Consider the following 72089-nt stretch of genomic DNA (forward strand, 5'->3'; position numbering starts at 1 on the left):
TTGCACTCACCACTTTTTGTGGTGAGCTTCATATCGTGAGCCAGTCCTTCGAGCCCTCATCTCTATTGTGTTGGGGAATTATTACAATAATGCCTTTTATTTTTCTTAAAACCATGATGAGTCTCACAGAAATATCTATGTTGAAGACAATCCAGGAGGACAGGGTACTGTAGGAGGTTGAAAAGGATGTTCTGCCTCTGCACCTCTATACTTCCAGAAATCCCTGAAGTATCCATGATACAGAGCCTTCCACCATATCTGCACAAGTGGCTAGTGTCATAGGCTCATCTAACTCTCAAAAGAGAGGCCCAACTAGCAGGAAAAACTTATGGGCATACCAGTCTTGCAGCCCATTGAACCATGGTCCTTTTGAGGGCCCTTACAAAGTCTAGCATTTGTCATATGAGCTCAGTAGCCCAGCACTGCAGATCTTCAAATTCATGAACCATGTGACCATTTATGCAGCCATATGACACTCCTATAATTTTAATACAGATTTTCCAGTAGGAATACACCAAATTAGATGTGAAATTATCATAGAAATCACATAACCACAGTAACAGAACACTGAAATGGCAATAAATATACAACTAAGTAGACTTTCAGACGATAATTTAAGATCCCATTGTGAGATATGACAATTATCACAAATTTTCTTTTAAAACAGTGTTTTTTCAATATTTCATTATCATGTAATTGCAACAGCAATATTAAGTAAATTATTCATACCTTCCAGGAGGTTGAGAATATGATGACCAGTGTAGAGGGAATGTTACATTGGCAGTGGGGTTAGTATTGAAATATTAAATGCCAGAAATAACTGTATTATGAATGTCTGTGTTTTTAAAATAAAAAAATTTAATTAAAAATAAAAAGAGTTGGGACTGGAGAGATAGCACAGCGGTAAGGCGTTTGCCTTGCATGCAGAAGCACAGTGGTTCGAATCCCGGCATCCCAAATGGTCCCCCGAGCCTACCAGAAGCAATTTCTGAGCATAGGGCCAGGAGTAACCCCTGAGCGCTTATCGGGTGTGACCCAAAAACAAAATAAATAAATAAATAAATAAATAAATAAAATAAAAAGAGTTGATATTAAAAAAAAAAAGAAAAGAATGTCCTGGTTCTTCTATCTTCTTGTTTCCACAAGTATTTCCTTATTTGTACATCAAAGTTGACTCCAACCCATGGATTGACAGGAAAAGTAAGATTGACATTTTTCTTTATTAAAGAAATTCATAATTTTAGCCACAATTTTATTCATACTTAATTTTCCAGAAATTGTCAAATGACTGTAGGAAAGTAGCGCAATTTAACCTCTAGGTGGGCAATTCTGTGCCCAAACAAATATAGAGTGGTATGTTGCTTAAAGATGGAAAAGATGTGAAGGAAAAACAACTTGTCTCTATACTCATAGTTGGATTCCTTAATTAAATAAACAAATATTCCAAATAAGCAAAAAATTAGATTATACAGAATTTGGCTGCTAGTCTCAGATCACATTGTAGAAGTGATATGTGTCAATTTTCAAGAGAGAAATTAAAGAAAAGTTAAAGAGAGGGTTAGTTTATATGTAAATTTGAATGCTATATTACCATATCAAGACATAATAAAAACTATAATCTAGTTTAAGGTGAGCAAGCCATCTCTATAAAGTAACAGATAATTTCTTTTAAAAATAATTTATTTAAGCATCATGGTTACAAACATGTTCAGAATTGGGTTTCAGTCATAAAAAGGAACAGAGAGTTCATATTTGATCTTTCATTTTTTGAGAAGGGTCAAAGTAACTTTCACCTTTTGGCTCTGTGCTCAACATCAGTCCAACAATGTGCAGAAAACTATATGCAATGATAGAGCATGCATCAGTGTAAATCTTGTGCAAGACAAGTGACTTAACTCCTGTGCTATCTCTTTGGCACCCCAATATTTTAACTAATGTGAGTCAAACAGCTCTGGCATATATACACCATACATCTTTCATGTTGGACAGGAGAGCTACCTAAACAATATTGCATGCATATAAGGGTGGCTGTTTCCTAATAAAATGTTATTTGTGAAAACAGACTGTGTGTGTGCGAGAGATTTGACCTATGCCCAGAGTTTGCTATCTCTGCTCCAGTCTAGTGGTTTAAAAATGCAGTACTATTAACTTAATATTTCTTCTTATCAAGCATAACAATTTTGTCTGCCACTAACTAATCAATTCATTTAACTAAATGTGTTCTACTTTAGACTGGAAAACAAAGAGAAGTGAGACATAGTGCCTGAATATATACCATATTTTCATACCATGAGACATACTTCCTCCCCCAATGCTTCTTATGAAGTGAATGCCATCTAGAGCTGACGCCTGAGTGCAGGAAAGGAGGGCACTTAAAAACGATGTGTGTCTTATGGTCAGGTGCATCTTATAGAGTGAAAAATATGGTAAATATATTTTCTAAGGAAGAAAAATACAAAGACATAATTTAAAACCATAACAGAAGTTTCTAAAATAGATATTTCGAGGGGAGAGGTTTGCTTGGCATGTTTCTGTCCTAGGTTTAATCCCTGCACACCCTGTACCACAGGAGTGGCTCAAGAATATAGAATCAGGAGTAAGTCCTAAGAACAGAAAAAAATATATTGGATTATTTAAGAACAAAGGAAGAAGTGACAATGTTTGCACTGCCTCCAGGAACCAAAGAACTCACAATTTGCATCTCATTGTGATGTATTCCTTATGCCTTTGTTTTACTCCAGGGCTGAACAATTTTTTATTTATTATTTGCCAAAAGTTCATTACCAGAACCCCATAGGTATCTACTTGCAACATTTTCCCTAGAGATTTTACCCCATAGATATTTAAGGAAACATGGGTTGTCTTTATGACTTCATGCTGACAAAAAGATGCAAATCTTACTGATATAAGGTAATGAAAACTTATACTAACTTAGTTATTATGTGGCCCAGGCATGGTTTATTGGGTTTTAGAGTTATCTATTTGACAGATATATCAGATAGATTATATAACAATTTTTAGAAAATATTAGGCTTTAAAGGAGAAAGGCTTTCCCTGGCCCAAGGAGGGAATAATGTTTTAGAGAAGTAAACAATAGCTATAACATAAGCTTTCATTGCTTTATTTTTAATGCTAATTATTGTGCTGTAAAAAAAAAAAAGGTTGGATTTTTTTTTCTTCTTTTACTGGTCACTTATAAACAAATTTTCAAAGTTAAAAAGCATAAAACTTAGCTTTCAGTGTTGAGTTTTCTTAAAGAGAATTTTCAATTCTAAACAATTTTAAACTTACATCTTTTTTTAAGTTATTCTAGTAACTTATAATGTAAAAAATAAAAAAAAATGATTGAAACATAAACAAAAGGGTCACAAATGGTCATATGTAACAGTTAAGCAACAACCACACATACCAGGAAGTGAAACATTGATAGAATTCTAGAGTTATCCTTTCCCATTTCCTCTCTTATCTATTGACTAGATAGTGCCAGATATTAAGCTTTTTTTTTTTTGGGCCACACCCGTTTGATGCTCAGGGGTTACCCCTGGCTTGGGGGGACCATATGGGACGCTGGGGGACTCGAACCGTGGTCCGTTCCTTGGCTAGTGCTTGCAAGGCAGACACCTTACCTCTAGTGCCACCTCACCGGCCCCAGATATTAAGCTTTTGATTTTCACAACATTGATCTCAAAGACATCCAATTTTCCAATAAAACTAATGTCAGATATATGCCTAGATAAAGTATCAGACTATTTCATCCTTTTAAAAAGCCATGGATAGCAACTGGAGTGGTAGTGCAGCTGACCAGGACAAATGAGGGTTTGATCCCCGACATCCCATGTAGTCCCCAGAGCCAGGAAAGAATTCTGAGCAAAGAACCAGAAGTAACCACTGAGTGCAGCCAAGTGTGGCCCCCCAAAAACCAAAAAATAAACAAACAAAAAAGCCATGGATAGCCTGGTGTGTGTGGTTGTTGCTTAACTGTTACATGCCCAAACTCCTCTGTGCTTTTCACTCACCCATAGCAAACTAGTGAAACCCTACATACTCTACTTTAAATTTTCTCTTTTCTTTAATTTAGTATCTTGTTCTGAAGAGTTCTAGGAATATGATTTATCACAATAAACAGCATGATTTATGTCTTAATTGATTTATCTTTTTCTCCATATAAAATTTCTCTGAATCTCTCTTTTGCATAAGTTTTCATTGATCTTAACAACCCACCCCCTACATCCTTGTTGACTTTGATAATTTCTACAGTAACTAGATTTTCTGTCTGCATCTTAAATTAGTCATTCTCTCATTTTTAAAGTGCTGCCTATTAACATCCCTAACATTTACTGGAATTAGCATGGGTTGTAAACCATCAGTCAAAAAGAAGCTTTTTTTTTTTTTTTTTTTTTAAAGAAATAAAGCAACAGCTTCCTGCTGTTTTTTGTGGATTAAACAGTTGCCATTTTGTTAAGAAATTTTTATTTGGCTTTAATGCTTTAGCTTTAATGTATTCTTAACAGTTAAAAAAGAATGGTTCATCTTAAATGGAAGTTATCTATGGTAGCATAGTTATATCCAGTCTTTAAAATGGATCATTTCATTTCACACATGCTCTTGAATCTTAAAATTTACCTTTACTCTTCTCGATTTCTTGGTTTAAAATGACTCTGTTGCTTCAAATTCTTACATCAGTAGATTGGCTATATACCCAATTGTAGCAGTAATTATTCATATGCACATATTTTATAACATGTACTAATAGAGTAATAAAATAGATTGCAATAACAATATGCTCTGCCTGATAGAATTTCATCATGAGACTCCATTAACACATTCAGCTGGTATCAGCGTCTGCAAATGCCTTCCATTGTGGTAGAAGGGACTCTGCAAAAGTGACTGGAGAAAATAGGATTCGAGAATGAATTTCTGGGAAGGCTGAAATGAAAAGAGGAACAGATGCTGACCAGGCATTTTTGACAGTGCTCAAGACTCTGGATGCATTCAATGCCCCACTTATCCCCCTGCTATTCTAACTCTTCAGTTTTGCACCCTTTACAATCCAGCTGTTGTCCTCATGCCTAAATGAGTCTGCTTTGAAGGTTAGCAATTGGCATCTCTCTGGCAATATCTTAGTCTTCCCCCCTCTTCAGAAAGACATTAACACTCCTTTGTTCCTTCTAACTTCGGCAAGGCCAACTCTTCTTTATTTTTTTATTTCTACTCTGATTTGTGCAAGTGCTCAACAGTACCCCCTTAATTCCCTTCTACTCTTTCTGCACAACCAGTCTCAGGCTCTGCCCTGGCACCTCTCTGTTCTGGGCTCTCTTTTCCTCTCTCACTCCAGGCTCTTTGCTTTGAAATTTAAAACCCTCAAAACCAACCTATCCCAAACCTGTCAATATCTCACCCCTTCCGCCTCCCTCCCCCAAATACATCTTAGACAAATGTTTCTCAAAGCAATTTTTTTTCCCTTCGGGTCTTCCTCAGTCTCTTCTACTCAGTCTGAGTCACTGACATATCTGTCACCTGTTAGATCTTTTGATTTTATTCTCTATATTTTGTTCATTAGTTCCGTTTTGTTTCTGCCTCCAGAATAGAGGGGAAAACCCCTGAACTAAGTCTCAGGAACCTTCCCTTTCCTCTCCTGCACCCTGCTCAGTATTGAAAATTTTAATATATTCCCAAGTTCTTTCCAAGGATCCCATTCCAGACCCAAGGGATGTCACCTCACATTGGGAAAATAATCCTTCAAGGAGATTTGATACAACCTATACAAGACACTTTATTGGAAAGAGACTGGGGTGGAAATACACAGGGCAAGAAAATCCAAAGAAGACTGCTTTGCAATCTTGGTCTCTAGCTTACAGAGTGAAGGGTTGCTGGCTTTCTTGGCTGTCACAGGTGTTGTGTGTGGTTGTGTCCATTGTTTCTCATAGAAACAATATGTTTGCACAGTAAGAGTGATATTATAGCAGGTAGGACATTTGTCTTGCATGTAAACATGGATTCTATCTCTGGCACCCCATCTGGTTACCTGCGCCCACCAGAACTGATCCTGGAGTGCAAAGCCAGGAGTAAGCAGTTAGCACAGCCTGATGTGGCCCCAAACAAAAAAGAAATAAATAAAGCAGTTAATAAATATTAGCTCTATTAATAATCAGTTATGCAAATGCATCAACATATAAATGACTACAAAGAATAAAGAAAACACTTTACATAGTAAATTATCAATGGCATCTAGAGTTCTTGGAAACTGTGACCTTAGGCCAAAAATGGTATACTAGAACAAATTTTACTGTAGAGTAATAGCTATAAACAAAGTTAAATTTCTTTGGAATAGTTATAGTCACAAAGGCATCAAACTTCTAAATAAAGATACAAAAATACTTAAAACACTAAACAATAATATGTACTCATTCACTTTTTTGTTCATTCACTCATGTTCCAATCCACTTTTTCCAGTTTAGACAGGATTCAGACAGAATCTGGTACATGTGGGAATCAAACTAGCATAGAATGCTTCTTCTTTGCCATCATCCCACTCATTCAAACTAAGACAATGTATATAGCCTTAAAATGTGCATAATTTTGAGCATGAATTTCTTTGAGATATAAGAAAAAAGGCTGAAAAAAAAAACCCAGAGAAAACTAATGCAATATGCAAGTTTCCTATAGGTGATGGTCCCAGATAGAAATTGGTACTTTTTTTCCTCATTGGCATTATAAAAAACAAGTGGAATAAAATAGTGTTGCTAGAGACATAGCTTAATGATTTTATAAACTAATATACTTTCAATAGTATGATAGTTCTTCTTTCACAAATATGGATTTCTTCAGTATCAATTTTTTTAGGGGCTAGGGCCACACTCAGCAGTGTTCAGGATTTACTAATGAACTCTGCTCAGGAATCACTCCTGGCAGGTTCATTGGCCATGTGGGATGCTAAGGATTGAACCCAGAATTTGGTGTTGAACATGGCAAGTTCACTATCAATTGTACTATCATTCTGGACCAGTATCACTGGCTTAATACTATATGTTTTTAAATAATTCTGAGTATCCTTCTGAGTGCATTTCTTAATTTTTATATTGATTGATTGATTGTGATGCTGTTATACCTAGGTCTTAACATACTAAGCATGTGCTCTACTACTGACCTACCTCTTCAGTGCTTGGATGTACTACATCATTTTTAAAGTAGGAAATATATCCAAAAGGATACTTGGAATTTCAGACCTTGAAGTGTTTGAGTATTTGACTCAGTTAAATTGGGTAATTGCCTACCCCTATTCTATCATTTTCAATAGTTACAGGAATGTCCTCTGTTCCTGATGAAATCCATTGTGTAATTGGCTCAGTATGATAACTCTATGTGGGGAAAAATAGGTAACAATTCTCTGGGGACAGACAAAGGATTGATTCCAACATAGGGATTGATACTGTTCTAGGCAGTGGACTGAAATTTAGGGGAGAAAGTAGAGTAAATGAGGCCTATATAATGATTTTCTATATAAGCACTGATGAAATTAATGATTCATTTTAATTGAAAAGGTGAAGAAACTCTTGGACATGTTTCAGTGGTCTTCATCACAAAATAGGAAATAGGATGCAGGTCAGGCTTCAATTTTTTTTGAAATGGTCATGCATATTTAGTATTACAACCAGGGCTCAAGGGAGAGAATTTTAGTAGATTCAAGCACTAATTCAGAATTCCCTTTGTTTAACCTGACTTTGACTAAGAATTAGAAGTCATTTATTTACTAGACTTATTAGAGTTTATAAAGGGGATACTGCATGCATCCTCAAAACTTCTTTCATTATAAAATTCTTGACCTTAGGTTTTTGTCTGATAGAAACTCATAAATTATTAGGGTTAGAGAATTTTGGTCTTTAAAGTCACTCCTTAATGTAAAAAAACTAGAATTCATTAAAGAAATCAGAATCACTTGGGATATTATCTCTTGAATTCTGAGTCATTAGGTATATAGGTCGAAGAACAGAAATGGCATTTTCCTTAAGTATAGTCAGTAAGCCTGGCATGTACATTTTATTTTCATAAATATTTTCTACTTGTATAGATAGATTAATATGAAGCAGGTTTATCTCAGATAAATTTTACAAAGCAGCAAGCTTTGAACATACAACTACCAGGTTTCAAGAAGAAACTGTCATAACAGAAAGAAAGTATGTAGCATACAGTTGACTGAAAAGACAGTTTAAGACTGGGTGTCTTAGCAGGGCCAAGCCTGAAGTGTAACAACACAGTTTTCAAATAGGAACTATATAGAATTCATTCATTTGTGAGTTTGAATGAGATATATGAGGATTTTTTTTTGGGGGGAGAGGAGGTTTTGGGCCTCATTCAACTGTACTTAGTGTATACAATTGGCTCCATACTAAGGAATAACTTCAGGTAAGACTCTGGATGCCTGGGATAAAACCTGGGTCAGTTATGTGCAAGGTGGGCACTCTACACACTGTAATATCTTTCTGGCCTCAAGTTTTATTAGTTTTTAAATATATATATATATATATATATATATTGAATGTTAGTTGATACTATTGTTGCTCTTACTTGTATGAGCCAGAGTTCTAGATTTATAGTTAGAGCATAATAGGCAGTACTGAGTGAATAACTTCTAGATTGAACTTTCTGATTTGCTTCTAATGAGTGAAACATAGAAAATTCAGAGTGGAATCTTTTATGGGGATATAGTATTGACTGCAATCGTGAGAGCCTCAGGAGTCAGAAAATCCGAGCTAAGTCACACTTACATTCCTGAAAACAAAATAAATTGGAGAGAATCAACACTGTTGTTTTTTGTCACTAAATTGGGGAATAATTTTGAAAGTAGCAATAGATAGCTAATATAATACATGACAATTATAATGGTGGTATGTGGTAGGCGGTAGAGAGGTATAGGATTAAAGAACAATATAAATAAAGCAAATAAAGCTGCTGTTCCTTATGGAAGAATTTGCTTAGTTTTCTTTCTTGTCTCCTCAAACTCTTCCTCTGAAACTCAGTTGGAGAGTTGCCTTATTAATGTTGACTGCTAAACTTTGAAATAATTTGTCATGATTCCCAGAAAGAAAATGATTATAATTAATAGTGTCAAAATATTCTACTCATCTAAATTCTTTTCTTTTCAGCAGCCACAATCACTAGAATGTAAATATTAAAGTGTCTGAGATGATAAGGATGTGGGCCAACTCTTATTTATTACCAGAGAAAATATAAAATAATGTTACTGCATTAGAATACACTGTGGAAATATTTTAATAGTTAAACCTAAATTTACTATATGACCAGTAATTGTATTTGTGATTCTTTATTCAAGAGAAAGCAGCACACAAATGCAAATGCTAAAATATTTACATTTGTCATAATCTAAAGCTAGAAATGGTCTTAAATGTCATCTAATAGTGAATGGATAAGCAAATTTTGGTGCAGTCATATGCTGAAATAATTTATGGGGAACAAACAATTGATATAAACAACACAATAAACTTTAATAGTAACATGCTACCTGAAAAAGACCCAGTCATATAAGTAAGAATATATACTCTGATTTTAGTTCTGAAATGCTCTAGAAAAGGCAGTATTATCATGACAGAAGGCAGATCAGTGATTAATGTGGGGTGAGTCTGTGGAAGGGAACTTTATACAGAAGAAGATAAGGAAACTTTTCAGGTAATGGAAATTTATATCATGATTATGGTAGTGGCTATATAACTGCATGCATTTGTCAAATTCATAAGCACTAATTGTATATACTTATACATTTAAAATATAGCTTAGAACTCTGCCCCATACCCAGGAGAGGCTATATTGAGGAACACTGGACACAAGCAAGCAGGAGACCTGAGTGCTGTAAAACAGCAGCTGCTATCCCCTCAAGAACAAATGAGGATTTGTGAATCTAGGTGAGGTCACAGTCTACAGTGGACAACTATTTATGCAGCTACAAGATAATCTCTCACCCACATTAGCTCCCTTAAGACATCCCGGTCAGTAGGGAAGACTCACAGTGATGTAGGAAATAAGTACCTTGAGACTACAAAAAGAATCATAGTAAAGCAGTGTAAAACCCACCACACATTTTGGGTGAGATTGCAGTTCTACAGATCTAAACAGTACTAACTCCTCTATCAACTCTGAAATAGAGTTTAGGGTGGAAATGCTTAGGATCTTCAATGAGCTCAAAGAAACAATGGAACTACCAATAGACTGCCAATCAAACAGGAGATGAGAATAGAAATTAGGAAAATACTATTGAAATGTCAGAATTAAAAACCTGATAAGTAAAAAGAAAAATTCATTGAAAGGCCTCACCAGCAAAGTAACAGCAGGTGAGGACTAAATCAGTGAACTTGAATATGAAGTGCAAAAATTTTTCAAACAGAATATAGAATAAAGCCTCAAAGTAAACAAACAAATGGCAATAGATCCTTCAGGAAAAACTCAACAGAAACTACATAAGAATAATTGGGATCTCAAATAGACAGGAAGAAAATACTTATGATGAAGCACTAATCAAAGATATCATTGCTGAGAAATTCCCAAAGCTGAAGAGTATATATATCACATCTGGCCACCCAAAGAGTACCAACTAAAAGAGATCCAGAGAAAAATACCTCAAGGTATATCATAGTCACAATGATAAAAACCAGAATACTGGAAGCAGCAAGATCAAAAGGGAAATTACATACAAAGAAGCATCCTTAAGCTGTACAGCATATTTAGCACAAGAAACCCTCCAGGCCTGAAGACAGTGGTGGGAGATAGGGAAAAATAATGAACAAAATGAACACCTCACCAAGAATACTTTACCCAGACTCTCATTTAGGTTTGAAGAAACAATACACAGCTTCACTGATAGACTACAGCTCAGGAATTCTACAGACTCAAATCCAACTATAAAAGAACAACTAAAGGGTTACTTTAAAGCAAAATAAAGAAAACCAACAAACACACCAAACATCTACAAAAAGATGGCATAATATCCCATGACAATAATCTTTTTCCATCAGTGGATTAAATTCAACAATTTGAGACACAGTGTCAAAATGGGTCATAAAATTGAATCCAATATTCTGCTACTTCTAAGACATAACAGAATTTAGGCAACTGACTAATCTAAGATGCTGACTATAGAAATTCAAGAAGGAAACAATCTTCTATAAGTCACGGTAAGTGAACAGAAATACATAAAAAATAAAGGGTAAGTCAAGAAAACATTAAAATTTGAAGAAAAATCTTTTCTGTAATTACATTATCAAATTTCTCCCCGATGGAATTCAGAGAGTCAAATTAGAGGTGTGGGTATGTGTTTGTGTGTGCATTATTATCTGACTTTCCTTAAAAGCTTTTACATAGTTTTCTTTCTTTAATCAATTAACTCATTTTCTCACTTTGTTTTTTATTTTTATTCTTGTTTATTTATTTTCCTAATAATATCTTTATTTAAGCACTATGGACATATTTGTAATTATGTTTCAGTCATAAAAAAGTATACCTCCCTTCATCAACCTTCTTGAGCCTCCAATGCCCCCCATCTCCCTCCTCTGTTTTCCCAGGTAGTTTCATATCCCAGGTAGTTTATTAAAGGGGACACATACTTTCAGAATAAACATCTTCATGGAGAAAAAGGTCTTGAAAATAAAATTTTAATACTATAATTATAATTATAATACATTGGAAACAATCAAATAGCAACACAGAATCATAATTATTAAAATGCAAAAGAATTAGAGATCTGCTAACACTGAGCAGTACTAACAATGAGCAATACCCATCTTCTCTAGTTGCTTTATTTTAAGCCACAAGTGGTGATCAGGAATTCCTAGAGGTCCATGCAGTCCTCAGAACTATACCCAGGTCTCTGGCAAGCAATATCTGTAAACCAACCCTTTGAGCTATGTTTCTGGCAGAAATCATTCATTTTATACATAAGGAAACTGAAGTTCATTGAAGTTAAAATAAATTACCCCAGGAGAGAGAGCATTCTGTGCCAAAAATGACTTTGAAATATCCTATATCAAGAAGTCTAGAAACAAGTAATAATAGAGATGTGACGAGAAAAGAATGCCCCTCGATTCTCTCATGGAATAAATGTCTAATCACTATAGAAAATAATTTGGAAGTGTCTTAAAAATATTAAAAGCAGAACGTCACGTGATCTAACTATTCTATTACTTGGAATCTAACCATAGAGCACACAATAATAAAAAAGATGAATCCACACATATGTTCACTCTAGAGCTGCATACAATAGTCAAGGTCTAGGAACAACACAAGTGCTTAGCAACAATTGGATAAAGATGCAGTGTATACACATTGGAGTTACATTTAAACAGAATAGATGAAACCATGCCTTTTGATCCAAAATGAGATAAACTTGAGGGGGTCTTACTACATGTAATGTTTCAGAAGGAGAAAGATAAATACCAGATTATCACATCCAGATAGAAGAGATGATATTCAATGTGAAGAAACAGACCCATCACAAGATGGGGAAGCAGTGAATTAAAAGGGTTCAGTGGACACTGGAGAGGTGATATTGACCCTTTCATGATGGGTGTGGCTTGCCAATATGATACCCCTAAACATATACACTTTTACACTCCTTTAAGCCAATGATAGATCAGATAAACAATAATTTAAACAATAATACTGTTAAAAATTTCAATAAAGTGACTCAGTTTCTGGTTTTACTCTTTACAGTTCTGTAATCCTTGTTTATTTGAAACTGGTTACATCAAGATTATGTAGTACTACAGTGATTGACAATGTGAGTTCACATTCTGTGGACTGGAGTTCTCTGAACTACTTACAGAATAAAGTGACTATTAAAAAAACTTGAACAGTATACTTCTATTGCTTATTATCATCATTAAAATTCATCCAGTTCTCTGGCAATTATCAACAGAATAAACAACAGATTTTTTTGAGAAACATATTTTATCATTAGAGTTCCTTAGAATTGCTGGTTCATGGTGATAATGATAGAAAGAATAAGTTAGCTTTAATTATAATTTTTAAATTATTTGCGAACAAAGTGCCCAAATATCAAATGGATTAATTCTCTTACATGTCCTTGAAAACTAACTGTTCTTTCCCATCAGAAGTCTCATGGAAGACTTTTCTGAATTTTATAGTATCACAAAGTCAGAAACAAGACTGATCAGCAGAATCTTTGATTATTTCATTTTCAACAAGTGTTATGTGTTGTTTACCACAGACCAGGCACTATTATAGATGATAGTAATTTTAGGTGTAATGGTTACTGTAATGGTTATAATGTTATAAGGGTTATGAAGATAACAAGTCAAAAAATAAAGTTTGTGGTTTGGGAATTTTTGGGTTTTGGCTTTGGAGGGCCACACTTTCCAGTGCTCTAGGGCTTTCACAAGTATATTGCTCAAGTGTCACTCCCAGTAATACTCAAGGGATACTGAACTTCCAACTGCAAAACATGCATTTTAGTACTTTGAGCTATCTCCCTGGCCCTTCATAAATGTTATTAAATGTTTCAGGCTGTCCTTTTTCCTCTTTAATCATCTTTCTTAGGGTCGTCCCAGGTGAACATCTTGCTTCCAGGACCATCATCAGTTATTATCCTCATAGGTTTCAGGTTGGGGCTCTGGGTCATTATCTTTTCAGAAGAGAAAGACAGCAGCAGGACCTTCTGCACTTCTTTAGACCTATTTGTCGCTCTTCTCAGTCTGTGACATTAACCTTCCAATTGGCTTTTAAAAGCCTCTATGGAATACAAGATGCTTCTGAGATTTTTTTTTTAATGTTTGACTAGCTTTGAATAATAAGTGGCCTCCTTGATATTCTAATCACAACCTAAGACCTACAGCAAATGTCTATGCTTACCAAAATACTCAAGATAAAAGTCATACAGGTTCAAAGGGACAGAAATCCACATTATGGAAATAACAGTAAGGTTTGTAGAGATCAAATTAGGGCTAATGCAAACCTCAGTTCCTTAAGAGTGCTACCTTTAGAGCTCATCCAGTTCCATATAATGTTTTTCTTCTGTTAAGCCTACTTACCAATTTTTCTAGCTTAAGAAAATAGAGTTTATGAGTTAGGGCCAGGACTTGAAAAGGGTAAGATGCTTCTTCATGATCAAGTGAACGAATTAAAGATCAGCATTCTTAAATCTTCCTGTCAGATCAGCAGAACAATTGTTCCTCTTATTCCACTCAAAAAAGGCCATAGAAAATATCAGAACTCTTACCGGAAAATTTCAGAACCTTGGGACGAGTTTTCTGTATTTTTTAGTGATGGCAGAAAAAAACTATTATTATCATCATTGATATAATCAACAATGAGCATTTTTCTCCAGGTAAAAGCACATCTTCCTTTCAAATCATGACAATATGTCCTTGTTAGGAAATTTTATTTTCCTTCTTAATGGATTTCTTCTATAGACATGGCAAAGAAATTGATTTGAATGAGATAGGGATTGAACAAAATGAACAAAAAGAAGATGAACTAATGGCTCTTGGATTTTGACTTTATAAGCACAGATGACTAATTTTTTTCCCAGATATTCACTACTGATGGTAAAAATTTAAATATAACTACTATAAGATAATCCCATTTATCATATCATGAAATAATCACTGTTATCTCAATTTTTCTTTATTTGTATAATCATGAGTACCAAAACTATTCAAGCATTTAAGGGTGTGGAAAAATTAGAATTGAGAATCAGTTATTTTGGACTGTTTTTTTTGTTCTACTGAAAGGTGTAGTTTTAACTGTCAGGATAAGTGTGCTCAAGAATTTATGACCTGGGTCAAGGTCAATTATAGCTGTGTGAAAAGAATTCATCTTTCAGACTGCTACCAAATTTTAAGATGACTCAAAGAGAAAATTAGGCAAGAACCAGAGAGTTTGGGCTAATTTGCAAGCCTTTGCTTAAAGGGGAATAAGTGAAGGATATAAAATGTACTATCTTTTTTTTTTGTTTGTTTTTTTTGTTTTTGGGTCACACCTGGCATTGCTCAGGGGTTACTCCTGGTTGTCTGCTCAGAAATAGCTCCTGGCAGGCACAGGGGACCATATGGGACACCGGGATTCGAACCTGGTTGCTGCTGAGATGAGATGACTATGGAAGCTATGGATGCTCAGTGTTAGTCTCTGATTAATACTGTATTCTTTCAACATGCACTGTGGGTGACTTCCAGGAAATGATTAGGCAACGACAGAGGATCTGGTACCCTGTGAATGAACTATTTCCTATCATTGTTCTTGGAAATTCTTTAGAAAGGAAGGAAACCTACTTTAAAATCTTTAAAAGTCATTCTATGCATAAATTATATGGGGAGTGATAGGATTACCCTTGACCCATTTGCTGTTAAATTTTTCTACCTGTTTTTTGTTTGGGAAAGTATATATGAACAGGGAAAGACAATTTTTTCGGTGTGAAGTTTATAGTATCTATTCTCATTGAACAAATATGCCTACTAGATGCCTGGAGGGATGTATAAGCAAACTAGTCTGCTTAGTGATTATGCAAATTTCAGAGGAATCAGAGAGCTGCACTTTGAGCCCTGTTTCTAACCACACATGCAGGAAGTGTTGATGACCAGATTCTTGTCATGGCTGAAGTCTTTCGGGGGAATATTCTGTGAGGAGCTACCTTGGCTGAGGCTCTCTCAGTGGAATCTATAAGCACAGTAGCACAAGCCAAGGCTTCCCGCTGAGTAATATAACCTAGGAAAAGAAATAAGAAAAACTCTAAAGTGAACAATCTTACAAAAAACTAAGCAAATGATGCAGCAAATATTCACAACATATCTTCTATTTGGCAGTATAGAAACAATTGTGTCGTACATCCTTTATTGTCTAACTATCTTTAAAGATCTTGTTTCTTCTTTTGTCTTTCTCATTTGATAAATTAATAAAGACATAGTCATTGAGTAGCATGACAATTTACTTGAAGAGGAACTTGAGCCATGGTGAATTTGTATAACATTTGTTTATCTTAATATCAACATTTTATTCTAGCCAGACACAAACAAATACTTTCCTTTTTTTTTTTTTTTTTGGTTTTTGGGCCACACCCGGTGACGCTCAGAGGTTACTCCTGGCTATGCGCTCAGAAGTCGCTCCTGGTGTAGGGGACCATATGGGACACCGGGGGATCGAACCGTGGTCCATCCAAGGCTAGTGCAGGCAAGGCAGGCACCTTACCTCTAGCGCCACTGCCCCCCCCCCCTTTTTTTGGTATTTTGAAAGTGTAGCCTATGAATCATCTACTTAAAATCATTTATCTGAGGTCACTCATAAATATTTTTCTAAAAAATTAGATATTTGATTCTACTCCAAATATAATCTGAAGCAGAAATTGAAAGTTAGGCCTGGAGACTTGCATTTAAATGACTTACACAGACTTTATATGAACCAGACATTGGATAGCTCTGCTTCTACTTTCATTGAACTCTATGCAATTCTACTTTAAAAACAGTTACTAGATAATACTTCTACGGTACTTCACACATCAGTGGGAAACAGGTTCTGACATTAACTAGTTTTGCAACCCTAGTCATTTTATATATAATTTACCATTTAAAAAGTTATTTAATAACCTCAATATTCTCTTCTATAAACTATAAGAATATAAAAGCACCTAACATTTAGGTACATGCCGATTACTTAGCAAATTTTCTTGCACATAGGAAACCCTAATAGAAGAAAAATATAACTTTGTTTTTGGTTAAATTATTTTGAGTTAGACCTTCCTTTTGCAAAAATATAATCACAACAATGTAAAGTAGTATCTCCCCCTCAAGTAAAACAAGACCCCCATCCTCAAACCTAAACAAAACTTGTATCAGTTAAGAGAAGTAAGTAACATAAGGACCTGAAAGGTTTTCTAGATGAAAAATTATTTTATAATAATTATAACAATGATACTTTTTAGTAGGCTTTTACTTATATTCTGTGAAGGCTTTTGCAACCATTATTTCACTTATGACTTGTAATAGTTCACAAAGTTGGCAGAAAAAAGAAAAACAGCTGAGCCGGGGGTGAAGATGTATGATTTTTGTCGGTAATGGCCCTGACATTTACTCTCTGTATGATCTCAATCAAGTTATATCACCTGTAGTTTCCCACAATTGTACAGTAGGGAGAAAATGAGATTATATATGTAGGGCTTCTAGCAAAATGTCTGCACTGTGATAAATGTTCAAAAAATATACCTATTATTGCTCCAAGTAAACCAAGACTCAGAGTTTGCACAACCAGCATGGGGATGAGCTATGACATGAGCCTCAATCATCTGCCTAAGCCCATTGCTATTTCAATGAGGTCAGGTTCCTGTAAATCTCCAGTGCTGTTAACATTTTATAATAAACCATATTCTGACTTTTTCAGTTTTTTATTTATTTCTTTTGCCATCACTCTTATTTTTTTCCTGACGAGTAGCAGTGCATGCCTCACAAGAATGAAGTCCTGCGAGTTTAAGTTGACACTACATGACCCCACCCACCCCTACCACACAGAACTGTTAGGTAGAACCCCAAGGGTTCCCAAGCACCACAGTTTGAGGCCCTGGTGGATCTTGGCACCTTATAGTCCCAACACTGTTTTGTTTCCAGGTTCTAATTTTGAATTTGCTAGAGGCATATTACTCAGAGGGCAATGGATCTTCTGATCACTATTTGGGAGGCAACAATTAAAAGTGAGCATGTGAAGACAATATTATGAGCTTCATTTGCCTAAACACATGCTCACACACATAGAGTTACACCCATGAGCAGATCTCGTGCCATTCCTTAAACCAGCCTAGTCTGTATTGTCATGATTTGACATAAATGTTCTCTCGCTTTTCACTTATGTTTTCCTGTTCCAGGAACTTCGCTCATATTCTGATTTCTCAAAACTCTCTTAATTTTAGACATTTTTCTCTCTCTATTGTCAGAGATAATATTTCTAAAAAAATGGGTCAGGGTGGGAATTAGGGGTGGTCTATGTCTAGCCATACTGAGGTACTCCTAGTTTTGTGCTCAACTGTGACTCTTTGTAGTGGGTGGAAGCTCACCTGAGATGTTGGAGAGGAAATTGGAATTCAGCTACATTCAATACAAGTGCTTTAACCCCTTTAGTGAAAAATGATCATTTTTAAACTTGACCTGCCAACCATATTGACAAAGTTACACAATAGTAGAGGCCATGATGCTGGATCATTTATCTAGCACTTGATTTCTAAGTGTCATGATTTCCAGTGGCAATATTGGGCTTCTTTTATGAGGTGATGCGTTCAGATCAGGTAGTTAGTTATACTCACCCAGCTGCTGCTGGTGCTGAAGGCTGTGAATATAGCGGGCCTGCAGGTTCTCCCACTGGGACCTGGAGTTGTAAATCTTCACAATGCTGTATAAGTAGCGCCTCTGCCCTTGATTTAGACCCTGTCAGAACAAAGCAGGTAATTTTAATGAGTTGGTAAAATTCTGTGGGAACTAAGTATGATGTACTCAAAATTTATTTCTGCGGAGTAAGATACTTCTCTCCCACCTCCAGTAGTAATGGTGAATGGGTGATTAAAAAATAGTCCTAGGTGGAAAAAGATCCCAGAAGGTATCAACATCACCTAGCAACTTGTTAGGAAAAAATTCCCAGGCCTTGTGCAGACTTACAGAAACTTAGGGAGATGAGGCCTGCCATTCTGGATTAAAACAGTCCCTTTGCATGGTTCTGATACAAGCACAGTAAAATTTAAGAACCAGTAGATCAGAAAGGAGGAAATTTGATTAATAAAGGAAAGTGCTACAAATGTCTTTATATGGCACCCAATGTCTGAATTTATTGGAGTAATACATATATAATTTAACTTCAGTGAGAATTTGGGTTCTGATCTGTAAAAAAATAATCTATCAAGTTAAGTACAAGAAGATCAAGAAAACCTTTAGTTTAGGGATAAAGAATTAATTTTAAAATGAGGGATAGAGGCTAAAAAATAGTTCAGAAGGTAAGGAGCTTGACTTGATGCAGCCAACTCAAGTTCGATACCCGGCACCACATATGGTCCTCCAAGCCCACCAGGGGTGTTATTCCTGAATACAGAGTCACAGAGCACAGTAAGCCCTGAAGATAGTCATGTATGATCCAAGACAAACAAATTAAAACAAAGTTGGGGATATTGAAGATCTTTATGTTAGGCATTAGTTTTCAAAAGGAGTAATATTAATTTTCAAGGAATATTTGTCAATGTCTACACAAAGTATTGATTGTCATCCTTGGTGAAGTAAGTCAATGATTACTGGTCAAGGGTGCAAATGATCATCCTTCAGGTCCCTTGCAGAAAGAATTATCCAACCCAACGGGTCAAAATTTAAGATGACAGGTTTTAAGCTGAGAAAGCTCACTGCAGTCCACTGTTGAAAATGGATTTACAGAACAGAACACCAGCAGGGAGGCTATTTAGAAAGTCACCACGAAGAAGAGTTAGAGTCAGCAAAGGGTGTCAGTTAGCGAGGAAGCTTGGAGAGCAGCTGAAAGGATGACAGAGGTAGAGAGAGACAGAGAAGGAGCAGAAAAGTGGCTGCTTGAAAAAGGCTTAGCCTAGAAGCCATAAGAGGAAATATACATGGTGGTTTGGACTGTAAAATAAAGTGGCTGACTCCTGGAACTTTATCTGACTTCTTTGTGAATTTCTCTGCCATTACCCTGCAACCTTCAGACCTACCAGGTCATAGGGGTTGTAGGAGCCTGGTCAAGCTGAGAAAAGCCTCACCATCCCCCTACCAATACATTCTCTTAACATATTAAAATAACGACCACTTAGCAAAAGGAGAAGTAACCAATGTCCAACTGAACTTGTCAATTGCATTGTCCCAGGCTAAATAATTCAAAACTGAAATTTAATCTAGTGAATAATTATGTAACAAAATCTTATAATCATTGGAGCTAAAAAGTAAAGTGACTTTTATTTGTAAGACATTTAGTATGAGCTGAAATCTGTGAGTCAGACTGAACCTTAAACTTAATATAAGAATGATATTTAATGAACCTTGAACTTAATATTAGAACATATTCAGAGTAAAAGTTACAAATTAAGGTATTTGCAATTTAAAGTTTTCAAGTAAGTTTTAAAAAATATATTTTAGAAGAGATGGAATTCTTCTGTTTTGTTTTATTTTGGTTTTGGTTTTGGGCCACATCAGGCGGTGTTGAAAAGTTACTCCTGGCTCTGTGCTCAGAAATCTTACTCCTGGCAGGCTCTGGGAACCATGATGCTGGGGTCAACCTCCCTCACTGCATGCAAGGCAAATGCCCTACCCCTTTAGTATTGCTCTGGCACCAAGATGGCATTTCTAATTAAGCATTTTCAAATGATTGGGTACAATAGAAAATAAAAATTGCAAGTCAATTTTAAGTCATGGCTACAAAGTGCAACTGATATTTTCATTACACAAGATAAAATATTAAGAACATTTATTTATATTTTGTCGTTGCTTTTAGGGGGTCATATCTGTCAGTGCTCAAAGGTTATTATTCTTGGTTCTGAGCTCAGGAATCACTCTTGGTGCTCAGGAGACCATATTGGATGCCAGGGATCAAACACAGGTCAGTCACAAGCAAAACAAACACCCTACCTGCTATATTATTGCTCTAATCCCAATTTTGGTTTTAATTTGCAAGAAAAAAATAAATCTACTTATTTTTCCTAGCTAATGTCTCAACTTTCTAAATAATAAACAATAAGTAAACTTTCTTATCTTGTTGCTTACTCTTCCTCAAGGACCAGAAAGGTCTAACATTTTAATAGAATTAAGAGAATGATGTTAACTGATTTTGATCAAAGGTAGTAAAACTAGCTGTCTAACAGGGAGTAATGGTGTTGGTAATTAATGAGTTTTATATTACTCTTTCATAGGTGAGCTTTAAGAAGGGATTATACCACAGAGCTCCTGAGATGAAATGGATGTAGCATCATTAATGTACCAAAGTCCTGTGTTGGACCCATTGTTTTCCCTTATATTGTATAAACAGAAATATATCAAAAATTGACTTATAGAAAAACCAAGATTTCTAATTCCAGAGGTCTAACTTTGACAACTGCAACTGAACAGAACTTTTGGAACTATGCAGAAAGACTATAACCTAGGCTCTGTCCTAGGTTCTGAACAAAAACCAAGACCACTAATTACAGAAAACTGATTACAACAGTGATGGAACAAAACTCCTAGAACCATAATGAAAAACTCTCTCCTAGCCTTCACTCTATGACCTACACAAATAACAAAATCTCCAGCTACAAAGGCGGCTATCATCACCCACATCTGAGTGGAGAGTTTCTTGGCACCATAAAAAAGACCTTGGGGTGTGCAAATGAGTGAGCATGGAGCTGGTAGTTGTTCCCATGGCAGTATGCTTCAACGGCAAGAAACCCTGTATCTCTTAGGCTGTAATTTTCCCTATATTTACTGTGCCTATGGGAGAAGAAGAAGGAGGAAGATGAGGAGGAGGAGGAGGGAGAGGAGGAGGAAGAAGAAGAAACACAACCCCTCCCTTTTTTAAGAAGTTGCTGGTATGTTTTTTGTTTTGTTTTGTTTTGTTTTGTTTTGTTTTCCCCCGTAGCTGATGGTTTTGGTTTTTGGCTTATTCTGTGTTTATTCTTTTTGTAATCTTGTTGACACTCCCTTATTCTTTTTTGTTTCTGGTTTGTCTTGTTTTACTACCTTTTTCTTCTTTTTTTTCCTTCCCTTTTCTAAACAAATATTTATAACACCTAGACAAAGTCCTCCTAGTTTTTCTCTTTTTTTGTCTTTTTTTTCTCTTTTCTTTTTTCCTTCTTCCCCCAGATGGTACCAAGGCCAGGTGGTCGAATGTTCATTTGGTGGAAAAATAAAACTGACCAGACATGAATACCAAATCCAAAGTCAACTACAACAGAATTGATACCCAATCTACAACAAGCTGTATAAGGGAGGAACAGTTTCGGGAGTAAAGGAGGGAGATGTGGGATGCATGCTGGGAACGGGGGTGAATGGAGAACAACACTGGTGGTGGGAATGCCACTCACTCATTGTCACTATGTGCCTCATATATTACTGTGAGAGAATTGTAATTCATTTTGACCACAATAAAAATTTAAAATATTTTTCAATGAAAATTTTTTTGAAAAAAAGAAAGACAAATTCCCTCCATCTGTAAATGACAAGCTATACCTTTAGTAATGAAGTGTTAGAAACCGAGAGAGGGACTTTAATGAAAGGCATCTGTGGAGCATTCCGAAGCTTCTGTTGTTTTTTCTGTTTTTCTTCCATTCTTTAACCTATGTATCCAAGGACAGCAAAAAGAACATAGAATTTCATTGTGTCCAACCAACTTGGGAAATGATCTAGGTAAAAATTAAATGAGCAAGTAAGCAGATAGATAAATTGAGGAATGTTATTATTTCAAGGGCTGAACTGTTAGGGCCTGAAGTTCTGAAGGATGTGACCACACATAAAGTAAAGCTTTATTCCATCAACCAACAAACTACAAACTGATGGATCAGAGCCACCTCCCACAGGAGCCAACCCTCTGGAGGTCACAAGCTGGGTTTGTAGTACAAGAAGCAGGAAGTTTTGACCTTTAATTTGAATGGTTACTTCTCGGTGTGTCTACGGTGTTTCACCATGTCCTTTTATGACTAGATCTAGGGCAGTATATTGTGGTTTATAAAGCCCTGACTTCTGTGTTATTATTGTTGGGATAGAATCTTAGATCTTAGAAACTTAGCCTTGTTAACCTTAAATGTAAACTTAACATTGGCTCAACAAAATGAAGTTAATTCTGCTCTAGGCTTCACAGAACAATTTTCCCACATGTTCCCATATCCCATTATTAAAGATCACCAAATTGCTTAGTCCCACACAATTTTTTCATAATAATTCAGATAATTTGTCTTTCTGCTTTATTTTTGGCAAGCTATTTATTTCTTGATAATTTTAAAGCTAATTATTTTCTTATTTGATTCTAGAACTAAGTTGAGTTTGCTTTTGAAAATTTGCAGAAATCTAAAAGCTGAAAAAGAAAACAAGATCACTTATATCCTTTCATTTTTTGGCAGGATAAATTTTATTTTTTTAAATAATAATAATACCTTTATTTAAGCACCATGGTTATAAACATGTTTGTAGTTGGGTTTTAGTCATAAAAAGTACAACCTCCTTTACCAGTGCAACCTTTCTGCTGACAATACTTCCATTTTCCTCCTCCCCACACCGTCTATAAGATTATTTATATTCTAACTATTCATACATATCTAACATTTTTATTGATTTTTCTTTGTTTCTTTTTGTTTGTTTGTTTTTGGGTCACACCTGGTGGTGCTCACTACTTACTCCTGGCTCTGTGCTCAGGAATTACCCTTGTTGGGGCTTGGAGGATCATAGGAGATGCTGGGAATTAAATCCAGTTTGGTTCCTTGCAAGTCAAATGCCCTAACTATTGAACTATCACTCCAGCCCAATTGATTTTCTTTTGTTCTTTCTCTTTGCACATCATGTTTGGTTTTAGAAAGGGAGATAAGATCTTATGAATTATACACTTTCCCAGATCATTAAATATTTCTCAAAATATGATTTTTCAATAGCTGTATATTATACCTTTATAATATTTTTTACACATTTGGATCCTTAATTTGGCAGCATTGCATTATAAAAGAAACTACTAAGTCTAATTCTTTTTTTTATGATAACAATAGAATATGTGGAAACCATATATGCTATAAGTGTCCTAAGTGTCCTTTCATGTGATTTAGGGTAAAGAACCATAGGTGGAACCAGAGAGAAATTGAAATGGTAGCACATATATTAACACTGCTAGGTGTGACCCTGGTGATCCCAGAGCAACGATCTCTCAGGATTGCAGACTGAGCTTTAGTTGGAGTGGCTCTCTTCAACCCCCAGCACTACTGGTTGTGGACCTGATAAGAAATTGAATCTGAGAGGCTAGAGCATTAGTACAGCAGGCAGGGTGCCTGCCTTGCACACAACTGGCCTAGGTTCAATTCTCGGCCTCCCATATGGTTCCCCAAGACCATATGAGAACTCCGTACTCAGTACAGAACCTGAGTACAGAGCTAGAAATAACAATACCTGAGAATCGCCTGGTGACAAAAGTCACCCCCTTACATTTTTTAATCTGAGATGTATTTTATAATTTAAAATTGACCAATCAAGGAAAAATATATTGGAAAATAGATATACAGGGTTGCTAAGATACAAAGCAGAAACACAAAGCATATTTTTCACTGCTTATTCTTTTGTCCTTATCATCAATGTCTGTCTCATTGGGCTATTTGATTGGTTGAGATCACGAACATAGGATATCCTCGTTTTATGTCAGTTCCTTCTCTTTCTCTTCTAGCCATAGGATATTATTATTTATATACCCAGGGGTACACACATCTACACACATCAGAAATACTCTAACCTGTAAGGAAACTCTGGTTCTTATTTTACAGATCTAAGGCTCAGATCTTCCAAAAGAGAAATTTATTAGAAAAATATATATGCATCCTGTTTCGATGATATATGCTTGTAGATTAAACCATAAATATTTTATTTAATATTACTTTTCCTCAGTGTGCACTTCAGAAATCATTCCAACTAAGATATACTCCTTTAATATTCTCTGTGATAGAAGTCTATATTTTTTGCTGTACTGAAATCAACTCATTATCACTCCTCCCATTTTCTGAACCCATAGTGCAGGGAATAAATATTCTTCAAATTGGAAAACTTTTTTTCTATCCAGAAATAATATAAAGAAATAAATAAAGATCTTTATTTGTGGCAAAATTATATTTACTTTTCTTAGGCTAATTTAATGCTTTATACATAATAAAGTTTGTTTAAAATGTTTCTGAGAGTTAGAAAAAGTAAGGTGCTTGATTGAATGTGTCCAACTCAGGTTTGAGCTCTAGCACCACATATGTCACTTGAGCATTACTATAAGTGATCCCTGAACATAGAGCTAGGAGTAAGACTTGAGCACCACCAGGTATGGTCTCAAAACAAGACCAATTAAGCAAAGTACTTGAAGAATTTAGAGAGGAAAAAAATCTACAAAAGAACTAATTTCTAGAATAAGAGGTTGATTGTTTTTCAAAACAACCCCCCACTTACCTCGCCTATTGTTGTCTCTGTTTTCTATAGACTCATATTTGTATTCAAAGTCATTTTCTTGAACGCTCTAGTTCTTCAGTCAGTGGTGATAGTGGGAATTCAATCTGTTGATATGCTAGTATCCCAGCAACATGGTATGAGAGGACACAAGGCAAGGGAATTTGGCAGTATGCCTTTACCTACTTTGGGCCAACATTTTGCTGCACAGTTTAACCATTTTTTTAGTATAAGTTTTATGTATAATCTAGTGCATGCCTGCAATCTTGGAGACATGATGGAGAAAAATGCATAAAGTTTGTGTCTAACACTAAGCAGATATAGTATGACCTAGAAGGTATTTCATTATATCTTAGAAAAATATTCAAGAAAGATTCAATTGATAATGTCAGCTCTGCATACAACTGTTCTTGATCTCTCAGTGGAGAATCACCAACCTCTCATATTTACTGAAAGTTTTTGATAGTCATTGGCTTTTAGAGACTCATGTTTGTGTCACATTAATTCACCAGAGGGCTTGTAATTATTTTTGAAAATTTTTTTCTGTCTGCTGGTGCTTTCTTCTTTAAATCATACAATCCATTACTCTCATCTCACTATTCTTATCTCTTCTTCTAGGGATTTGTGTTTTTCTTTTGCTATTTCTTTTTTCATTTTCTCTAGAAACCCTCCCTCTTTATACATAATATGTCAATCAAAATTAGGATTTTTAAGAAAAAAATGGAAGACTGCAGCTGTAATGCTACTATAAAGAATACAATTATTCTTATGAATCAAGTTAAAAGGATGTATGCTAATAAAGTCTATGTGAATAAGAATCCTGTGCCATTGCTTTATTCCATATAACCTTTATCCCAAATCAAATGAAGAACATATCACACCTCTAAAAATTAAAAAAATTATTTTGAACTATGAGACAGTTCTGCAGATTACCATAGTCTAATCTTACACCACCACCCCACTCTTACCTTTACATTTAGGAGTTTTTCTTTCTTCATTAGCACTAATGAGATTCCAACTCTGGGAAATGTTAATGTGATAAATAGCCTGTTACTCTTGTTACCTTTGATTTGATGGTGTTTAAATTTGAGGTTCCTGTTTTCATGTATTTTCATTACCTGTTCTGCTTATAATTCAAATATGGTAGACTTGCAAGTTGTCACTTGATTGGACACAGAACTTAAATAAAATGGTTAAACAGTGCAGTGGAATATTGTCCAGAACAAGGAAAGGTATGCGATAAAATTTCTCCTGTTTTTAATCTCATCACATGATTTGCTTATCAACAGACTGAAATTCTACTACCACAAATATATGAAGAATAAAGCCTTTTAATAAAACCACATAATAATTTTTCCAAAATTATGAAAGTCTCTGATGCATAATAGCACACATTTGTTCATATACAGTCAGGAAAACAGAAAGACATTTAGGTGTTGACAAGAAGGAAGTGTAATATAGTGTAATTTAATGTAATGAATCTGTTGCAAATGTACTGAGATGAACCAGAAGAACAAAGCAGAACAGTTAGCCTATCAAAATAGCATCAGTCATACTGACCTTTCATCACACCCAGAGCTACAGAACACAGGGAAAATGATTTTACTCAAACCATGAATACTGTGCCACTGGTGTGTTTCTGCCTCAAGACACAGCAATTATCTGCAGCCCTTGCTTCTATATAATTTCCCAGACTACTATTAGTAATCACCAATGTTGATGATCACCATTCTGTTACTGCCATAAATACAAGAGGATTTTATGAAATTGATTTTCTCTTTCTTCCAGTTTTTCTTCACTGTCTCTCATGGTATTTGAGTTGGTGAGGGAGTCTACAAAATAAATATTTATTAATCCCAATATTGTGGTAAAGAGAGGGCAACAAAGGGTTAGTATGAAGCTCAAAGATAATGTACACTATAAAAATACATGTCAAAATCAACAAAATCTATATAGTTCCTCTTAGATTCAATAATAATTAAGAAGGCTAAATGACTTAGACTTATAGACCTAATATCACTAAAGTTTAGAATTGTATTAGAATTGACAAAATAAAGATATTAACTAGCTCTGTAGATCTGGTGTCAAATAACAAGATATGAGTTTTTAGACAAGAACTTTAGATATAAGAATAATGAAACTTGGGGCCGGAGAGATAGCATGGAGGTAAGGCGTTTGCCTTGCGTACAAAAGGAAGGTGGATCGAATCCCGCATTCCATATGGTCCCCCGTGCCTGCCAGGAGCGATTTTTGAGCATAGAGCCAAGAGTAACCCCTGAGCGCTGCCGGGTGTGACCCAAAAACAAACAAACAAACAAAAAAAAAACAGAAAAAAGAATAATGAAACAAACTCTATCACCAATTAAGTGCAAAATTTTTTTGTCCTAATATTAGGTATTTTAAATAATATTAAAACTGATGACAAAATGCTTGTGAACACCCATAATCTAATTATAATTATAAATATAACATTGGTTGTTGGTAGATGAGATGCAAACTTTTATGGTTGAAACATTGACACAGCAATGGGACACAGTTCTCAAAACATTGATAAACCTATATATCAATTCTAAGGGCAAGGGTAATAACTATTTATTTATTTTAGTTTTTGGGCCTTAACCTGTAACCCTCAGGGATTACTCCTAGCTATGTGCTTAGAAATCGCTCCTGACTTGGGAGACCATATTGGACTCTTGTTGATAGAATTGTGGTTAGCGCATGCAAGGCGAACACCCTACAACTTGATCCACCACTCTGGCCAAGAGAGCTTTTTTTTTTTTTTTTAAATAAAATTGTAGAGGGTAAATATAATTTCAGGATGGGAATGAGATACCTTTGATTTAAAAATAAAATGGACATAGTTCAAAGAATCTACTCTGCTAGAATAAAAGGAAGGGGATCATGGAGATAAAGACCTCTCTGGAAAACACTAAACTCAAGAGGAAAGTACCTGCTCATATCCTTTTTCTGCTACTTGAGGAACCCATTAGTTACAAAAATCTCTGTGTAATATCTCTTTAATGCCTTGACTCACCGACATCCACAGAGACTTTAGTATACTGTAATATAAGTATACAATTCTATTATTCTGTTTATGAATTCGATTACGAAGCATCTCCTCTTGGTTATAGTGCCATTTTTATGTTTATTTCCTTAGCTTTAACACATTTAAGTATACTGAATCAGTTTGAAGTTAACTTGGTGAAGTTGACCTGGAAATCACTTACGATATGGAGTCATAATCGATTATTCCTTTATCTTCTTTTCACTATTGTTAAAACTCTGGTCTCCTCATTTGCATCTGGGAACAGTGTGGCCCCTGCCGGGACAGGGGAGCCGGGCAAAAAGGAAGGCCCCAGCTCCGGGGCCTCCAGCACCCCAATGGGTCACCCATTTAACCCCAGCCCTGCCCACTCAGGTAGGTTCAAGTAGTGGGGAGGGAAGGCTAGTCAGTGACCCAGCCCAAAGGGCTTTTGCTTCCTGTGGCACCAGTGCACCCATGCCACAACTGTTGCTAGTCTACCATTATACCATAATGCTCATAATTTTAGATTGCCTTTAGGAAAGGAAATGGGATGTGCAAAACCCACAGGATAATACACGGTATATACCCCTTATACAGTGCTCATCACCATATCACATATTAGCTAGAATGCTCTATACACAATCTATCCCAGGTAGCCTTTCCCCAGTAGAGATTTCCCTCACCAAACAGGATCGAACCAGACAACGGAAAACATTTGCAGACTTTAATTTTTTTCTCCTTTCTCTCCACCCCCCTTTTTTTAATTTTTTAAATTTATTTTTATTAATAATTTTTATTTTGACCAAAGTGGACTACAAATCATTCATAGTGGTATTTTAGGTACATAGTGACATTGAATCAGAGGTTTTCCCACCATCAATGTTGTCCTCCCTCCACCCCTGTTCCCAGCATGCATCCCATATCGCCCCTTCTTTGCCCCCCCCCCCCCCCCGGTCTGCTAGTATGAGTGGTTCCTTCTTTGTCTAGCTGGTTGTAGATTGGGTATCGATTTTGTTGTAGTGACTTTGGATTTGGTGTTTAAGTCTGATCATTATTTATTTCTACTCAATGTTCATACGACCATTTGATCTTGGTGCCCTCCATTATTTCCCCCTTAATTTGTGAGGCAGAACAAGATGGTTCAAGTTATTTGGTTCTATTTGAAAGTAAGAAAAAAGAAAAAGAAAAAAAAGGGGGGGGAATTCAAACAAGCATAAAAATGAGAGAAGTTCTTCTAGAAACTATAAAAATCAGTTTAAGAAAAGAAAGGGAAAAAGGAAGGAAAACATAAAAATAGTACAAATAAAATCAACTCCCCCAAAACAAAAACAAAAACAAACAAAAAACCTGAAAAGCACCACAGAAATAAAGACAACAACCACATACTAACCATGGTCCTGAAATAAAGATGAATCAAAGCACAGGAAAAAAAAGGCAAAGAACCGAAAAAAAAAAAAAAAAGCAACAACAATTAGAAAAAAATATTCTTTAATTTAATTTGTGGGGTCCGGAGAGATAGCATGGAGGTAAGGCATTTGCCTTTCATACAGAAGGTCATTGGTTGAAATCCCGGCATCCCATCTGGTCCCCGGAGCGTGCTAGGAGTGATTTCTGAGCATAGAGCCAGAAGTAATCCCTGAGTGCTGCTGGGTGTGACCCAAAAACAAAACAAACAAACAAAAATTTAATTTGTGTTATTTTTTTCTCATCCTCCTTTAAAAAAATTTTATGTACCGTTTTACCTGGATCTGCTTTTTAACTGTAATCCATGGATTGATAGCATGAGCATATATGTTTGCCATACCAATGGCTGTCTGTAATAGATATAATACCAACTCATGGTACAGTCACCCCATACAGTGCTCATTATCATGTCACTTGGTTATTTAGACTTGAAAACTATGATTGTTCTTAAGAATGCTCCACACACAACTTAAGCTTTGAAGCCTTTCTTCAACCTAGTTCACCCTCACCAAACATGATCAGCCTAAAGGGGGTTTGGGGGTGGGAAAGAAAACCTTCTACAGTAGACTTGCCAGCTTCACCTTCTTTTCTTTCTTTTCCTTTTTCCCTCTTTCTTTATCCCTTCTCTTTAAATGTTCTGTCCCATATCACCTGGGAAAGTTTTTCAAATGTAACCTGAAAATCTATCCTCTGGCTATTGATGTCAGTGCAGGACAGTATGTATACCTTACCAATGTCAGTCTAATATCCATCTGCAATAGATATAATGCCTATGTAGTATAGTGTTTTTCCCTCTATTATAGATAATCATTCCTTATCTTTCCCCTTTCTATTTTTTGGCACACAACCTTACAAACCCCTTTCAAACCCTTCATGTTATTTTTCCACATTTAACCATTATTTTACTCTCAGTCCTTTACTCTTCACAAAGTAGAATATTCTCCCCAGGCCAGCCAGATGCCAACCAGCGCTCAAAGTTCAAAGATAGATTCTCAGCATGAGAACAAACCAACAGTCTGCTGCTATTGAGTTGCTCTTGGTGGCCTCTCTTCCTTCACCTCCTTTCACCATGGACTATTGCTTGCTACCAGATTTGGTTCCTGAGAAATTCCCCACTTGAGGACACTTCCTGATATGGGACTGTTGGAAGCCATTTTCTCTAGATATCACAAAACCAAATCACAGGTTGAATCTCTGCCCTGATCTCACCCCTTCCCCACCTATTTCAAAACATTCAAAGAGGACATATAAATTTCCTTTAAATATTCCTTTTAGATACACTTTTTAATAGGTATAATCATTATCGAATATCTTCTTATGTAGTGGCAACTTCCCCTACCCTAGGGATCCATTCACTATGAAATACTAGTAGACAAGGCTCTGTTCAGAGTTCATGCAAGCAAAAGGTCCCGGGGACTGTTAGTCTTGACACCTCAGTCCACCATATGCACTAGTAATACATTCTGGCATTGTCCCTTTTTTGCATAGGTACATTAAAATGGGAAAAATGAACAGATTCAAACAAGTTCTTTTCTAATAGAGATAGGAACAAAAAATTTTTATACTGAAGTAGGACCTTACACCCTAAACACTTGGCATAGTGACTTGCCCTAGACTCCAGATGATTGGACAATAACGTCTCACTCCTGAGCTATAGATACCACCTACAGAAACAAACATGGTTTCCTACATCAACACCAGGAACAAATTATACCAAGGAAGGCCTTACCACTGCCATGTCACTGACTGACTCCAAAAACAGTTCTTATGTCACCCTGACAATACTAATAATAAAACAGCAACAGTCTGCTCTTATGACTGGATTCTCTGCAATGCTAACTAATGGTAAGACAGACCAGAAAACACTACACAGCACTCAGACTTCAACATAGCATCTATACAGAAACCAGGATCTATAACTACCTGCAGCTACCTGACAGCAACAACTGTGATGGTGAAGAGCTGACTACCAGGAACAGCTATGGGGTTGAACAACCTAGTTTTCCTACAGCCTTGAGTTGGTCATATGCAAAATACCTCAGAGGTAAGATCTCCCTGTTTTTTAAGCCAAAGGTCTTTCCTTTCAATTCCTTCCATATTTTGCTGTGCCTATGCAAAAGACACCTGCCACACACACAATTTTTTTTAATTTCTAATTTATTTTTTCCTCCTTAAATGTATTTCCCATCTCAAAAAGGGGGGTGTACTAAACCTTCAGATATTGTATTAACAACTTTATTGGTGATTCAATAATTTTCATAAATATGACTGCTAATGAACTCTCTCCCCTTCTTTTTCCATTACTTTTCTTATTTCTTTATTTTCTTTGTATGTTTAAATGACTTCACTTTCTGTCATCCTTAAACAAATGTATATGTCAACTATGGAATTTGTTTTCTTTTTTTTTAATATAAATTTTTATTTTGATCATAGTGGCTTACATATTGTTGACAATAATATTTTAGGTACATATTTACATAAAATCAGGGGGGATTCCCATCGCCAAATTGTCATCCCTACGCCTCCGTTTCTATCCTACCTCCCTTTTCCTTTTCCCTCACCCCAGGGCGGCTAGAATATGTGGTCCCCTCTGTATCTAACCCACTACTTAGTAGTCTTGCACCTGTTTGGTCTTGATGCCTCCCTTATTTCCCCCTCTAACTGGAGTCAGGACTAGCTAGTTCAAGTTGCGTGGTTTTGTTTGAAGGAGAAAAAAGTAATAAACTGGGGTAAGAGTCTAATACCCTGAAAATGGGCAGAGTCCTTCTAAAGGCTCTCATCATCAATCTGGGAGATGGAGAAAAAGTAGGTGAAACACTCCACTAGTACCAAAAGAAGTGTCAAATATCCAGTGAGGGCTCCAGCTATATCGATAAGCACCACACAGAGCAGACAAAACAAACAAACAAACAAGTAGAAAAAAAAACAAAACAAAAACAGACAAACAAAAATCACGCCATGGTCTTGAATTAAGAAACATGGCATAGCACATAACGAAAGAGAAGAAAGGAAGAGAAAAAAAAAATAAGTATAATTGGGGACTACACTTTCAATAATCACACCCAAACAGAGAAATCGACCAAAATAGATTGGTAAATCAAAAATAATAATAACAATAATAAATAAAGGTAATATATATATTTATATCAAAAAAATAACCATGGTTTTGTGCTTTTTGTATTTTTGTTTTTTCCCTCCTGCACTGGCACAGTAAATATTGGGGTCATTCGAAAAAGAATTCACTTGGCCTAAGAGATATGGGATTTCTCCGTCCTTGGAGCATACTGTCATGGGATCAACTCTAGACATTGCTCAGGATCCTTTACTTTCCCGGTGGTGTTTTTTTTTTTTTTCTTCTTTCTTTTTTTTTTTTCCTTTGGTGTGTGGAAGACTTCTGCTCTGTGTTTAGAGGTCTCAGTATCTGTACAGATCCTGAGGTGGGACTTATGATGAAGTCAGTCTTTGTGGTTCTAGAGGCTCTGTTACCTCAGTGTCATTTTAATCCATCTTCTGTGGTTGATGATCTTGGTCTTTGCACTGAGCCTAGGGTGGCACCTAGGATAGCGTCTTTCTTTGTGCTCCCAAAAGCCCCATTCCGTTACAATTGTCTCTGCCGGATCTTTGGGGCTGGGGATCATGATTCTTGTGCAGGTCATAGTTCAAACCCTAAACTAGGGCTTATTTATTGGTCCCAAGATGTATACAGTCTGGTCGTGGATCAAGCAGCCAGTCATCTGTAAATCCCGATCTTGGGTTTTTGTCCTACCAAAGGGAGCCAAGACTTCTGGTTTTGTCTTGTCGTTAGTTGGTAAGGTAGGCTAATCTGCTCTAAGGTCAAGATGATCGCATTTTCCCCATTGTCAGGATATCATGTTAGAGCTGGACCTTGTTGTTGGTCTCGTCGTATTAAGGCCGTCCTGGATGGAGTTTGTTTCCTGCAGCTGTTGTGAAGAGCTGTGCCGTTTCTATGTCGGGGATCCAGGGTTCAAGGCTGGATGAATGGTATCTAATCACCTGAGGTCTAATTTGATTCCACATGACATATTTTCAAGGCAGGAGATATCCCTATATTTTAAATAACTATGAGTTCCTATCTCTAGTAGATAAGAGCTCTCTTTTATTTTTTTTAAATGTAAAATTTCCCCTTTACTTAGTGTGCCTTTGTAGGGGGAAGTGGTGCTACATTATAATGTCTGTGTATTCGTGGGTGGACTGATGGGATAACAGTCACAGGTCACATACCAAAAAACGAAGAAAAAAAAAGGGGGGGGATTGAAACTGTATGTGCTCACAAATATATATGAAGGACAAACATTTAAAAAAAGATAAATAAATAAATTAAAAAAAAGAAATAAACTGAGTTAGCGAAATTTTTATGGGACCAAAGTGGTGCAAAAGACTACCTTACATTTGGGGGGAGGGCAGGTAAAGAGGTGGTGTATTACAGGTCTTATGCCTATGTTGGAAGTACAGTTTTTCCCATTGTCTTTTGGGTTTTTCTTGTGGTGTGTGGGTTCCCAGGCATCTTCCTAACCCACCCCCTGACCTTCTTCAGATTGGTAAATATTTGCGGCAGGGAGGTCTTGGAAGAGTTCTTGCATTGGGGATACTTTTGGATCTAGGCCCGGTTTCAAGGAGCAGTTCGCGTTAGGGGGAGTTGGTCGGGAGGACCTCGCAGCATGAGTCCATAGGGGAGTTGGCTGTCTTTTCTTTCAGGAGACGAGGTGTGGGTTTATCTGGGTGTCCTCTCGCCTGGGTGCTGGGTACTGGTTCGTTGGGTAGGAGGTCGATCTTGATGCCTAATAGAATAAGGACTGGGGGTGAAGAGTTTTAATATGGTGGGAGATCTGGATGGGATTGAGGGGTGAGGGGATAGTTGGATTTCCGGAGGGGGGAAAGGGGAAGGTGTATGGGAAGGGTTTGAAGGGAGAGAAAAGAGAAAATACCTTAGAGAGAAAAGGGGGGGAGAAAGGGAGAAAAGTAATGAGCAGAATAGAAGAAGAAAAAGAGAAAAAAAAAGTAGTGAGAAGAGGGGAGAGAATAGCAAGGGAATGCTGGTTTGATTGAATGTGTTCGAAGAATAGAGCCTGTAGTTTAAGTCTGTACGTCTCAGGTACTGCTTCAGTGGTCTGACTGGTCACGTGCTTCAATTCCTAAATGAAGGTATTACCTAGAGATAAAGTGTATGTTAAAGAGTTTTCTTGTGGCCATCTCGTAGTGCAAGCAAGGTATGGTATCCCGTGTGGTATCCCGAGTTGCCACCTTAGTTTGTCCGCCCTTTGTAACCAAGGGCACCTGTGGGCAGAAAAGCTGAGAGGTTATTTAAAGTATAGTAAGATAAAGGCATTAAAAGGTAGTGTTATGGTATGTTGCCATTGTAGTCCGTGATTTCCCTTGGTGTTCTATACTTGTGTTCCTGTATATGAACTCTAAGGGATTATTGTGGACCTTTATTGTAGAAGTCTGATTACATACCTGTTCTCTCTATGCTGCCATTTCTGTTGTTGCTGTTTTCTTTGTGGTATAATGTGTAGTCAAGAGTTTGCGTTGTTCCTTTTTCATGTATTTTGGACACTGCTCCCACGTCTATGCTGACTATTACAGTGTTCGGAGTTTCTACCCTGTTATTTGATAGGATTTAGTTGTGTATAAACTATGTGTTCTAGGTGTTTCAGAATAGTGCTACCATTCTGTGTTTATCTTTTGTCTTCTGACTTACTTCATTTAACATAACATGATCTAGGTCCATCCATGTTGCTGCAAAGTCTGTGATTGTATCGTTTCTGACTGCCATGTAATATTCCATTGTGTATATGTACCACATCTTAATGATCCATTCATCTGTTGTTGGACATCGAGGTTGGTTCCAAGATTTGGCTATTATACTGAGTGCTGCAATAAATAGTGGGGTGCATATATATTTTGGAATGAATGTCCTTCCATCTTGTGGGTATATGCCTAGTAGAGCAATTGCTGGGTCAAATGGCAGTTCAATTCTGAGTTCTTTGAGCACTCTCCAGACTTTTCTCCATAGATGTTGGACTAGGGGGCATTCCCACCAGCAGTGGATGAGAGTTCCTTTCATACCGCATCCTCGCCAACAAAGGTTGTTTCCATTATTTTTGATGTGAGCCAACCTCACTGGTGTAAGGTGGTATCTCATTGTTGTCTTGATTTGGATCTCCCTGATGATGAGTGAAGGTGAGCATGTTTTCATGTGTTTGTTTTCTTTTAATAAATAAAAAATAAAAACTTCTTCAACACACACACACAAAAAAACCCAACTCTGGTCTCCTACTCCATCTATTGACTAAGATGCAATCTAATGGGTGTCATTTCAGTTTTTCCAAACCTATAGATAATCTTACCTGCTTTGATTTGGTTGTTTGTCTACAGTTGAGCCCTGGTTTTCTCCTTATTTTAGCTCAAATAAGAAATTAATGTTAGGGCCTGAGAGAGATAGTTCAGGAGTTTAAGGCTCTTAACTTGCACACAGTCAACCCCAGTTGGATCCCTGGCATGACATATGGTCCCATGACTACTGCCAGAATCAATCCTTGAGTACTCAGGAGCAGCCCTGAGCACAGCCAGGCATTGTAAAATACTAAATACTCCCCAATAATAAAAGCCAAAGGTCAAAAGTCTTAGATGTTTGAATAGAAGAACTGACTGAGATTCCACTAGATAGATAGTTAGATGATAGATAAATAGATAGTAGGTAGGTAATAGATAGGTAGATAGATAGGTAGGTAGATAGACAGACAGTAGGTAGGTAGTAGATAGGTAGGTAGATAGATAGGTAGGTAGGTGATAGATAAAAGATAGATAGGTAGATAGATAGGAAGATAGGTAGATAGGTAGATGTTGGGGAGTGGTGGTGGACTTGGAAGTGCTCAAGGCTAACTCCTCACTGTGTTCAAAGATAATTCTTGTCAGTTCTCAGAGGATCAAAAGCAGTAATGGAGATAAAACTTGGCTCTGCTTTTAGATTGTTTCTACAATATTTTATGCCTAGGACATTGGACAGATATCTTAATTTTTAAAGTTTTAGCTTTTCATTTGTAAGATTATCTCAATATTTTATGCTAGTTTCTCCTAGTATTAAATATGATAACAAAACTTGAAATACTCCAAGCAGTTAATCCATTATGCATTTGCATAGTACTTACATGTCAAAAAGTCTAAGCAATTCATATATATGCATTTTATCTTATTTAATACTCATGACAATCCCATGAGTTATTTATATTTATCTGAATTATATTTAAAATTTGAGGTATGAGAAGTTTAATAATTAGTTATTTAGCTATAAAGTAGTAGCCCCAGGATTCAAACCTATTCTAACTGATTCTAGAGTTTTCTCTGCTGACCATTATGCTATGCTCTAGGAAAGCTAAATGCTATATTGGCAGCTCTTACTATGGTGATGCTGTCCATAAATGCAAAATCATGATGAGAAGGAAATGGGGAAGTCTGAGCTCATTTTTTCTGTCTTCTTTTACTGCCCAATTTTTCTCTGCTCTCACCTTTACTGTTCAGAGACAAATTTACAGATTCTGCCTTTTATGCCCAGCAACCTACTTCATCACAGCCTAACTAGAAACTTGACTATGGCCTTCCATGTCATAATTTGCCATAAACACCAAACAAGTTTTTTGATTATGACTAATAAGAAGCAGATTCAAGGTGGTTTCTAAATTCCTTTCAACTTTCATTCTGCTCTTATGGACTACATTAATTTTGCAGGGTTCTCAAACATTTCTCTAGGTAGTAATGGGAAAATTGATCAATGGATGAAGTGTCTGAAAGCTTTCAGGAGGCCTGGGTTTGAGCCCCAGACTGAATGGTTTTCCAATCTCTTCAAGGAGCAATTTAGAGCACAGGGGCAGGAATAACCCTTGAACACATCATGGTATGACCAGAGCTGACTCTGATGAGACTACTTAATTACTATCACCTGGATGTTCCACTTCTCATCACATTTCTCTAGAGAGCTTTGGGTCAGATTAGCCATGATGAATCATATCTAACTCACAGAACCAATACAGAGAAATTTCCAAGGACAGTTTATTCCCCTTTGGTAAAATGTTATGATGAATCTGTTGTTACTTTTAACCCCGATAATTTTGTTTGATTGATTTTACACTTGCATTCAACCCTGAAAAAGTATTTTGATTATATATCATTTCACCTTTTATATTATGCATTCTCAAATATTTGCATCATCTGAAAATCTTATGTATGTGATACTGATTCTTGGCAAAATAACTTAGATTTTATGACAATTAATGTATGAGCTTTTAAAAAGATGATCATTTATACCATGGGAGGTTTACTAAAACCAAGTCATGCTGTGCTAACCTAATTTCTTTCTAGATCATTACTCAGAGCAATGTCAGATACAAATTGGTTGTGATTTCCACAAAATATTTGAACAAATCACTGATTTTATATAGAAGGTTAACTTTGATCTTTAAAATTGTACGTGCTAGGAGAGTTCATAATCCAATAAAGTCCTGTATCCCAACCTCCCGCACTCAAAATTATTCATCAACGAGTCTTGATAAAAGCAGATTAAAATCTTATAGAGCATATAGCAATTCAGTGGTGGACTATGTATTATTAAATCCTTATATCAAGTTTGTCCATATTATCTAGGTATGATATGGAGTCCATTTTTATTTCATTTTGAAAGTAGAGATTTTTATTTTTCTCATTTTCTGTTGTTAAATATACCTATAGTTTTTAATACAACCTTTTATGTACAATTTTTATTTTATTTAAACATCATGGTTACAAAGCAGTTCATGGCTTTCAGTTTTACATTGCACACCACCTTAAACCTATAAATATTTCCCACTACCTATGTCTCCAGTTTCTCTCCCACCCTCACCATGCCTGCCTCTGGGGCAGGCATTATGCTTCTCTCTCTCTCTTCCCTCCTCCTGTTTTCTTTTAGAAACTGTGGTTTGCACTACTCTTCATATAGGGGTACTGTACATATTGCTTTGTCTCCATTTAGCACCCTTTCTAGTCCAGAGTAATCAGTTCTAACTATGATTGTCACTGTAATCCCTTCTCTACATTTACTGCACGCTCCACTCTTTGTGGCAAGCTTCCTATCACAGACTGGCTCTCTCATGTCTATTGTCTCTGAATATTATTAATATATTAATATATTTTCTTACAGCTTTCTCCTCTTTTCCTTCTCCCCCACCTCTTTCTATTTTCCTCCTCATCCTTCTTATTCTCCCTCTTCTTCCTCCTCTTCCTCCTCTTCTTTGTTTTTCTTTTAGACACTGTTATTATTGCAAAAATATTCTTAGTGACAGTGTACCATGTAAATTACTTTATTTCCTTTTAACACCCAGTCCTTATCCAGAATGATTATTTTCAACTACCATTGTCATAGTGGTCCCTTCTTTGCACTAACTGCACTCCTCCACTATTTGTGGCAAGTTTTCTACCATATACTGATAACCCTCATCTCTGTTTTCTTTGGATATTATTGCCATACTAACTTTTTGTTTGTATGCCAAAATTACTGAGATCATGATGTGCCTTTCTGAATCCCTCTGAATCATTTCATTCTGCATATCTACCCATGCATAACTAAATTTGATAACCTCATTTTCCTAACAGCTGCATAGTATTTCATAGTATTTCATTGTGTAGATGTACCATGGTTTCTTTATTTACTCACAGTTCTTAGGCACTTGGTTTGTTTCCAGATTCTGGCTATTGTGAATAGTATAGCAATGAACATATAAAAATAAAAAAAATAAAAAAAAAGAGTGCAGAGGACTTTCTTGATTTCTTAATTTTAATAGCACCCCTACTTCAAACCTGTACATCTGAGGCTAGTTCCTTGCAAAGATCCCAGGGGGTGACTTCCAATATGATTGGCCCTGACTCTTCTCCAGCTATAAATTAGGGTCTTATGATTTCAAGGCTACCTTTGTGAGTTTTGTAGGAATACATGATTGGATCTAGAATTAAACTCATATGATATAATTGGGGACAGCCAAACTACTCCAGAGACTGTGTGGCCACTGTAAGAGTGTATTTCTGATAAGGAGTAAAGGAGGGAAGTATACTGCAGCTGTACTTTTGGGAAACCCAAGAGGGCTGGGACAAGAGAAAGAGAAGTGGGAGGGCAGCACTGCTTACTCACTGGGGGAAGTGAATTCTCAGATGCTTGCTGCTCTGCTGGCCTGAATCTAGGGAAAGGTGAGGTGAAGTGAATGCCTGTTAGCATTTCTTGTAGAACAGGTGATAAACCTTATCCATTTTTGCTTGTCCTAAATAAGCCTCCATTTCTCTATCATATTTGAATAAAATTTGACATGTAATAATCTTGGCTAGCAGGTTTTAATATTGCAGTATTGTGACTATGTTATTTTATAATTTTCTAGCTTGTAGAAATTCTGCTGAGTGGTCTAATGAAGGCCTGATAGTGAGAGATGCCTTCTTATGTTACTTTTATTCTTTACAAAGGAAGTTTTCTGTGTTTTTCTTTATTGTTGACTTTGGCTAGTTGAACAGTGATATTTCTAGGTGTATATTGTTTTGAATTAAAAATTTTGTTCTGATTCCTGAATATCTATCGCTTTGTTTTGGGAAACTCTCAGCTATTAGTTTCCTTGAATATAGTCTTTGTGACCTTCATTCTCTCTCCATCTTTTGGCACATTGGTGGAGTGTATGTCTCATAAAATGCTTTCATTGTTCCTAATACTTATACCTCTGTTTCCATTTGTATTTGTAATTTGTTTTAAAAAACGACATTTTCCCCTTTATGAGACTAAATCAACTTACTAAACTTACTAGATTTCATATTAGTGTGAATTTCATACCCATAATCTGTTTGGAATTATTTGAAATATCTTCAATCTCCATGAAAAACACATCTTGTGCTAGTGTAGGTTTTCTGTTTTAGTTTGTTTTGTTTTGGGGGCCACACCTGGCTGTGCCCAGGAATCATACCTGAGCACATGCAAGAGTGCTCAGGGGACTATCTGCCAGGGATTAAACTGAGGCTGGCCAAGTGCAAAGCATATCTATGTCTTAAGCCCTGTACTAGTTCTCCAGCTCTGTATGCTTATTTTTAAAGTGCTTTTGATTTTTCTATGCTTAGTTGAGAATATCTAATATCATTAAGTTTTAATTATAAAAATAAATTTTAATTGTAACAGATAAATTACTTTTATACATTAACTCCTCTAATTCTGAACCTTTAAATTTGTACTCTGGAGATGTGTCATTTTTTTTGTAAAGTTACCTTATTTTTACAGTTGTTTTAAAACTAAAACAGACTTCTATTTAGGCATCTGGATTAGTTTCTTTCATTTTTCCTGTAAGTGGCCTAAATGTTGGAATTATCCTTTGTTTCTATTACCTTGATGGAGAGTGAGGACAGTGAGGAGGAGGGGTGAAGATTGATATGATCACAGTGATGTCAGGGTAGGAGAGAAAGAACCCAGAGGGAGCACTCTAACCTGCTTTTATTTTCTTTTATAATGTTTTGTGCTTTTGTTTATTTATTTTTGTTTTATTTTGGTTTGGTTCCACACCAAGCAATTCCAAGGATTACACCTGACTCTGAACTTCTATATTATTCCTGGCAGACTCAGGGGACCTTATGGGATTCCAAGGATCCATCCTGGGTAGGCCAAGTGCAAGGCAAATGCCCTACTCACTGTGCTATCACTCCATCTCCAACCAATCCTGCTTTTTGACTTTGTGGCCCCTCTGTTCTATTATACATAGTGAACCTCATAGTCACTGAATCTGGACCACAACTCTTGCAGAATGGAGGGTGGAGGGGAAAATGCCAGTACTACTTTAACTAACCTAAATAACTAGAATTCAGGGTTTTGTTTTTCAAATTTTTTCTTCTCTAGATGTTGAATTACTAGCAATACAGTCTATACCTCTGTTTATAGGTTGACTATTATCCCAAATTATTCTCTCTTCCTATTCCTATATTCCTATAATAAGGGCAGCTGGCATACATGTTGTTTTCACCTTATCAATCCCACTACCCAATTCTCTTTGGTACCAGGCAATTGACGACATGTTGTTGTTTTATTTGCAAAGTGTAGTTGATTTTTGATTGTATGTTAGTGGGGGAGCTTTGCTAATTAACATCTACCTACCATTTTACCAGAAACTTTCACCTATAGAAATTCTGACATTGATCAAATTTTCTTTTATATTTGAAAAGCTGATCAGCTGGGGCTGGGCATGTGAGTCTATGCTTTAATGGAAAATATTTTTTGTTTCGTTTTAGTTTTGTTTTGAAGGTGATAACCTGTGTTGTCAGGCATCACTCCTGAATTTCTTGGGGCTGGGGCATTTAAAATACCAAGGATTGAAGCTGTATTAGCTACATGCAAGACAAACACTCCACTTGCTGTACTATCTCTGTGGCCCCAATTAATTTTCTTTTAATATATGACCCCCAAAATATTATTAACCTTGTTCCTCTCTTCCAAATTTTCCTGCTCTGTTTTCCATTGAGAAGGAGAAACAAAATAGGCCATAGTAACATTTTTTAGTTATCTGTTAAATTGCACCCATCATTTCTTAGCCCTTTATCCTTTATAATCTTCTCTTGTTCTTATTGTTCATGCCCTCACAATTTAAATATCTCTACTCTCTGACATTTTTTTCAAGTTTTAATTTATTCTGGTATTTTTCTTGTTTTGTATAATGAATTATACGAGTACTGTGTATAATGTGTTATCTGGTATAATGCCTTATATGTTTAGGTTATTAGTATTAAAATCACAAATTTCTTGAGAAATTCAGCATAAAATAGAGAAAGAAAGAAAATATATACCATAACCAGATGAGTTATACTGTGAATTAAAATGTAAGCATGGGGTACAATGATAGTACTGCATGCCTTAGAATGATCCTCAGCAACACTTAAGGCCCCCAAACTCCATTAAAAGTGATCTATGAGCACAGAGCCAAAAGTAAACCCTTAGCACAGCTGGGTGTAAGCCCAAAACTAGAAAAAAGGTGTAAAAATAAAGAAAAGGTGTTTGGATTTTGGGTTGGTTAAGTTACTTCTATGAACCAATATTTCTCAGTGCAGAGACTGTAAGAAAATGAAGAGTACACTAACCTTACACAACTGATATTAATTATATATCTTTTATTCACTTTTCAAAAGGAATTATAGGCTTTTGAACTCTAAACTGAATGCAGAAAGAAGATAATATATTTATTATCTCTAATTTTCAAGTACTGCTTTTCCATGATTTTCTTTTGTCTTCTTTCAATCAGGGACTAAGACGTATAGACTAAAGCTATGTTCAATTCTTCATCTCATGCCAAATAATTATTTCTTGGAATATCCTAGATATTGAGAAAATATTTATTGAATGAATAATAAATAAATATATTAGTTATTAATAAAATGTACTAGTAAAAGATGAATTTGAAGTATTCAGGAATATATTCCCTTGAATGAGATCCCTTGAGAAACATGCAATAAGCAAAATCTGAAGGCAGATTGGAACAGTAGGAGGTGGTAGAATTTTAATAAATAAAGCTTCTAATAACAGGGCTTGGGGCATTCGATGTTCCAGGTGGTAGAGCTTTTTAGTTAGGTAGAACTAATGACTTCCTCCATGAGCTGCTCTTGAACATGGAAACTACAAACACAAATATTGATTCTATGAAAAAATAGAAATTGGTAAAATTACTCATGAGGTATTTTTCCACTTAGCTTTTAATTTTTCAAGGAAACTTTACTTGTAGTCACCACAAAACAAATAGCAAGCTTTTTCCCCAAGGTTCTACATCTTGGACAGGCTGAAAGCAAAAGGCCCTTGCCAAACATTCCTGAACTGAGTATGCTGTTTGTAAGGAAAGAAAACAGAAATTCATAGATCAAGAAGTTCTGAAGTACTCTGCAGAAAATTTTTCTGGGTCATACTTTATCCATTGGCTCAAAACATGAAAACTATGGAAATTTAAGGCATTTTATTATCTATAAGTATAGATAATGAGCAAAAGAAACTTGGAAGATTGTTAAACATAGAATTTATTATCCTGATGAAACACTAAGAATGACAGGGTCTTCATTATTCATCACACTGGGAAAATAATCATAAAGCAAGACTTTCTTAGACAAAAATATCCAGTGGCCCCATGTAGAAAAAAGAATAGTGAAAATTAAATCATATAAATATATAAATGACTTTTTTCTACTGCCCACTGTAGGCAATACCATCCATAATTATCAAATCATCACATCAGAATTTTAATAGCAAATTTGGATTCATAGATCCCCTGTGCCCATCTTCTCTCAACATGGTCCGTAAGCAAGCAGAAATATTGCAAGGGTGGAGTTAAATAACTCAATGGGCTGGAGCACAAGTCTTAAATGTTCAAGGCCAGAGTTTGATTCATGGGACCACATGGCTTTCTGTAAACCTGGTAGCCTCTAGCTTGAGCAACAACATATCAATAGGCTCTCACTCTGAATTGGCTCACACTGACAGATATCATAGGGAATGGCCTCCTGGACCTGAATTCCAATGGGGATACTAATCACTCCACTTCCAACAAACAAAAGCCACTAGTTATATTCAGAGTAATCAGCTCATGTCTCTTGCAAGGTTAGTTTTTCTTTTAATATGCAATGTTCTTTCCCATCTGTCATGATTAAAAGTTTGAGGCTGGCAAAATAGAGCTTAATTATAACCCTAGTTTTACAGCAAGGAGATCATGACATCCACTTTCCTTATTTGTAAAATAAAGTTTTACTTTATTGGCTATAGATTTTTCTGCAAATTAAACAAGTTTATCAACATAAGAAAGCCTGAAAGTAAGTAAGAAAGGTTGAGAACATGGGATAGAGCAAATGTCCTGATAGCTGATTGCCTCTAAGTTAACAAAAATTTCCCTCAATGGAAGAAAGTGAACAAACAAGCTACAGTATAATGTTTAATTTTATGTATCAACTTGTCTGAGCTCTGGTGCAAAAAGCACCAGATCATTTAGTTAGTCACTAGTGTAGATAATAATACAAAGGATTCTTTTTTAATTATTTTTATTTAAAACACCGTGATTACAAATATGATTGTAGTTGTATGATTACAGTCATGTAAAGAACACCCCCCCCTTCACCAGAGCAAGATTCCCACCACCAATTGCCCAGATCTCCCTCCTCCCCACCCTACCCACACCTGTACTCGAGACAGGCTTTCTATTTCCCTCATTCATTCACATTGTTATGATAATTTTCAGTGTAGTTATTTCTCTAACTGCACTCATCACTCTATGTGGTGAGCTTCATGTCATGAGCTGCACCTACATGGGTAAATGGAGGGAAATAATGGTTGGGACTGAGGAAGTAAAAGATTAGAAATGAGCTTTGTAGGGCAGTATCAAAGTCACAATACAAGATGGATATTATGCATATATAAGCTATATGCATATAATACTATCAATATATATTGTATGTGTGGGGCACTAGTTCCTGAAACCAAGGAGAAAAAATTTCCAGTGAGTTTTCACATAAACCAGTGCTACAACGGCCCACCCTCCTCCCAAAGCACATTCTCATTAGGGTTGGGAGAGGTAGGGGGAAAGCCTGATGACCCCTATAGAGTCCACCTGGACCAGTGCCCAGGGAAGGCCTGGAGTCCAGGGGAGGAAGATGGGGACGGCTGGGGGCCTGCCAAGCCTCCCAGCACTCCCCAGGCTAGGGAGAAGGCTTCCAGCATGGGGCCTCCCCAAACCCCATACCTGGCAAGAGCTGGCTTCCAGAATCAAAGAAGAAACCAGAAGCCAGATATCTGCCCACCCTCCTGGAGTCCAGGGGAGACGGGGGTGGGGGGGGGCGGCTGGGGGCCTGCCAAGCCTTCCAGCAGAAGGCCTCAGGCATGAGGTTTCCCCAAACTCCATACCGGGCAAGAGCTACATTAGCTGAGTTTTTCAGACCTGTTATTTCAGTGTGAAAATTTCTAATTTCAGTCTCAAATCCTCTTGATGCTTATTTGTGCTCCAGTCAAGTCTATCGATGCTTTTTTGGAGCTCCCTGAACATCTTCCATAATTCTACTCAAAACTTCTTATTTGAGAGGATACCTAGTTGTTTGCTACATTTTGGGTTAACAGAGCATCTTGTTTCTTTAAACATGGGGTTGTACTACAAAATTTCTCCATTGTTAAGGCTGTAGATTGCTTCATAGAATGTGGAGAAATGGAGTTCAGGGGTTAAAAGATAAGCGCGCTTCACTGGGTGTGGGTCCTGGAGAGATTATGCTCCTTGGTGTCTCTGGGCTGGCTCGTGGAAAGAAGGCAATTAAATCTCTGGGTTCCCAATCACATGGCAGGAATCGGCCCCACACTAGTTGGGTAGGGACATCTTACCAGGTGTGGGTCCTGGAGAGATTATGCTCCTTGGTGTCTCTGGACTGGTTCGCAGAAAGACAAAGAATTCTTAAAAGAAGGCATTGTATTAACATATATTAAACAGACTTTAAGCAGATTTTCATAATGTGGGTGTGCATCTTCTAATCAGCTGAAAGACTTAGAACTAAGACTGAAGTTTCCCACAGAAGGAATTCCAGACTGCAGGAGTCCCTATGAATTTTAGACTCAAGAATGCTAATCCAATTCTTAGCTAAATTTCCAACCTACTAGCCTACCCTACCAATTTTAGACATGCATGTGCCCACAATAGTGTGAATTCCTCCTCCCCTCTCTCCACTGAAGAATATCCAGTTCTATTTCTAGGTAGAATCTTTACTCATATATATGAACAGTGCTCATAGACTTTCCTCAACTCTTGTTTAACCAGAAATTAATTAGTAGACACTTTGCCTGGTAAAGTAGAGAAGTCCATGTCCCCAAGTTCTGTCTGAACAAGACAGGTTCATTTCTGACTTATCAGTGCAGACTTCTTGTACAAGTCTGTGCCTGTACAGAAACAGAGGGGATACTCAATAAACATAGAGCGTTAATTTCCATAAGAGGAATACTGGGTAAAAAAAAGTCTAATTTAAACTAGACTCCATTGATTATCACTTTGGCAAATAAACAATACACTGTTTACTTAAGCAATATACACTAAGCACCTTGAAAAAAGTTATTTTCTATAAACAAAATTGAGAGAATCTCATGTATCTTTTAAATATTGATATTTTTGAGGGTTAGGGAGAGAAAATGGAATTACCAATCCTTCCAAAATTAATAGTATATAATGGAAGACTAGGTGGTAGCTCAAAAAATTGAGTATATACGTTTTACATGCAGGATTATCTGAGTTTGAACCCAGGTACCATATGCTTTTATATATCTATATATACATATATGTGTGTTAATATATTGTACATACACACACACACACATACACACACACAAGAGCATTAAGAACATAGGCTTTTTTGTCCTAATGTCTTTTTCTAATCCCAGCTCTGCTGTTAGGCATCTATGTGACCTTGGGAAATTAATTTATACTGTTTCAAGCTCCGTTTATCCATGTGAAAAATGGGCATGGTAATGCTCCTGCCTCAAATGATGCATGTGGTCATTAAGTGAGTTAATATAAATAAAACATTTAAAGCAGTTACTGGTGTTCTGTAAGCACAGTAACAGTGTTAACTGTCATTACTGTCCTCTTATTTTATTTTCACAAATGACACTCACTATCTGCAATTGAACTAAGTGTTGCATACCAAACACGCAAAGCAAAATGACCAACTTGAGGAAGTGAAGCAGACCAAAAGTTTAACACATTGGCAAACATACCCAAAAAGCAACTGTTAAGTGTGGGAAATATAGAAGAAGTCAGCTTACTATCTCAACCAAGTAGTGTTTGAAGGCTTTGTAAAGAAAATAAAATACAAGCAAAATTTTGAAAAATGAGGAGGTCACGTTGCAGAGATGTGCAAAGACATTTCTGGTGCAGAAGTCAGAATACATAAAGCATAGAGAGAGGATGATTTGGAGATGAAACTAAGGAAACTGAGAAGAAATGGTAGGTAAAGAGAAACAGGATCTAGGAGGTGAATCTAGAGGATTCATCTGATGCCAGCATGTAAGAAATTTGTTACAACAGTTTTGAGCTATGTGAAAGAATGAGCATGTAGGTGAGATAATAAAAGGGTGACTGAGGACTACAGATCTAAGGAGCTGGTGGTAGGTCATGATATACTTGAAACAAAATTAGTCAGAAAGGTAATAAGAGGACACAAGCAGATGATATTATGGAATTATGGAAATTGAAAAAGAAGAAATACTAGCTTTCTGCTAGTAAGTGACATTATGAATTTTTCTTTCTTATAAACAGAATCATTAAAATGTGATGTTTGGAGGTCAGACTTTTTTTACTGTTTCTTAGAATGATCTTTCCAGGGTTTATCTGTCATATCATGTCTCAGTACTTTTCCCTTTTATCTGTAACTAAATAATTTTTATCAAAAATTATATTCTGGAGGTCGGAGCGATAGCACAGCAGTAGGGCCTTTGCCTTGCATGTGGCTGATGCAGGACAAACCTCGGTACAATCCTCAGCATCCCATATGGTCCCCCTAGCAAGGAATGATGTCTGAGTGCATAGACAGGAGTAACCCCTGAGTGTCACCTGGTATTGCCCAAAAACAAACAAACCAAATTATATTCTGCACTTTATATTCTACAACTAATATAGACAGCACACACTCATTCATCAGTTGATGGTCATTCACTTGTTTTCTCTCTCTTCTTAGTATGAATAATGTTAATATGAATATAACATATAAACTTTGTGTTAACATATAAATGGATGGAAGTAAAATAAGACTCAGAAAAATAGGGAATATTCATGTTTCTATTTTTCCATTTTCCCAAATTAAATATGCATTCCAACATGAATATAGCTGTGTTCTATGTTATCAAAACAACAGCAAGAATTATATCAAATCTATTTACATACCTTAAAGTCATTCTTATTTCACCTCTTTATGATCTTTAAACTGTACAATTAAGGTAATTACCAGTAGCTTAAGTTTGGTCAAAGTGAGAAATATGACGTTATAGAATTCATGTAGGCACAAATAAAAATATAAAACAAGAGATCTGGAGAAATAGTACAGTAACAAATAAGATTCTTGTTTTGCATAGAACCTGGTTAACTATTGGTTAATCATCCCACTGGCCACTACCTATTGTCCCTGAGCACCACCAGAAGTAACTCCTGGGCACAGCCAGGTATGCCTTTAAAACCAATAAACCAAAAAACTCAAGCAAACAAAATATCTACATTGGCACTAGGAGTGCATTGCCATACAAATCAATGGTATTTAGTATAATTCAAAAACAGATAATGGGTTTAAAGAGAATACTGAATAAAAATATGAAAATGATTCTTTTTTTTTTTTTAGTTTTTGAGTCACACCCAGCAGTGATCAGGGGTTACTTCTGGCTCTACACTCAGAAATCGCTCCTGGCAGGCTCGGGGGACCATATGGGATGCCGGGATTAGAACCACCATTCTTCTGCATGCAAGGCAAATGACCTACCTCCATGTTATCTCTTTGGCCCCTGAAAATGATTTTTTTTTTGGCTTTTGGGTCACACCCGGCAGTGCTCAGGGGTTACTCCTGGCTCCATGCTCAGAAAATCGCCCCTGGCAGGTCTGAGCCTGCCCATATGGGATGCCTGGATTCGAACCACCATCCCTGGGTTAGCTGCATGCTAAACAAGCCAGATAGTACCTGTTGTACTATCTCCCCAGCCCACTTTTTTCTTTTAGTTTTACATAAGTTACTTCCAAATAAATGCTTCTCTTATCCATTACATTGGTGGTTTCTAGTGAACCTTGCTACCTTGTATTCACACCTTGGGAATGGGGCTTGACTGGAGGTCCTCTTCCCTGGATCTGAATTTTTTGTGGTTCATATAATTAATAAATATGGGCACTATATAAGTGGCCTTAAGTCAGTTCTCCCTATTCCTTAACAAGATCTCACAGCATCTGTCCCAGGCCTCCTGGGAGGCCTGAGCCATACCTAAACTACAGAAAGATCATGTAGAGAGATCACAGATAAAAGATAAGGGAAGAAGAAATGGATCCTATGTTCCCAGCTATACCAGCTTCTCTCTTGACCCAATGTCTAAATATAAGTGACCACCAAAGGGACCAGCATGGCTGTCATCTAGCTGAATTCAACCCAGTTACTAAATCTGAAGAGGAGAAAAATGGCTAAAAATGTCTTATACCACAGCATTTTGTATGTTTTCCAGATAACTATAGATAACCAAAGTAAATAATTATTGTTTTTGAAAGAAGAATTTCTTTTTATAATAATATCTTTATTTAAACACCGTGACTACAAACATGACCGTAGTTGGGTTTTAGTCACAAAAAGAACTCCCCCTTCACCAGTGCAACATTCCCACCACCAATGCCCCCCATCTACATTCACCCACACCCCCTGACAGGCATTCTACTTCTCTCACTCATTAATATTGTCATGTTATACACAAATAGTGAATCATTTCTCTAACTGCACTCATTCCTCTTTGAGGTGAGCTTCATATCGTGAGCCGATCCTTCTGGCCCTCATCTCTGGGCATTATTATAATAATGTCTTTTATTTTTCTTAAAACCCATAGATAAGTGAGACTATTCTGTTTGTCTATCTCTATCCCTCTGACTTATTCCACTCAGCATAATATATTCCATGTACATCCACGTATAGGAAAATTTTATGACTTTATCTCTCCTGATGGCTACATAATATTCCATTGCGTATATGTACCAGTTTTCTTTAGCCATTCATCTGTTGGAGGGCATCTTGGTTGTTTCCAGAGTCTGGCTATTGTAGTGATGAGCTGAATATAGGTGTGAGAAAGGGATTTTTGTATTGCATTTTTTTGTTTCTAGGTGATATCCTAGGGGTGGTATAGCTGGATCATATGGGAACTCAATTTTCAGATTCTGAGGAATCTCCATATTGTTTTCTATAAGGGCTGGATTTGATGGCATTTCCACCAGCCATGAGTGAAAGTTACTTTCTGAAAGAGGAATTTCTTAGAAATTTATATAATCTAACTTCAAATGATTAAGAACTAACTCCACATTTCTAGTTGAGACTAAGACTCTGAGAAGGCAAAAGTAGGTACTAATATTTGATTTTCATTAAATTTTGTTGTGTCATAGATGTTAGGTTTGATTGTTTCAATTGTCTAAAAACATGAAATGTAACTCAAGGTCTTCACAAAAGTGATAGTAGGATGAGTATTACCCTTTGATTTTTAGTTTGAATTCCCCTATACCTAAGCATTTTTGATATACTTTTCTTAAGACACATCTCATTGAAACATCTAACAATGTTTTATTTCTGAAGTTCCTATTTGGTTTCTCATGCTTCACAAGTTAGTTACCCCTCCAGAAATCATTCCTACAGAAAATGGTTGATTGGGAGCATTGAGTAAAACTAAGTCGACGTCTACATATGAGCCCCACAGTCAACATCATGCTTCCCCCACCTGAGAACATCATGTCATATTATCTCATTTTAGCCATGATGGAAGTGTATTCAACCTAGTTCTTGCCGAGCTGGACCCCCATCCATCACCAAATAAATCAGAAAGGAAGAGCCCAGATAACTCTCCCTAGGTAAGGACTATGGCTATCTTAGTCCAGAAAATATTCCTACTACCATATCCCCTTCACCTTTTCCTGGCTGAGTGCTGCCTGCAGACTGAAATCAGAGATGCTTAGTGCCATTTGAAAACATCTTTTGGTAGTCTAAGAAAGGAGAAATTTATGACAGATAGAGATAAGTACTGGGAATAGTAGGCTGGAAATGTAGAACACAGTAGAGCCTTCTCATTTTAAAAGGAAAAAACACTCCAGTGTTGCTTTTAGAATATTAACATTATCCTACTCTTTTCTACTCCCAATGGAGCATACAGACACCTTAAAGGTGGGTGGTGTTTATTTTACCATGCTGTACATAGTCCAAACCTTTGTAATCAATAAACAGCTTTCTTCTCTGTCACTGCTCTGGGAATTACAGCACTTCCAGGCTTTGGATGTAAAAGGCAAGCAGATAGAATTTGTGTCTGTGTGCTGTTAAAAGAACTAAAGTATTTTGGTGCTACTTCTTGCTTAACTAAAGCTTTTATTTTGTTGTTGTTTTTATATAAGTAAAGCAAAAAGATGTTAAATTGGTGAATTTATTTTTGCTTCAGATTCAGAACAAAATTTTCTAATGCAAAAAAATCAGGGATACAGCATATGTATGAATATGTTTAAGCTTCCTCGCAGAAGTAAACCTTTCATTGAGTCCAAGGTTGTGGCTTAGCCTGAGCAAAAGAATATGATAACATCACATCCTAGCAAGAAACACGGTACGGTTTGGAGAATGGTTAGAATACTTACCATGACTAAAGCACTTGGCTCAAGAGATTAAAAAAAAAAAAAAGAGGCACAGGGATAATGGAAATTTCTAAGGGTCATCCTATTAAATGGCCAAATTTGGATCCAGTTTCAGATATATTTGGCTCCACATTTTTTCAACCATTTTATGAAATCTCCCAGCACCAAGTTGAGAGCCCTTCACTATTAATGCTAGCACTTCAGGGTGCTACAAGCTATGCATTGTTCTAAACACCTTATGTAATTAACTCATTTAATCCCCACCATAATACAGCAGACATAATTATTATCCAAATTTGCATGAGAGGCAATTGAGGTGCAAAAGAAAATCACTCATACACAGCTAGCGAGTAGTTTAGCTAGAATCTGAACTTAAGTGTATTACCTAGGAAGTACCAAATTATCTCTAAACATAGATTATGTTCCTGTGCCTCTAGAATAAATTGTCTGCTGAGTTTACAGAGCTTCCTGAAAGGAATTTTTCTAGAACAGAACCTGCAAGCCATTGACCATTGCAAGCAGTAAACTGTTTTGCTTATATCTGCTTTGGTTGTGTGTTTTGGCCTGGTGTTCAGAAAGATACAAATCTATTGAGTATGATAACATACTTTGTTATTCTTTGTCTCAACAAATGCAGTTTTAAGAATGAGACAATGGGTTAATTTCCTTACTCTGTCATTTGTCATCTATGTGTCAAATTATACAATATTTATAACCCTTACTTTTTGATATTTTGTCTTTATTTTAGGCCATTCTCAACACTTCTTAGGACTTACTCCTGTTTCTGTAATTAGGGAGCACTCCTGGTTGTGCTCAGGAAAACATGAGATGCCTGGGATTGAAGTTGAACCAACTACATGCAGGGAAAGTACCACGCAAACTGTGCTATCCCTCTGGTCTGAAAACTCATTTTTTTATTTGAAATATAGAGATTAATAGAGCTAATCATTATTCTAGAACTAGAGTCTGGGTAGGCTAACGGGGCGATATAATGGAATTTTAATATTTTAAGTATTTTTGCCTTACTAAAAAAGTACATATATAATATAAAAATGCAAATGAAGAAAATAGTCTAAATTCAAATACAGTATTAATATTCTAATATATACTTAAATATTTGTTCTATATATCTGAAATGCTATTTTTATAAAGTTGAGATCATATTATACATTATGTTGTACACTAAATTATGTATGCAAATATATTTCCATGTCATAACATTCTCTTCAGTATTTTTTAGAAAAATATGTTTTTAGTATATGGTCATTTTATAATTTTTAAATTCCCTGTTTTTGCAAATTTAGGTTGATTTTTAATTATTCCTTATTATTTGGGAGAATACATTCTGCAGTGTTCAAGTCTTATTCCTGACTCTCTTTCAGGTATCAGGTATCTTTTCTGCCAGGCTTGGAGAACCTATAGAGTGCTGGGAATCAAACCTGGATTGACAGTATACAAATCAAACAGCTTATTCACCATATCATTTCAGGCCCCAAATTACTGTATTATTTAAGCAAAATTGAATAAAAATTATTTTATTATGTGTCAGAACATAGTCTTTTACATAATTTGAGAATCCTACTGGGCCACAAATTAACTGGGTAATTTTGAATGAGTTGGTCATCCTATTTTTGCATTTTGACATCCTCATTGATAATTGAAAATAAGGGTAATAAGAAATAACTCATAAAATGACAGAGAATTAAATTGCAAGACTTAGCAAAGCCATGTGTCACATTCAGGTCAAATGATATGCATATTTTCAAGACATAGGATAAAATTACTGTATTACCTTCCAGAAAGGTTCAGCTATTTATATCCCTGCCAGAAATATAAGACAGAACATTTCCTTAGAAGCTTGACAATATCAACTATTAACATTTAAAAGAAGAGTTTTTTAACTTTTGATTGGAAAATAAGTACATTTTTGTTTAAATTTACATTTTGATTATATAGATTTTAAAATAAATATGCACCTAGATGGATCATGTGGTCCTTTTACTGACCAAGGAAACATAAAACTGATGAGTGAACAATAAATACTCAGAATGAGGTATAGCAAAAAATTGTTAGCTGTACAAGTGATGAAGAGAGAAAAGACTTGGAGGAATAATACTTCATAGGCACATCCATTTGCCTGCCAAAACCCAAGATTACATTTACAAGAAACGTTTCACTAGACTGTGTGGGAATAATAGGCAGCTGTAGACTATTCCAAGTCCAGTGCTCAAAAGCAAAATTTCAGTTTGAGTGCAGACATGAAAGAACACACTCTTTTTCAGTCTTTTTTTGTAACAGAGCTCTAAAAAGCCCTCACCTCGTCCCTGCTCTGTATGTGTGTGGATAAATTCTGAGATCTATCTTTTCCTGCACTCTGCCTCCCTTTGTCAACAACAGAAGAAACAACAGGGCAAGATTGCCTAGAGCTGGATGGTAAAACTCCTTAAGAAGTTGTCAAAAAAAAAAAAAAAAGTTACCAACAAGAAAAGATGCAGAACAACTGATCAGTCCTGGAGGTTTTAATTCAGGATTTGGGCAGCCTGATCAGACAGAGAGGTCTGACATGCTTTATTCCTGCCACATGCTCAGTCTTCAAGAACACTCTCTTACAGAGACCAAAGCAGCAAGGTGCTCATGAACCTCTTCAGTACAGGAACACTTATTCACGTCAGAGAAAGCCAACTATGCTGGTACCAGGAAGATCATTAATGTTGCCATATTACCTACAAAAGGCAAATAAACACTTGTCAATCAAGGAGCTAAAATAATCCTGACCCTTCGGGTCTTCTAATTTAGAAGAAAGTCTATTTATTTAAATATATTTGTTTAAGCAGGATAAACAGGCTGAATTTGATCTTCATGACACTATTTTACAAGAGTTGATGATGTCAACCATACCTACACACAAACCATAATAAAAGGTATTTTGATTTTGCCAACTTCATTCAATAGTTTATTAATTTCTTGAGATCTTGTGCAGTGTAATTTTTACTCTCACCTAGAACCAAGACTCTATTTATTCCTCCAATCTGTCCTGCCAGTTATGAATACAAAGACACACACACACACACACACACACACACACAAAAGGCTTATCCTGAAGCTATTTTTAATGACTAGAGGAATTCTGCATCCACCAACAAATATTTTCAACTCAGTATTTTAGAAAACTTGTAAGGATAACATTTAAAAATTAGATATTATTGTTGACAAGTAAGAACTTTTATCAATTCACTTCATTTTTTGTTTGTTTCTTTGGGTCACACCTGGTGATGCTCAGGAGATTACTCCTGGCTATGTGCTCAGAAATCGCTCCTGGCTTGGGGGACCACATGGGATGCTGGGGGATCAAACTGCTGTCCGTCCTAGGTCAGCTTCATGCAAGGCAAACACCCTACCACTGTGCCACAGCTCCGGCCCCAATTCACTTCATTTTCAAAATAATATCAATGAATAGATTAGATGGGGCAGACTCCCTAAGATGCTCCATTGAACTGGAGGAAACAGTCTCACACCACATATCTGACAAGGAATGCATTTCTAAGAGATTCAAAGAGTTAACAAGAAACTCATCTTAATAACTAACTTACAATTCAACAACAAAAAGATAAAAACCATTTTAAGAATGAGAGGAAGAGCTCAATAGGGATTTCTCTTAAAAAGACATACAGATGGCCAATAAGCATATTTAAAATGGTCATTATCTCTTACCATCATGGAAATGCAAATAAAAATGACAATGAGATAAAGTCTCACATCAGTCAGAGTGGCTTATCTCAAAAAGGCCACAAACAATAAATGCTGTCAGGAATGTGAAGAAAAAAGAATCCTAGTTCATTAATGATAAAAATGAAAATTGGTCTGCCTCTACAGGAAATGGAATGGAGAGTCTCAAAATTAAAAAATATATACTACCTACTATCTAGCATATCTACTCCTTGGTACCAGATCTCAAGAATATAAAAACAATCTAATAGGACACATGCATACCAATGTTTTCATTGGAATACTAGTTGCAATAGCTAAGATATAGAAACAATGCAAAAGACCAAAATAAATGAATAAAGACAATGTAGTGTATATACAATGGCATACAGCTTACTCTGAGAAAAGATGAAATCTTATTTTCAACAACATGAATGAAACTGGAGGAGGTCATGTTTAGTAAAGAAAGGAGAAAGATAAATACCATATTATTTCAATTAAAAGGTGAGAGATAGAGAATAAATGCAATTGACTAGATAAAACAAGCAAAAAACTAAACAAACCTGAATTTGGATCACAGCAATAAAGTGACGAGAAACAGTGGGAGAGCAAGGGTGGAAGAGATCAATGGATAGTGGGATACGTACTCAGATGGTTGCATGGTGTGGTAACATATTTTGTGTAAAAAAATATTTAGGAATAATACTGCTACTTTGCTAGGGATACTGGTACTTTGGTGGTGAATACAGCATAGTAAAATGTTTGAAGTACAAAATGTACCCCTAAAAATATACAGTCCTGCAAACCAATATTATATCAATAAAAATTAATACAAGAGATAATGTTCTGAAAATTGCAGACAAACCTGTGACTGTCCATTCTCTTTTGCATATGTCTATAGCACAATGAATTCTTCTTTTTGTCACACTGAGATGCCCAGAGAGCTACTTCATCTGTGATCCTCACATCCAGACAACTTTCACGACCACTCTCTGCTCAACTCTTCCTGTGCATTCTGTCTATCAGGACCTCTCAGCATTTTTTAAATTTCTTGGCAGAAGAAGCCTATAGATTACCCTACCAGATTAGTTACCAGATTTCACTCATCCTTGCTTTTCTACAATGCCCTCAAGTTAAATCTTGAGTTTCTTGAGATCCTTTAAAGGGTTTCTTCTGACTAAACACTCAGTTCCATGGCCTTCTTTATTTGTCACATTTGTCTCTTTTACCTCCTTCCCAGTTACTTTTCTTCTGCACACATTTCTCATTTCAGCTTACATCTAGTCATGCCCTTCATACTTCCACCATGTTTTTTATAATTTGCATTGAGACCAATGTGAATTACAAGTCTTTCACAGTTGTATTTAAGGTACATAGTGACAGTGAATTAGGGCCATTTTACCACCACTGTTGACCTCTCTCTGCTATAGTTTCCAGAATGCATCCCATTTCTCCACCCTTTGACCCCTGGACTACTAGTGTAACAGGTCCATTTTGTGTATAGCTTGTAATAGTTTGGGTATCTTGATTCTATTGTCGTTGATTTTGGTTTGGGTATTTCAGTTTGACCATTTTTTATTTCTACTCAATGCTCTTGAGACCACTTGGCCCTTGGATCCCATCTATTTTTTTTCCTCTGTTTGTAGGAAGACATAGAAATATGAGGAAGGACAAGATGATTCATGTTCTATGATTCCATAAAAAAGGCAACAGAAACCCCTGTATAGAAGCTATAAATAGAAATAAAATTAAAAAAAGAAAAATAAATAAATAAAGGGCAGGCAATGTGACATTTTTTGTTTTGTTTGTTTGTTTGTTTGTTTTTTTGCATAGGTGAAGTAAATATTGGAGAAATTAGAGAGAAAATTCTTTTGCCTTATGAGATATAAGGTGTTTCTACCCTTGTAGCATACTATCATGAGACCAACTACAGGCTTCTGACATGTTAGTTATCAAATCCCAAGGTGTTCCTTTATGGTGCCAGAAAATGTTCTGCTCAGTCACAGTTGTCAAAGTAGGTCCTATGTTTTTAGTAATTTTGGTTTTTGCACAGATCCTAGGACAGAGGATCTTCTGATTTTGTCTATTAGGTGATGAAGTAGGGATACCTTCTTTTAGATCAAGATTGTTGCTGTTTTTTCATCATTATGGTGTCATATGAACCTATTCTGGCTCAAGTTAGTGCCAGAGTAGTAATAGGGCCTCCCCTGAGGAGAGTTTGATTCCTGGTCCTGGTGCAGAGAACTGTGCCAGTTCGAAAGGTTGGGATCTGAGGTTCAGAGTTGGATGGTCGATGTCCAATCACTTGAGGTCTAAGTTGAGTCCTCATGATGAATGTTTAAGGAGGAAGGTGCCCTGTATTATAATATGTATGGGTTATTATCCCTATTAGATAAGAACTTGTTTCTATACATAGAGTTCCCCATTTTAGTGTGCCAATGCAAAAAGGAACAATGTCATATTATATTATTGGTGTTTTTGGAGTTAAAAATGACAAGCTATACAATCTCCGTGCCCTGGTTTTGACTTGAGCTCTTATCCCAAGTAAGACTTTACTACTAGAATTTCTTACTAAGCAGAACTGAAACAAGCCATAAAAGAGATGGAGGAGTCTACGTCTACATATGGAAACAAACACACTAAGAGTTATAACTTTTAAGGAAATAAACAAATGAAGAAAATGTCAATCTCCCCATTGTCTTTTGTTTTCTTTTCTTTTTTCTTTTTCCTTTTTTTTGAGAGAAGATAGTGGGAGAGAGAAAAAAATAAGAAGAGAGGGGCCAGAGAGATAGCACAGCAGTAGAGCTTTGCCTTGCATGCAGCTGATTCACGATGGACCTGGATCTATCCCTGGCATCTCATATGGTTTCTCAAGACTGCCAGGAGCCATTTCTGAGTGCACATCCAGGAGTTATCATACCACTGAGTGTGACCCAAAAACAAAAAAAAATGAGAAGAGAGGAAAGAGAGGAGAGAGCAAGAGAGGAGGGAGAGAGAAAAAAGAGGGAGAGAGAAGAGAAAGAGGACAGAGAAAAGAAGAGAAGAGAGGGAGAGAGTCTCCATTAAGTCTTTTGAGATAGTCTGATGGAGAGATAAGATTTAGGGCACGTTTTCATTCAGCAAGCAACAGTCCACATTGAACAGAGAACTTCCACCCTTTTTAAATCTAACATTTCTCTCCAGGACTCGTGGAACTTGTTCTCCACATTGTGAGTCTTGATCATCTTTTATTATTTTTATTCTTCATTTTCACTCAGCTAGGGAGAACTTAACATCCTTCAATTGCTTCCCACTACTTTTATAAGAGTCATAATTTAAATAAATGTAGACATTTGCTCTTATGTCCATCTTTAGCTTCAACTCACTCCCCTTGGTCTCTGGGCTTCTGCTACCCTAGCCATGCTCATCTTTTATTCATTTACATGATGTTTCTTTCTGCCTCAAGACTTCTCCATCTGCATTTCCCACTGTCTAGAAAAATTTTTCCAGCTAGATTCCTCTAATACTTCAGAATTCTATGGAGTCCATTCTCACAATGTTTCCCCACTCATCCCATTACATCAGATCCCATGCATGTTTTGAGTTCTCTATGGAACTTTTAATTTATTTGGATTTTTTTCATGCTTTATAAATTTATATTTGCATCATCATTTACATCTGTATTTAATAAGGCTAAAAAAATACCGAGGAAGAAGCCATAGTGTTCTTTTGTTTTGTTTTGTTTTGTTTTGTTTTTGTGCCACATCTGGTTGTTTTTAAGAGTTCTAGCTCAGAAATTATTCCTGATAATAATTTCTTGCAGGCTTTGGGGACCACGTGCAATCTAACATGGGTCCTCTGTGTGCAAGGCAAAACCCCTAACTGCTATGATATTGCTCTGGCCACTCTAGTGTTCTTATTGTATTTCTTGCACACATTTTGCATATAGTAATCAGTAAATTGCTCATGAAAATTAATGATAAAAGGATTTAACAAAACCTGTTAGCTTTCTCAGTAAATCTTAAGATTGATCTTCAGAAATAAACCATTTCTTTCTAGTTTTGATATATTAGTGAAGTTAGGAAACTAGACCAAATGACCAGTTGTCTTTGGACTTTTATAAATAGGAAGAACCAACACAGTCATTATCTTCTCTCATAATTTTTATAGGTTATTGTGATATAGGTGAGTGTAGTGGAGGCTAATATAGTGAATGCATTTTATTAACTCACTTTCCCCAACACCTCCCACCTTTGACCTACTTACTTACCTATATTTGTTGCAAGTTTATTCAGGGATCCCATTAACATTGCACAAACATACTCTTTTTCTTGTTTCTAATCACTTAGTTATTATAAAAGCTATTTCATAAGCATATGTGCTGGCAGGAACTGAATACATATAGTATAAAATAGAGCACTCACTTCCTCTTATTCTCTCTGCTGGAAATGTGGTCCTTTCCTCTAAACTATCTATCCTAATCTTATCTAAAGTTTTAGTTTTATCTAAAGTTTCATAAGAATAATTGCCTGGTATATTGAGTAATTACTCTGAGTCAAATACTATACTGAACTCATTATATCAGTTATTTAAATTCAGCTTTTGTTCATGGTAGTATGGACATCATTTTTCCTATTTTAAAATAGATATAGTTAAGAGTACCAAGCATAGAAATGCTGAATATCTAATTAAATCTCAACTGACTCAAACTTGCATTGTACTGACTTTAAAAGCCAAATGCTTAATCTCAGTGAGCTCTCTTGTTTACTATTTTTTTCAGAAGTGTATTTATTACTTTTCCACTGTTACTGACCCTCAGGCACTTTCTATAGTTGTTAATAATCCAGTGGCATAGGCTAGTAAAGAAAAAATAAGCAGGAGCAATCAACATGACAAGAATAGTGGAGGGAACATTCTATAACTAATGGGGGTTACAGGATTTACAATGGGCCACCCACTCCTTTGGAAGTACTATGGTGGTTTTTCTATTTTTTAACATTTACACACAACCCAAGCAGCTAAAAATAATTATAAAAGGAAGTTCTGTGTCCATGAAAAATGTTAGCAAAGACACTGACGTAATTTAACATTGTACATCATTGGGGTACATTCTTCCCCGAAAAGCGATCAAGAAACCCAAACTTGAGCAATCAAAATTAAAAATGAGCCTATTTTGATGGTAGGCTGGGGTGGGGAGGTGGTAGGAATGGATGAATTCTGGGAACATTGATGGAGGGAGGTTGACATTGGTGTTAGTATTGGAGCTGAAATATTGTATGTCTAAAACCCAGCTATAAATAACTATAAATCATAATGATTTAAATAAAAATTTTAAAGGCAAAACCATTTTACTATTGTAGTATTAAAATAACATACCAAAACTTCCATGAAGAAGCTTAGTCTTTTTTAATTATATCTTTCCTTTCTTGATTGTGAGCCTCTGTCCTAATTGTGTCTAATAGATACTTTATTTGCTGTATTTGCCTCATTACCAGTACACCATCATGTTGCATTTATAGCTGATTTTCCTTACACATGATTATTTGGCTCACTTTGTATTTTTAGCTGAATATTCCACTGTTTATCAACATTTTTTTCACATTTGATACAAACACCTACCTCAGCTTCTGGCCATGAAATTTCCATCTGCTAAGTCCTTTGGGTGGCAATAATCAGGTGAGTTGTCTCTCTTCCAGGCAATTTTGAATGAGACTCAATCCTTTGGGGCCATTTTCAGAAAAGCGGGCCGAAGTCATAAAGAATAGAGTTCCTAAGAGGTGACTTTCTGGTTCATCATTAATCACTTCTATGTGAAAAATTGGGAAAATAAATTTCCTGTGACTCCAGGCAGGTATCAAGCAAGATCCTCTGCCGAGTCCTATGAGAATATAACTAATTTTGTGAACTGGGAATTTCCCCCCCATTTTTCAAACCTGAAATTTCTCCATTTATTTTAAAATCTCAATAGCTCCAACTTTATCATCTCAATAACTCATGAGAAATGATTCTGCAAAGTTTATTTGTATAGTTATGTGAAAAATAACATAACTGGAGCCATTTTAAAATGGGGCTTTGAAGCCCTCACTGCAGAGAAACTACTTTTTAAATGAGGTTAGACCTCTGGACCGGGCTGAACTGTTAACACATTCCAAGCAATCAGTAAAAATGAGCACATTTTGTCTGAAAGGACAGATAAAGGTGCATTTTTATTATTTTTTACTTTGTATTTCCTCTTCCATTTGACTGTTTCATGTGACCAATCCCTCATATATGTCCTTACACCTTTCTTACCTCATCCTTCTTTTCCCATCTATAAATATACCCCAATTTTTGTTTTAGCCTTGGGATGTGTTTTCAGTTTCAACCTAAATTTGTGTGCTCCGTATCACAATTTTCTATCGCTCTCAAAGAAAATAATTTTGACTTGCCATTTAATTTTGCTCTTCTCTTAGTGGGGGTTAGCAGTTAGAAGAAGGTAAGATGACACCAGTGAGGTTTTCCTAAAATGACAGTGTTTTTTTAGAAATAATCCTGACCCTACACATTGATATATATATATTTATATAAAACCCAAAACTTATTTAAAAACTCAACAGTACATTTTAACTATTTTTTAAACACACTGTGAATCAGGTAACATGCAATCCAGCAAAAGCAAAGATATGAAAAGCACACAAAATAATTTTTATGACAGAAGGTCAAGAATAAGAAAGCTATACTGGGAAAATTAAAAAAAATCAGTTATTGTAAGTACATTTCCCTTCAGGAGATGCTGAGCTCTACCAGGTGAATTAGTGCTGATCAGAAGATTCCTAACTGACTAGTTTAAATGTCTGTTTTTGAAGGAGCTGACACTTTAATTAGCCTTCAGTTTGGTGACAGGGGACTTCACTTAAGTGACTACATTTGGACTCTGATGCATTTAAAAACAAAAACAAACCATATCTATGGCATGAGGTAATGATTTACAAGGACCCTTCAATTCTAAATTGCTTTTATTTAAAGGAGATCCAGTGCCACATGATGAAAGAGTGATTTGGCAGAAACATCCATAATAAATAAATAGATAGATATTCATGCTGTATAAAAAAAGTCTAAAAGATAACCTTAGACATGACAAGTAATTATTACCAGAAGATGTTTGAAAGCTCAGAGAGAAAGTTTGACTTATAATCAGTCTTGAATCTTTTCCTGACAGAATGAGCAATTGTCCTCTATCTTTTCAGAACAGTGAAGTCAGAAACAAGACAGAAGGCCCTCCCTTGATGTGACATGTGGAATTTCAAACAGAGCTGAGATGGATATGTGTCCGCCTTTAGCTCCAACAGAGCAGTGTAGATGTTAGGGCAGACCAACAGTCTATTTCACTATTAACATCAGAAATCAGGTATCCTTTGCTGAGACACTGGTGGAAACAAAACCAATGCATCCATCATAGTTCAGATTAAAATAGTCCATGTGTATTCTCACTGTGGAGAGACAGGCTTATAGCCCAACATTTTCATTACTTCCTTGTAGATAGAAAACAGCATTATCTTTTCAGAAAATAAAGTACAAGGATGTTGAATTCAAAGATCGGGCACTATGGAGAAAGTATATATATTTTATTTTATAGAGAAGCCCATTCTAAGAAGTGATTCTTAGCAAAAGAATTGTTTTGGGTCAAATTCAGCATTAAGAAACAAAAAAAAAAACCATGCCCTTCCCCAAACTTTAACTGCAAAATACTGCATTATATTCCATGTGCTCACTTTCGGGTGGTGGTGGTGAGCAATCATTATTTCACCTTGAATTCAGAACTTGAATTCAGAACCTATGCTAGGCTCAGAAATAGAAGAGTAAGTGATACATGAGATTTAGGATGAGTAGGATGGGAGTGGTTTCTTCTAAGGATTTCTTTTTGTTTTGTTTTGTTTTGTTTTGTTTTGTTTTTTGGGTCACACCTGGCAGCACTCAGGAGTTACTCCTGGCTCTATGCTCAGAAATCACTTCTGGCAGACTCGTGGGACCATATGGGAAGCCGAAATTTGAACCAATGTTCTTCTGCATGCAAGGCAAATGCCTTACCTCCATGCTATCTCTCCAGCCCCTCTTCTAAGGATTTTCTTAAGTTGATATCATAGATTTGCTGTAGTTCTATAGAAATTATCTAGAAGTAACATACTAACTGAATAAAGAATTGCTATGTCAGAAATGCAAATTCAATCAAGACTCCCAACACCATCAATAATTGGTATTGTTACCAAATCCAGGATCAGGTGCTCCCAGCTAGAAAACTCCAGACAATGAAAGCTGGTGTGAGAGACATGCTTAGAGGTATCATTACCATTGTCCTACCAAAAAATAGTCTCACCTCAAATTAGCTTTTGGATTTATATAGGAAGAGAAAAAAAAGGAATATGGAAGATGAATGAAAATGAGGGTACAGTCCTGAGACTGTCCATTCGGTGTCAGTATTTTGTTGATGCTTCTGGAAAAGCTTTGAGAGACCAATCTCTGTCTCAGAGAGATTGTATGACAGAGATACTCCAAAGATATTGGCCATTCTTTTCTCACAATCTCTGTGAGGAGTTTCTAGTTCAACATTAAATAAATATGGTATAAAAACACTCCTTTGTACTGAGGCAAATCAAAGGTCAAAGTTAGTAAGAGGTTATAAGAAAGCTAAGATGGAGTTTTTATTGTCTGCCCCACAGTGTGTCTTGCAAATTGCCACCAAGAATTTGAAGAGGGTTTGCTCAACTTAGAGTAGTTTGGAGGACATTTCTTATAATTGTGTGCACTTCTGTGTCTTTCTGACAGAGCATTCTGATTGTCTTTTATTTCTAAAATAAAATTCTAATAGAACTCACTACAGACCTTTATGAATCCATCAAAGAAGCAAAAAGCAAGATGTCAAGTTATGGCTATTATTTCAAACAAAGCAATGAGATAACTGGTAGGTCTCATAAATTATGACAAAAAGGACATTAATGTTGGTATAATAAGTAGTATTAAAAGAGTATTTTATGGAATATAACAGAGATTTAAGTAATCATGGGATTTCCTGCTAAAAAGCAGAAAAGAAAAGATTACATGCTTGTGATTAAAATTTAGTCTCTTAAAATGTGAATTTCTTTAATTTTCTCAGTGAAAGTAATTTAATACGTAAAATTTGATAAAATGAATAAAAACACACTAAGAGTTAATGCCTTAAAAGGATAAACACAGCTACAATATTTTATCCCAGAAACACAAAATTTTACGATTTCTGGGCTGAAGCGGTAGCGCAAGTGGTAGGGCGTTTGCCTTGCACCCAGCTAACCTATGAAGTTTGTCATCATAAACTCCATTCCTTGAACTGTACAGACACCAAGATCTCTAGATACAGAGGTCCAATTTTACCTTCCATGATGAAGCAGAAGTCTTCTATACATCAAAAAAGGACCGAGGGGAGAGTAAATGATCATGCAAGGAGTCTATAGTTAATCCCATGACAGTTTACTTCAGAGGTGGAGAAACCCTGTATCTCCTAGGCCAAAGGAATTCCCTCTATAATATCCCCAATAGTTACTGTGCCTATGCAGGGAGAAAAAGAAAAAAAAGCACAAAATAATCATTTTTTCACATATAAATTTATTGATTGATCGATTTTTATTGACGTCTTTATTTTGGTGTAGATATTAAAGTTGCTGTCTCTTTCTTTTTGTACTCCGGCATGGTTTGATTTTAGAACCGAGACTATTGTGTGGTGATTGTCTTTATTGCTGTAGTGCTCACTGGATATTTAATTTGATATTTCTTTCTGTATTGATGTGGTGTTTCAATTACCTTTTTCATGTCCTCGCTCAAACTGAGGTTGAAAGCCTCTAGAAGGACTCCACCATTTTCAGCTTATTTTATTTATTTTATTTTTTATTTTTTTTAATTTTTTACTCCATTCTATTGCTTTTCTTTCCTTCAAATGAAACCACATAACTCGAATTATCGAGCTCCGCCTCTCAAATAGAGGGGGAAACAAGGGAGGTTACCAGGACCAAACATATATATGATCACTAATAGTAAGCTAGACAAAGAGGGGACCACCTACTCTAGCAGCCTGTGGGGGGTGATGGTGGGGGATATGATTGCAGGAAGGGAACGGGGATGGGGGAAGACAAATTTGGTGATGGGTATTCCCCTGATTCAATGTTAATATGTACCTAAAATACTACTGTGAAAGATATGTAAGCCAATATGATCAAAACAAAAATTAAAAAAATAAATAAATGGAGGGCCGGAGTGGTAGCACAATTGTAGAGCATTTGCCTTGCATGTGGTTGCCCAGAATGAACCTGGGCATCCCATATGGGGATTTCTGAACACAGAACCAGGAATAGCCCCTGAGTGCCACTGGGTGTGGCCCCAAAACAAACAAGTATAAGTGAAGAAATTTCTAGAAACTACAATATACCAATAATAAGTCATGAATAAATTGGAAATCTATATAGCCCAACTATTAGTGAGGAGAAGGAATCAATTATCAAAAATCTCTGAACAAGCAAATGTACAAGATCGAATAGTTTTATTGGTCAATTATACCAAAAATTTTCAAAATAATTTCTATTAATACTTTTCATAAATACTCTCCCAAAAATAGAAAAAGAGAAATTCTTTCAAATTCACTGTATTGACAAATATTTCCTTCATACCAAAGCCACATAATAAACATCACAATAAAAGAAAATTTGGGCCAGTAATTTTGATTACTTTAGATGTAAAACCTCACAAAAAGTATTATTAAACCAATTTTAACAATAAATGAACTGATCATGCATTGGATCAAATGACAGGGTCAGTACCTTCAAATCAATCTATGAAATACACCACTTTACAAAATGAAGACTATATAAACCATGGTTATCTCTATTAGATGTATAAAAATTAAACAAAATTCAGTATCTATCATTAAAAACTGTCTATAAAATCTATATCAAAGGGATATACCTTGGCTTGATGAAGACCACTTAAAATAATTCAACATTTATTACCATCCTGATTGGTATAAAGTAAAAGTTTTTCCTCTAAAAATAGATGCAAGACAAGAATGTTTACTCTCACTTCTACTTACCAATAGCCTTGGAAATCTTAGCTAAATATAAAAAAAATAACAACAACACCAAATTGATCAATTGAAAAAGCAAATGAAGAAACATAACTGATTCTATTTGTAGACAATATTATTTTATTCTTTGAAAACTCTATCAAAAACTTGTTAGAACTAATAATGAAATTCAATTAAGTTGCAAAACAAAAAATTAGTACAGAAAATTCTGTTGCATTTCTTTATAACTAATAATAGCTAACAGAAATAAATTGAAAACAACCTTTTAAATTACATAAAAATAACAAGAAATAAAATTTAAGTGTTTTCCTGTAAATTTTATTTGTTCTTATGAATTTTCTTCTTCATTGAAGAAATATTGGTTTAAAATATAATGTATTATTTTTTAAACATTTCAGTCACCATAAATTATAAAGTTATTCATGATTGAGTTTCAAGCATAAAATGTTTCAGCACAAGTCCCTTCACTAGTGTCCTCTTCTCCCCACCAATACTACCTTTTCCCTCTACCAACCAAGCTGCTTTATGAGAGGCACTTTTTTTCTAACACTGGAACAGTTATTAATAGGGTTTCATGCATATCACTTCACACATTTCTCTTGATTGAACACGTCCCTTTCTCACTATTGTAGTGCGCTCTCCATCTCATTCTGCCCTCCCCATTTTTCCTCCTGAACACCCATTCTCATACTTTTTGTTTATTGGCCTTGACCATTTATTCTGTTCCTATATTTCTTTATATCTTTCACATGAGGGAGATCACTTGGTGCTATGAATAACATCACTTAGCAGCATACTTTTCAGATATGCCCACATAGCAGTATATTGTATGGTTTTATCTTTCCTTATGAACAATTACTATTCCATTGTATTCCTGTACCATAGTTTTTTTATCCAATCATTTATTCTTGAGTATTTGGGTTATTTTCAGATCTTGACTTTTGTACAAGCAAAAGCTGCAAGTAATATAGTGTACAAATACTTTTTCTCTATTGTGTTTTGGGGCATTTGTGGTATATTCCAGTAGGGTTTCTGGGTAAAATCAGAGCTCAATTCCTAGACTTTTGAGGAATGTCCAAATTGTTTTATACAAAGACTGGACCAGCTGATATTTGCATCAGCACTGACTGAATTAGGCTCCCTTTTTCTCTACATCCATACCAACACTGGCCATTCTTGTTATTTTTGACCAATACCAGTCTCTGTGGAGTGAGGTGATATCTCATTATTGTTTTTATTTGCATTTCCCTGATGATTAGTGACATAGAACACTTTTCATGTGCCTTTTGGTCATTTTTATATCTTCTTCGAGGAAGTTTCTGTTAGTCCCTTCTCCCCATATTTTGATGGGGTTGGTTTTTATTCTGTGTAGTTCAATCAGTACTTTTTATATCTTATATATTAATCCTTAATATATATTAAGTAGTGGACAAATATTTTGTCTGGCACTGTGAAGTGTCCTTATATTTTGTTCACTGCTTCCTCTGAGGTCAGACATTATTTAATTTGTTGTAGTTACTTTATTCTCTTTATTTCTGCTTGCTTGGCCAATGGCATTATCTTCTTACAGAAGCCTCTAGCTTCAATATCTTGTTCCTAGGGAGAATTGTGCCTAATTTTTCCTCAAAATGGGTTTTGGATTCAGAAATAATATTTAGGTCTTTAATTCATTTTTATTTGACTTGTGCATGGTGTTAGAAAAGAGTTTGAATTCATTTCAAATTGAATTCAAAATTTCTTTGCATGTGGATGACCAGTTTGCCCAGCATCACTGTGGAAGAGACTTTACTTTTTTAATCAATGTTTTTTTGCGCTTTATCAAAGAATAGATCTCCATATACTTAAGAATCTGTCTCTGGATTTTCAATATTATTCCATTGATCTTATTCCAATATCATGCTTTAGTTTCTACTGCATTAGTTACTATGGTAGTACAGTTTAAAATTGGAGAGAGTTATGGCTACTATCTTCTTCTTCCCAAGGATTGCTTTAGCTATGGGGAGAGGAGTTGTTATTACACATGAATTTCAGGAGTGTTCAATCTATTTCCTTAATAATTGTCATTTTTTAAACAGGGATTGCATTGAATCTGTATAATACAGGTAGTATTACCATTTTGAGCATTTTAATCTTCCCAACCCATGAACAGGAAATGAGTTTCTATTTCTTTGTGTCCTCTTTTGTTTCTGTTAGTAGTGTTTTGTAGCTTTTTATGTATAGGTTTCTCACCACCTTTACTGAGTTGATTCCTAGGTACTTGATTTTCTGGGACACAATTGTTAAAGGGATTATTTTTATAGACTCCCTTTTTTATTTAATTTTTTTGTATATTGGAAAGCCATAGACTTTTGCATGTTGATTTTGTAGTCTACCACTGACAAGCCTATTGGTTTTAGAAGCTTTGTTGCAGAGTTTTTAGAGCTTTCTGGATATAGGAATTTAGATATTTCTGGATATGTCACTTATAAACAAGGCAATTTTCACTTCTTTTCCTTTCTTTTTCTTGTTTAATTAGTATACCAAGGATCTCCAATGCTACATTGAATAGTAGTAGTGAAAGTGGACATCCATGTCTTGTGCCTAATCTTCAAGGAAGGCATTTATTTTTTTCATCATTAAGTATAATGTTTGCCGTGGACTTGTGACAAATAGACTTAACTATGTTGAGAAAAGTTCCTTTAACTCTTATACAAAGTGGCAAGATGCATCAAAAAACTGAACCCAAGTTTCTGATATCTGTAAGAAACACATGTGAATATTATGGAAAATACAATCTTGGAGTTAAATATTGGAAAATAGCATTTTAAGAAAAACACCCTTTTAAAAAGACTGGGGTGACCATTCTCATACCAGACACTGACTTCAAGTTTGAAAAGGTCATATGGGACAGAGATATACATTTTCTAATAATCAAAGAATATGACACAAGGGATAACTCAAACTCCTAAATACTTATACACCTAACAACAAACCATAACTGAAACAAATACTAACCTCAAGGAAGATATTGATAATAGCACACACAATAGTAGTAGGAGACTATAATATTTCTTTATCATCATCTGGCTAGATTAACTAAACTCAACAAAAAAACATTTAGTTTGAAGTAAAAAAAAATAGAAGATATGGGCTTTCCAGATATACTTACAGATATACAGAATGTCCAATGCTCTTGAGACATTGTCCAATATAGGGCATGTGTTAGTCACAAAACATATCTCCATAAAATCAGAAAGATAGTCATTGGGGCGGGCGAGGTGGTGCTAGAGTTAAGGTAAGCCTTGCAAGTGCTAGCCAAGGAAGGACCGCAGTTCGATCCCCCAGTGTCCCTTATGGTCCCCCCAAGCCAGGAGCAATTTCTGAGCGCTTAGCCAGGAGTAACCCCTGAGCATCAAATGGGTGTGGCCCGAAAAAACAACAACAAAAAAAGATAGGCATTGTATCAACAATCCTCTTAAATCACAATGTGCTGAGAATGAAAATTATCACAAACAGAAGCAAGCAAAAACCTCAAAACACTTGGAAATAAAACAATCCACTGCTCAGCAATCAGTGGGTCATAGAGAAAATCGGAGAGGAAATAAAAATATTCTTAGAAACAAATGAGAAATACTACCAGAACATATAGAATACAACAAAAGTAGTATTAGGAGGAAAACTCATAAAAATGCAAGTTTATATTAGGAATGAAGAATTACCTATCTTTACAGCTTATGGAACTAGAAAAGAACCTATAAAAGGAGCCCAAAGCAGGTAGGAGGAAATATACAATCAAACTTAGAGTAGAATTAATAAATTAGAATAATATATCATGAAACTAATAGTGTGTTCTTTGAAAAAATACTGTATGCATTTTAGAGAGATACAGCTGGTTTTAAAGTGTGTTACCACACCATGCCCACTACTCATGTACCAACCATCATTCATTGACTATCATTCATTAAACCTTCTTCATCTCTTGACCCACTTCTTCCTTTTTCTGTTAACCACAGTTCTGTGGTCAGAGTACAAGAATTTTGTTTTGATTTGGCTTTGTCTATACTCTTGATTTGTTTACCTATATCCCACACAAGAATGAGATGATTTGATATTTGTGTTTTGCCTTCTGATGTATTTCTCATCAGATGTTCCCTCCTGGTACATCCCTGTGGTCCCAAAGGATGAGATATGGAGTAGTATTTCATTGTATATACATACAGGAAGGAAGCAAAGTACTGACTGGGAAAACATTTATATACCATGAATCTAACAAGGGGTTAATATCTAAAAATATTTTAATGTCATATAGCTCAACAACAAAACAAAAGATGAATTACAAAATTTAAAGTATCTGATAGTTTTTCAAGGATACAAAAAAGACACATGTATAAGAAAAGATGCTCAAGTTCATTAATTATTAGATAAATGCAAATTGAAACCGTGTTGAGATATCACTTCACATCTGATAAAATAGCACAAAAAAGATAAGAAATAACATGCATTGACAAGAACATGAAAAAAAGAGAACATTGTGAACTGTATGTGAGAATGTAAATTGGTCAACTACTGTAAAATCAGCATGGCAATTTTCAAAATAATTATAAAAAAGAAGCTGAGAGATAATACAAGGGTAAAGCTACAGTCCTCACATGAAATCAACCCAATAGATCACTGGCACTACATAGTGTACCAATTGTACCAAGTATAGTTTTTAGAAGACCTGAGTATGGCTGTGGTGACCCTAGGGCTTTCAAGCACTGCGAAGAAGGCTTGGGTATTACCGCAGGGTCTAAGTAACATTGCATTTTTGTCCATTGCATTGACTTGAATGCCAGAAGGCTCAGAATCACCTAAAAGGCACCACTGATGGGAAACCATCCCTTTCACAAACAATAAATTTTAAAAAGAACTGCCACAAGAAATAGCAATTTGAATCTGGTTATCTACTTAAAGAAAATAAAACACTAAACCAAAGATATCTATGTAAATAATTACAGAATTATTTACAATATGAATATGAAAACAACTTAACTGTCAGATAATGAATGAGTTAATCTGTAGCTTCTTTAAGTACAGAACTACATACTCTGAATTCCAACATAAAAATAAAATAATAATTTTCCAATTGAAATATATACAGGAATTTAAGCATATTAGACTAAGCAAAATTTGTAATATAAAGAATTAGATAAACACTGTATAATCTTATTAACATGTTGGATTGACCAAAACCAATGAGCCCATAGATACTAACACCAGGTAAGTGCACAATTTTCAGAGGCAGTAGGTCAGAGGTAAAAGACACAAAGTGTCAAATGTCCAACTTCTAT

General features: G+C 35.8%; 1 protein-coding gene across 1 annotated transcript; it reads right to left on the bottom strand.

Annotated features, from left to right (window-relative positions):
* Positions 1 to 15495: 15495 nt before the first annotated feature.
* On the bottom strand, positions 15496 to 22288 carry FAM216B (family with sequence similarity 216 member B). Its single transcript, XM_049778864.1, has 3 exons — positions 22188 to 22288; positions 18305 to 18425; positions 15496 to 15726 (listed from the first exon to the last, which is right to left on the bottom strand). Exons 1-3 carry the CDS (start codon positions 22284 to 22286, stop codon positions 15542 to 15544), a joined length of 405 nt encoding a protein of 134 aa, XP_049634821.1. The 5' UTR covers positions 22287 to 22288; the 3' UTR covers positions 15496 to 15541.
* Positions 22289 to 72089: the final 49801 nt, after the last annotated feature.

This window comes from Suncus etruscus, chromosome 8 (genome assembly GCF_024139225.1).
Source record: "Suncus etruscus isolate mSunEtr1 chromosome 8, mSunEtr1.pri.cur, whole genome shotgun sequence".
In the NCBI taxonomy this organism is placed as follows: domain Eukaryota; kingdom Metazoa; phylum Chordata; class Mammalia; order Eulipotyphla; family Soricidae; genus Suncus; species Suncus etruscus.

Bases quoted from the DNA above. Each gene is read 5' to 3' on its own strand.
- FAM216B (XM_049778864.1), bottom strand. From the start codon at position 22,286: ATGGAAGAAAAACAGAAAAAACAACAGAAGCTTCGGAATGCTCCACAG. The intron at 18,426-22,187 runs GTATAGCTTGTC...TTGTTCTGACAG, and splicing joins CTAACACTTCATTACTAAAG to GGTCTAAATCAAGGGCAGAG. The intron at 15,727-18,304 runs GTGAGTATAACT...TTCTTTTCCTAG, and splicing joins TCAGCACCAGCAGCAGCTGG to GTTATATTACTCAGCGGGAA.